At 43.0% G+C, this 68,179-nt stretch overlaps 2 protein-coding genes across 3 annotated transcripts; one reads left to right on the forward strand and one right to left on the reverse strand.

Moving 5' to 3' along the window:
* The first annotated feature begins 5,716 nt into the window (after nucleotides 1–5,716).
* SWT1 (SWT1 RNA endoribonuclease homolog) lies at nucleotides 5,717–27,055 on the forward strand. 2 transcript variants are annotated; one of them, XM_033151366.1, is made up of 14 exons: nucleotides 5,717–6,389; nucleotides 9,323–9,452; nucleotides 9,581–9,679; nucleotides 10,822–11,010; nucleotides 11,550–11,643; nucleotides 12,283–12,431; nucleotides 14,915–15,081; nucleotides 16,854–16,992; nucleotides 17,706–17,851; nucleotides 18,831–19,033; nucleotides 19,756–19,887; nucleotides 23,021–23,087; nucleotides 25,217–25,281; nucleotides 26,678–27,055. In XM_033151366.1, the coding sequence occupies exons 1-14, from the start codon at nucleotides 5,856–5,858 to the stop codon at nucleotides 26,781–26,783; spliced, it is 2,220 nt and encodes a 739-aa protein (XP_033007257.1). In that variant the 5' UTR covers nucleotides 5,717–5,855; the 3' UTR covers nucleotides 26,784–27,055. The 2 variants fall into 2 exon arrangements, 1 of the variants encoding a protein (XP_033007257.1); XR_004426791.1 differs by lacking the exons at nucleotides 25,217–25,281; nucleotides 26,678–27,055 and adding an exon at nucleotides 8,695–8,760 and having other exon boundaries at nucleotides 19,761–19,887.
* A 5,554-nt stretch (nucleotides 27,056–32,609) lies between these two features.
* Nucleotides 32,610–57,431, reverse strand: IVNS1ABP (influenza virus NS1A binding protein). Its single transcript, XM_033151378.1, is given in 20 exon segments — nucleotides 32,610–33,822; nucleotides 34,643–34,816; nucleotides 35,618–35,749; nucleotides 35,852–35,978; nucleotides 36,845–36,966; nucleotides 37,127–37,351; nucleotides 37,745–37,783; nucleotides 37,786–37,870; nucleotides 40,652–40,759; nucleotides 42,325–42,353; nucleotides 42,356–42,403; nucleotides 42,406–42,448; nucleotides 44,420–44,593; nucleotides 45,494–45,543; nucleotides 45,546–45,568; nucleotides 45,678–45,699; nucleotides 45,702–45,846; nucleotides 46,546–46,673; nucleotides 47,807–48,011; nucleotides 57,020–57,431. Coding segments are annotated over 18 exon segments (1,911 nt in total). The 5' UTR covers nucleotides 46,657–46,673; nucleotides 47,807–48,011; nucleotides 57,020–57,431; the 3' UTR covers nucleotides 32,610–33,568.
* Between the last annotated feature and the right edge of the window lie 10,748 nt (nucleotides 57,432–68,179).

Consider the following 68,179-nt stretch of genomic DNA (forward strand, 5'->3'; position numbering starts at 1 on the left):
TAATTAACGCTCTCCTAATGGTCTCTGTTCTAGCAAAAGAGAAATGAGCCGACTGCTGTCATTGCAGATGCGAGGGAGGAGGTTGGGGAGTTCGAGTCTTTACAGCCTTTCTCAAATTTAGGTCCCAGCCAGATGGGCGGGGTATAAACAATAAATCAGTATTAGTATTGAACTACAGCTCCCATCGTCCCTAACCACTGGTCTTGTAGCTAGGAATGATGGGAGTTGTAGTCCAACAACAATGAGGACGCAAGCTTAAGAGAGGCAGGACTACATCTCTATGGCGCAGGCGAAACGGGAAAACTACAGTACCCAACATGCTTCGCAGCAAATTACCCCCAGTTTTGTTTTGTTTTTTAAAGCAAAAGCAACAAAGCCGCGTTGTTCATTGCGACGAAAGGAAAAGGGGCCGAGTGTGAAGAGGGCAAACCTTTCTAAGCCTGGGATCTGAGGTCGTTTACTGGAAAAGAAACTCTTGGGGAGGAAAGAGGTCAGTGCTTGGGATTCAGAGGGAAGAATCGTTTTATTGTTTAACACTGGGGGAACTGCCTTTCCTCTTGAGGAAGTGCCGCTTGGAGTTCACAGTTGGGCATTAAGCCCATAAAGTATTGGCCAGGTGTGGATTTGGGTGTTTTCCTTACTTTTCTCGCATTCATAGACCTGTGGTGCGTGGGAAAGATTCAAGGACAATCAAATAAATATTTAAACATTTCAGTGATGTATAGTGTATGTAGTGCTTTTTTCTAAAAACAAAAACAAAACCCAATGTTTAGGGGTACTCTCATTTTGACTCAAAGTCACCATTTTATAGTTCAAATCTGGGAAAATAAATATAGTAAATGGACAAAAGTACAAAGATTCACAAAATGTTTAGGAAAAACACTGAGTGTGTGTGTGTACACACACACAATACATCACTGAAATGTATATATGTTATTTGCAGAACAGGGATAGATAGCTTTTCAAAATGTGTTGATGAGATGAGAGTTTGTTTGCTTCAAATTAGTCCCAATTTAAATGAGATTACACGGCAAAAAAGAAACTCACACCTGTCATTGAGTTTGTGTACATAAGGTACATACGGAAAAGGCTTGTTTATAATTAGGGAATAGAATAGAATAGAATAATAGAATAGAATAGAATAATAATTTATTGGCCAAGTACATTTTTCAATATACTCGGAATTTGCTTTGGCTACATTACAATGTAAAATACATTATACAAACAATAGTAATTTACAGAGCAAGAGCCGAGGCTGCCCTTCTCGGCGCCTCTTAAGCTGTCTTGGTGAGTGTAGGCCTGCCTCCTAGCCCCGATGGAGTTGGCCGGAGGAGGGAGCGGTCTTCCCAGACACTCACAGCAGCAGCAGCAGCAGCAGCAGTGTTCCGGAGGCTTCTCTGGAGCCTCTTAAGCTGTGGCGGTTGAGTGTTGACCCGCCTCCTAGGCCCGATGGAGTTGGCCGGAGGAGGGAGCGGTCTTCCCAGACACTCACAGCAGCAGCAGCAGCAGCAGTGTTCCGGAGGCTTCTCTGGAGCCTCTTAAGCTGTGTTGGTGGGTGTTGGCCCGCCTCCTAGGCCCGATGAAGTTGGCCGGAGGAGGGGGGCAGTCTTCCCAGACACTCACAGCAGCAGCAACAGCAGCAGTGTTCCGGAAGCTTCTCTGGAGCCTCTTAAGCTGTGGCGGTTGAGTGTTGACCCGCCTCCTAGGCCCGATGGAGTTGGCCGGAGGAGGGAGCGGTCTTCCCAGACACTCACAGCAGCAGCAGCAGCAGCAGCAGTGTTCCGGAGGCTTCTCTGGAGCCTCTTAAGCTGTGTTGGTGGGTGTTGGCCCGCCTCCTAGGCCCGATGAAGTTGGCCGGAGGAGGGGGGCAGTCTTCCCAGACACTGATTCATGTTCTTACGTGGCTGCATTGTTTTATACTTTCTGGATGCCGCATGATCATGCTATAAAGTAGTTGTGTTCTGTGTTATAAATCAAGCACTGCCAGGAATTGCTTCTTTTTGTTTTCCAATATATTTCTTATCAATAAAAAATCCAATGTGGCACAAGCAAATTATAATTTGAAAGTGTGGCCCCAGACTCCAGAAACAAGGGAAAATAAACCCTGGCCTCATCTACTCGCCAAAGCAACAAGAGGGGGAAATGTAAAATGCATTTGGAAATAAGATTATACTGCCTTTCTCTCTTTTTAGATTTTGAAACTTGAATATTTGAAACTTGAACATGTACAAAAAACGCAAGAAGAAATCTAGCAAAAAGGAGGAGATTTCAGATACCAAGGTAGGAAAGTCTGTGGAGCCGCAAATGTGGAGTGGAAATAAGTTTGTATTCACATAATGGCCTGATTTGCACAAAATGGTACGCTAGAATATTGGCTTTGCTCATCTCGGTGTTTTAGTTCAGTGCAGAAGAGCAGCTAAGCAAGGTATGACTTAGCATGTCGTTCAAACCTGGGATATGGTTAAGGTCTCTCCTGCTTAATCACAATCTGTTATTAGGGTTTGTATGGCTTTGTGTGAGACACAAGGAAGGAAAGGAAGCACTGTATGTCCTAGCGGAACTTAATTTTTTTGGCTCCAATTCTTGTCCACCCTACGTGTTTCCAGGAGTTGGGTGGTGGAAAAACAAGACCTGTAGGAGGATGTATGCCCTCTTGATGCGCATAATTAATTCAGTATGTGTGTTTATGGGGCGTCTAAAAGAAGTGTCCTTGCAAACATCATTAATTCAGTGTATATGTGTGTGATTGAGAAAGAGAGATCTTTAAAAATAAAAAAAACAAAAAGGAAAGGTTAAATCATAGTTACACAAAACTGCATCTTTCTGTTTGTTCGAGTAGACATGTTTATTTTTCTATTTCATTTTGTGTGTTAGCTTTCTTATTCCAAGACTTCCAGTGAAAAGCGATCGCACCACTCATCTAGCTCATCTTCACATAGAAGTGAAAAGGTGAGACATGTGTTCTGTTAGTAAAAACAAACAGCAAGTAAAATAGCATTTGGAGAAGAATGCATTACAGTCACATTTATTAGAGTGGTGTACTAGAAGTTTGTCTGCTGCTTTTGCTTAAATTATCATTGGCTTAAGTATTTCAATTGCTCTATGACTATAGACTGTTCATCTGTATTTATAATGTTAAATATAAGCTGGGTTGATGCATGCTTTAATTCAACCCTGATAGCTTAATGTAGTTCTTTAATCAGAAAATGCTCATGCACTGTAGCTGCTATGCTGCCTTGTGAAAGTCTGGAACACTGCTCTGTATTTAATTGGAGGCTAATTACCAACCTGAGCTTCTTTTGGAGGAGGGGCAGGATATCAATTTAATGTATAAATAATAATGTAATTTTTTAAACTCTTTCAGAGTAAAGAAAAGGCAGAAATTAGGAGTCATCATGCAAAAGAGCAGACAACAAGTAAAGGGTAAATTGTTACTTGGAATTAAAGGCACTCATTTAAAAATATTTATGCTTATTCTGACAAAATAATAGCCATTTCTTGTGTATTCATAGTGCAATCCTATACTTATTTACTCAGAAGAAAGCCCCATTAAGTTCAGTGGGACTTATTCCCAGATACGTTTTTATTGAACTGCAGCTTCAGAAAGTAAAATACCGGTAGTCTGTGTGGGTGGCAGGGAACAACACTGTGTGAAATCTGTTCATTCATTTGAGGTCTTGGTAAATTAAAAATGAAAGCATATTGTCTAGTTTTTCACCAATTAAATTTATGCCCTGTATTGCTAAAGGCAGCTTTAAAAAAAGATAAAACATATTAACATCAAATTTAAAGATTATTTTAAAAGCTGCCACTCAGTCTAGAGAATGGAAAACACTCTAATTGCATATTATGACAATATTTAGGTTTTAAGTTTTTATTATTGAAACTATTGTAAAATACAAAACTATAGTCCTTTCCACCAGCTGCTATTCTTTCTCCATGATTTAAATGCCCAAGTGGTTACTATTGGAAGAACTGAGATATAACTTCAGTACCTGGCTCACAATCCCAGCAGGACTTATTTCTGCATGGGCAGCTCATCCATGTTTCCTACACATAGACTATAATCTGCAATGACCTTGTCCTTTGCAGCTTGTTCAGTAATAATGCATTGGTGTTACTATGGTTGAAAGTGACACTTCCCATATGACCATGGGAATTACCAGGTACAGATAAAAACATATGACTCTTTGAGGTTCTGGTTTGTTTTTATAATATTGTATGTAATAGAGTAATTAAGTTAAGTATGTTGTAATTATTAAGCTATGTGTATTTCAAGTATTTAGGCAATGTTAGGTAGGGAGGGAGAGTGAATTTAGTGGGGGTGAGACAGTTGAGAGTCAGCAGAGTTTAGGATGGAAAATGCAGTATATGCGAGTTAGTGGATGTGAAGCAGGGTTTAATTAGTTTTGCTGCTATTTGATAACTACTAAATAGCTTCTGTAAGCCTGTTTGTCAGTCTTTCAGTTCAGCAGGAAACCTCTTTCTGTGCATCCTTTTCGTATTAATTGCATGGGGGGTATTTTAACCATGGAATGTTCATTTAAAGTTAGGCTATTAAGCTTCTAAGTGTGACGTTAATAGTTGCATTTTAATCCTGTTATCCTTATCTTTCTTTGTTCCTGTTAGAATAATGGCAACTCTGGTCCTCAGTCTGCCATAACAATTTCTACGTCTTGCTTGTATCCAGTGTGGCACTAAGTAATTATTCCATTGGTGCAATGATGTCTTCTTGCGCAAGGGATTTTTCTCACCTCACTTTGCCCCACACCCTTCCTCCGAACAGATTTGGAAGAGGGGGGGGAAGTCCCATCGCAGAAGCAGAAATCCTTTCACTGATGAGACAATTACTTATGGCTACAGTGGATGTAAACCCCTTTTAGCTGTTGCTTTTGTCAGCAATGAATCATGTTTTACTTTGATTTATGACTCGCGTGCCTCAAAACCTCAGTGAAGGTGTTAAATGGCTAAATTAGTCTGGGCTGATGGCAGCAGTGGAGCATATACCCGCACTGCCCGGGGCGGGCACACCCTAGTTCCCTCCACCTCACCGCGGCCAAGGAGGGCTGCTCTCTGCTGCTAGGCCAGAAGTGACCTGGCGGCAGAGCTACTGCTGCCGTCGGGCACAAGGTGTGCCGCAGCCAAGGAGGGTGGGCGGCAGTGCTGCCATCCACTCACCTGCTGTGACCCAGGGGTAGAGCTGTGCCAGGCACAAGCACTGCAGACAAGGCGCAGCTTCTTCTGGCGCAGAGCCAGGCTCCGATAAAGGAGCCTGCTTTGTGGGGGCAAAATTGTTTCCGGAACCACAGCACCCCCCACACTATGCCTTTGGCTGATGGAGGTAAACATCTGATTGCAGATCTTCATCTGCATTGCAATGATCTTCCTGATCACATTAAAAACTCTATATTTACTGCTTGAAATGGATGGGGATGTCCATAGTTATTCATGGCTGCTGTTTGTTTTGCTCTCAGAATTAAAGGTGGAGAAGTATCAGCTTCTCTACTTTAACCTGGTGTAAAAATAAGTTTAAACTTTTTATATTGTTTGCCACATTTTCCAGTACACAAGTAATAATCTAATTCTCTTTCAACATTTTTCCATTGAGCTTAACCCTGAGTTTGTTCTGTAAGAAACTGCACTGTTTCTGTACGAAACTTCCACTGTCATATTTCATTGTAATAGTTCTCTCTTGCTGATCCTTCCGTAGGTCAGATGATAGTGCTGGATACACGAAAAGAAAAAGGAGTCTGGATCTCAAAGATACTACTAAAGTTATCCCAAAAGAGGCTACCAAAGATATCCATCTTGTCTGTGGTACGATAAGGCCTATTGAAGAGCGTGAAAAGGTCACTATGCATTTTAAAAGTAAAGCTGAATGTGGAGGAAAGTCGAGCAGTCTGGATTCTGCAGCAGCCTTCCCTCGGAAGGACGGCTCCAACAAAGAGATGTGCAGTGATCCTGATGTGAAAAGAGGGAAAAGGGAATTGCAGGATTTGAGGATTCTTAATAGCCGAGAGAAGAAAAAAAAGAAGGTTGAGGCGGAATGTGCCAAATTAAAACAAACTGTAAAACGTCTGCTGGAAACTGCACAGAACACTTCAAAAAAGTCACATCCCATCGTTTCATCCTTTAGCTTATCAGGTACTAAACGACCGTCTTGGCAATCCTCTGTGCGCACTCCTGAAGGAGCCAAACATGCTTCCTTAGAACTACCTCGCAAAACCGACAAAGGGATGAAATGTGCACCCTTGCACCACTTGCGTGAACTATGTCACCAGAGAGAATATAAACAGAAAGAACAATTTCATCGTGAACCCCGCAAGAATATTGGTAATGCAAGGACCCAAGGGGATAGATTTGAGCCTGCAGCATTTCAGATGAGTCAGGTAAAGCTGTTAAAAGTTTGCTATGAGAATTGAGGTGGTAGTTTTGCTTTGTGCAGCAACAATAGTGGTGGCTTTTATAACTTCCCCATGCTTGTTATGCAGGAATGGTTGCAAATAGCTTATTTAGACACTGGAATGATTCTGAGACATCTCTTAAACCATATTTTAGCATTATAAGAGTGAGCCACTTGAATTTGCACCTACCTCCTTCGCCTATCTCCTTCAGAGCAGCCATAAACAAGGGTTCAGATGCTTTTGCTTAATCACAAATTGCTATGCCATCCAAACCTGCACATATGGCCAATCAATGCATAGCTTATGAAGTGGGTTTGTTTTCATGAACTACAATTAAGATTATGTGCAGTTTAGGGTTTGGACAGAACCCTAAACTCGGATTTAAATCAAAACTGAAGCAAAAGCTTTGATTGCATCTGAAAACAGTCATTGCCATCAATGTATGTGGTGTGTTGCTTCACTTCATAAACGAAAAAGGCAGCTCTTGATAGAAAGATCCTGAAGGATCTTAAATCTTAGTGTTAAAAACAATAGTATCAAATGATGATTGTGGAAATTGCATATACTCATGCATTGTTGTAGTCTGGGGATGAGAATTAAATCAGTTAACCCAAAGACCTTTCCGAAAAGGTGAACTTTGAGGATATAGACTGTGGGCTACTCCAGATACCAAGAAGTAATCAGTATGCAGAACATGAAATCAAAGTGATGCAGGAACCTTACGATGCTTGCAGCAAAAACAAAGGCAAACTGCAACCTCAATTTATTTTAAGCAATAAGAAGTTATATACAATGTACAAAAAATTGTACAAGTATTAGAAAATTTGCAAGCTCTTATTTTCCTGTGTTGTGATACATGCTATGCCTATTACATACAGGTGAAACTCAAAAAATTAGAATATCGTGGAAAAGTCCGTTTATGTAAGCAATTGTTTTCATTAGCTACTGTAGTTTAATATATGAGATAGACTCATGACATGCAAAGCGAGATATGTCAAGCCTTTGCTTGTTATAATTGTGATAATTATGGCGTGCAGCTGATGAAAAGTTGAAATTGTGAATTTGGGGTTCTCATCAGCTGTTACGCCATAATCATCACAATTGTAACAAATACAGGCTTGACATATCTCGCTTTGCATGTCATGAGTCTCTCGCATATATTAGTTTCACCTTTTAAGTTGAATTACTGAAAGAAATGAACCTTTCCACAATATTCAAATTTTTCGAGTTTCACCTGTAATACATTATACAGTTACATATACAAAAATTGGATTTATTGATTTTTTTTGGGTGACCTTTTTTCAAAAGATTTGGAAATGACAGTTCATTCCTTTGCTTTTAGGCAAAAGTTCGTCTAACTAAGCTTCAGGAACACGAGGCTGTAAAATAGATACAACCCTAGTGTTGATCCTTACTAGACCATTCCATGAAGATCACTTTGAATTCCAATTGCTGCCTCCTGGCATTTGCTTGCTGGATTTGCTCTCACCTTACAACCATGCCAACTCCAGCCTCCCTGGAGCCTCTCTACATTTGACTTACAATCTTCAATTGAGTTGTCAGGTGCTGTCAGCTCCTGTCCTCTGTGACAAGGTCATTGTATCTTCTCATGTGCCAGTGCAGTTTTATGCCGCCATCATAAATTTATAATCTTATGACTGTGGCATCTGCCACATAACCTTTTGGGGATATGTGCTCTCCCACCTCCTGGTTTGCTAGCTTGTTACTCTCCCGTGTGCGCGACTGTACCATGAAGAAGAGCCAATTGCTCACGTGCAGCCATAGTCCTTCAAGTGGGACATCTGTGCAGCCACAAAACTTGCCCTTCCTCACTGCAGCCTAGCTCATAGTTTGCACTTGCAGTGTCTCCAACTGAGGAGAGGGTCTTGGCCTTGACCCTGAGCAAGGGTTCGTTGCTTGGGGGCAGGGGCCACAGGTTCAGCTAAACCCAATAAGTTTCTGAAATAGTGTTGTGCATAGGCAAATTTTGTATATGTTACTGCTCAGATAAGCACTCAAAGAACTATGGTTACAAGGAAGTAACCTGTTCATGTCTAAGCCTCGTGAAATTTTCTTTAGCCTTTTCGTCTTCTCTAGAAAGTGTGCGCGTGTGCGCACATCCGTTGTGGTGTATGGCCATCTTGCACTCTCCCTCGCTTCTCCCCTCTTGAAATCGCTTCCATCTCCCAATAAACTTCCAACCCTGCAAATAATAGTTACTCAGGCTTTCTCTTTAGTGCAAAGCTTTTGATACAGTACAGATACTTGAAGTGATTAATTTTTGTTGCAGAGCTCTGAAGTCTTGTGCCACTCTTCTTCCTATGAAGCTATTGAAAGTACCGACACAGACCAAGAGGTTAGTGGTTATGTAACCTAGCAGGTGCACTTTAGCATTCCCTAACTGCAATTCTTGCACCACACACACTGTCTTTTGCTTTACTATTGGTCCATAACTTGTCAAGAAGCATAAGCAGGTCTGTGCTATATTCTAATCACAAAGCTCAGTCGGTGGAACATGAGACTCTTAATCTCAGGGCTGTGGGTTCATGCCCCATGTTGGGCAAAAAGATTCCTGCATTGCAGCGGGTTGGACTACATGACCCTCATGGTCCCTTCCAACTTTACAATTCTGTGATTTACTCTCTAAGCATGAATCCTCGTGCAGCCAAAATGGCCCCATCCAAAAATGCAGGATCATCAGACTTGGGGAAACCCCATGTTAAAAGAGAGTCCCAGGAACCACAATAACCAAGAGAAGGAACCCAAACATAGCCCTCAAGGACTGATCATGCTCAGTGGCCAAGGAATATGCAAGAGGGTATCATGCTGGGAGTGGGGTGTGAGCCTTAGTTGGTGCCCAGTGACATGAAGTCCCAGTGCCAACCTTGATTTCAAGTTCATATTGCTATTTTCCATAGATGCAGATTGTAGAAGAACTGCATGCTGCTCGCATTGACAAAACGATGGCTTTGCCTGTGGTTCAGACTTGTGGAGAGCTGACCAACATGGAGATAGATCTTCCAGATGATGAATCAAATATGTCTGCTAGTAAGTTTATATGTATCAAGTATTTTTGATTTCTCTTCCGTAACAAGGCAATATATTAACCAGGGAATAAATCAATACAGAATCCAAATAACAGAATTTCTCTCTGCGTGTTTCTTCTCTTGTAACAGGAACTCTTTCTGGCCTGAATAGTTTGATTGTGATTGATACTAATATAATGATCAGCCATCTAGAATTCATCAAGTCTTTGAAGAATACAGATATCCCAGGTGTGTGTGGATACATTAATTCCGTTTTCATTTCCATTTATAAACTACTTACCATCTGAAGATCTTGACGTGGTTTAGAATACATAAATGTATATAAACATAATAAGTACATGCCAAATGATTTTCACAAAAATGAAACAAATACACAAACAAAATCAATATATGAAGCACAATATCAACATAAAGGCAGAGTGCATTACAAGGCACTATAGTGCAAACTTTCAACCAAAGTAACACACGTTGTGCCATTCACCCAGACTCACTTGCCATTCTTTCTGTATGACCATGACAGTAATCAATTGCCTCAAACATCTCTGTCAACTAACCACTCGCATAAATCACATAAAATTATACACAACAATATTACAGCCCACATGAGGATGACAGCCAAACATACACATGTAAGATACTATCGCTATCTCTGAAGCACTAATAGTATCATGCCCCACACCCACTAGACTTATCAAATACTCATCTCTCTCACCTGAGAAGGATCTGCTTTTAAACCTGAATAGGCTCTCACCTTTGTGGAGTAGAAAATTACTTTCGCCCATTCACAACCACATAAATGTAGCATGCACAGTATTGCACAACCTCAACTCCTGATAAATGACCAGTCAGCATTGGTAGCAGATACAAACATCAACCTCACACTCAAGGTGTCTCTGAAGGTCTTCACAGACTCAGGTGGTTGTACCCAACCTGCAGCTATGCTCTCCTTTTCCACCAGAACATTGGCCCTCTCTGTCACACAACAAATTGACACAATATTGGCCAACATCATGTGCTCTGGCTGTTCACCTTTGACTGAGAGTTGCAGGATGAACCTTTTGGCTCATGCCTTTGCCAGGCACAAGATTCATGTGCAATACCAGGGGAGGTGGGAAAGAGAAAAGGCAATCTCATCAGGAGCCCCAGCTGTGGATAATGCAGATCAAATTTTACCTTGCCCAAAGGCTACACTTTCCCTATCAGATGCATACGTCCTGATTCTGCTAAATGTGGTCAGTGCTATGCAGATCCAGTGGCAGAATATCCCAACAGCGAGCTGAATTAGTTTTTTAATCACAGTTAAAATATGTACAGCATTTTGAAGAACTACCATAAATTCATAACACGTAAGCTATTTTTCTCCTGTTTAGGAGTTGGCAGATTTGTCCTTGTCATTCCCTGGGTCGTTTTGCAAGAACTGGATAACTTAAAAAGGGGGAAATTTTTGGCAAAGGTTGGGCAAAAAGCAATCCCTGCAGTTCACTTCATCTACACTTGCCTGAAGAACCAAGATCCAAGGTTGTGGGGTCAATCTATGCAACTTGCTTCTCAGCAAACACGTAAGTTGTGACAGAGCTGGTGGATTCTAGCAGAATTCGCCCTGTAGCCTGGTTAAGAAGACCGTTGACATCTTTTGTGGATGGAAGAATCTTTTTACAAAATTAAAAAAAAATATTCAGGCCTTTAAAAATACTGTGGTGATACTGTTTGGAACTATTGTTTATATGCTGTCTATTTTTTAATCACTTGGTTTTATTCTCTCCTTGGAATCTTTGGGCTGCAAGTTGCTTAATGTGATTGGATGACCTAACGGTTTGTGTCCAATGCTCCACGCGAGTAGTTTCACTGGTGCAATGGGACTGCTATTTCCTCCTCTCACAGACCCAAAAATCTTCTGTGCAGGGAATTGTGTAGCATTTGAACATAGCCTACATTTCCAGAGCAAGTTAAATATATTGCCTGTGCTTTGAAAGCGAGTAAGTGAGAGCTGCCAGGTGTCTCCTTTGCCTGCTTTAACAATCATGTGTAAATGCTATTCATTCAAGTTCAAGTTATTTTAAAGCATGATTTGCTAACTCACTTTTTGCCAAATTTACAGGTGGTTTCCGTGTTGAGAACAATGATGATCGTGTGTTGCAATGCTGCATGCAGTATCAGAACCTCTTTCCTCAAGCTGAAATTGTACTGATGACGTAAGTTCTGTCTAACTAGAGAGCTAAATTTGATAAGAATCCACAACCATTATGCTGTAGTTTTAAAAACAAAAAAGGCAGGAAAGATATTCCCAGCTACATACCATTGTTTTTTTTTTTAAAAAAAAGTGTTTGTGATTATGCAAATCAGAGTCCTTGAGGTTCTCCCTAAGGCCTCATTTCTTCCATCTGTCCTATGGAATTTTGCATTCCCTGTTAAACTGACGTTTATGCTTTTTATAACATGAACCCAAGAAGTTTGCATCCTGTTTTTAGAAAGGGTTGGTGAGAACATTTGTAATATCAAATGAGGGAAGAAGCAGTCAAATCATACAAATGAAAGGTATTCAGAACAGAGCCTGGCTATAGCTGAGAACTGCTCATGTACGAATTCTGTACAAAAATAGGTGCCCTCTCTCTGGAAAGCCAAGTCTCTCCACTAGAGTGTAAAAAAATGCCTATCTTTGAAATTTTTTGCTATGCTAGTTTTGTAGAAGTTATATTTTAAAATAGCTGTAAACAGACATAGATAAATGAATTGGACCAGATGTTGGCTCTTTTGCCATGGAAGAAGGCATAATAATCCTGTCCTACTTACCACTCAAGTAATGCAAAATGAAAACAATTTTATTTTCACAGGGATGATAAAAACCTGTGCAACAAGGCCCTTGTCAGTGAAGTTAAGGCACTTAGCAAAGCAGACTTTGTTACTGCACTCCAGAAGCTGACTAGAGACACCATAATGCTGACTCAAGATGCTTCTAGCGGCCAGTCCCAATCGGAAAAAGGTTTGTTTTCTTGACACATTAGGATTACCATAGTGGCCGCACATGTTAAATAATACTGCAATCCTATACACATCTGCTCAGAAGCAAGGCCCACTGAATTGAACTGAGCTTACTCTCAGAAAACTGGGGTGGTAGTCAACTACCGTATTTTTCGCACCATAAGATGCACTTTTTCCCTCCTAAAAAGCAAGGGGAAGGATGTCTGTGCGTCTTATGGAGCAAAGGCACTGGACGGCAGTGGGATCTCTCGGCTGGTGCTGCAGTTGCAAGCGGAGGGATGCCTCTGCTGCCGGAGCCATGGCTCCCATCAGCTTTTGGGCTGCTCGTTTCTCCTCCGCTGCCGCCGCCAGTTGCAGTCCCTGATGCCTAACTCATTACAACATTTGATTCAGAATATTTTTTTTCTTGTGTTCCTCCTCTAAAAACTACATGCGCCTTATTGTCAGGTTCGTTTTATGGTGCAAAAAATACGGGTTTTACTCACAGTAGACCTGTTGAAATGAATTTACCTAACTTGGTTGTGTTCATTTTTTTCACTGGGTCTATTCTGAGTAAAACTTAACTTGAATGCCACCCAGCCTAAAGCTGACAAATAGTAGTTTGCAAACATTTTTATTCTCTTCGAGAACCTGACTGACAATGACAAACATTTCCAGTAACTTTCAATATTTCACATAGTTTTAATAATCTTCTAACAGATAAAATAATGCTGAGTTGATGTATGAAGGACTGAAATACTGAACTTCATTAGCATAAGATCCTTCCCTGTGGTGGCTCCCACCCTGTGGAATGCCCTGTCATCAGATGTCAAGGAAATAAACATCTATCTGACTTTTGTAAGGCATCTGAAGGCAGCCTTGTACAGGGAGGTTTTTAATATTTTAGGGTTTTTTGTGTTTTAATATTTTGTTGGAAGCTGCCCAGAATGACTGGGGTGACCCAGACAGATGAGTGGCATATAAATAATAAAATAATAATAATAATAATAATAATTACTATTATTACTGCACCACATAGAAACTTTTATAAGATTAAAGGAGAGGATATGTTGGCCGTTCTCAACTATGGAACTACATAGAAAAGAGCCAACAGTTCTTTATCGGGCCAGTTAAAATGAGCAGGTAGATATTGGATGAAATAAGATTCTGATTAAACTCTTCAGGGAACTCAGGCGATCTCCTTTTGAGGTGACTGCCAATAGTTGATTGGGTGAGCATCAGAGATCGCTTAAATGTAGTGAATTCTCACACTTTTCCAACCTTGAAGCCCCAGGTGTTAGATTACAACTCCCATCATCCCTACCTAGCAGGACCAGTGGTCAGGGATGATGGGAGTTGTAGCCCAACAACACCTGGGGATCCAATGTTGAGGAAGGCTGCTATAGAGGCTGGACCATGTGGCCCTATAGGTGCTCTCCGCATTGTGACAGTGCTTCATTTGTAATGGTAGAAGCCATTTTAATTCCACTAGTGCACTAGTTGGCCAAACTGCGGAAGGCAGTGAAGGATAGGCGTGCCTGGCGTGCTCTGGTCCATGGGGTCACGAAGAGTCGGACACGACTGAACGACTGAATAACAACAACAGTGCACTTGAAATGCAGCCCCAAGAGAACTGAAAATGAGCCATTTCTCTCAGTGGCAGAGGTTGCCCTGAGATGGGTGGTTCCTCCTCCTCCTTGCCTCATGGTCAGGGCCATGATCATCAGTGCAGACTGTTTAGCTTTGGTTGGGGGAGATTCCACCCAGTTATGGCCCTGCCTTTCTCATAGTAGCAAGAGTTGCCAACACATTAGAAACTGTATGTACCTGCAACTCAAAATACCTGTGCTTAATATGCTATATAGGATGCGGGTGGCGCTGTGGTCTAATCCACAGAGCTGAGCCTAGGGCTTGCCGATCAGAAGGTCGGCAGTTCGAATCCCTGCGACGGGGTGAGCTCCCGTTGCTCGGACCCAGCTCCTGCCAACCTAGCAGTTCAAAAGTACGTCAGAGTGCAAGTAGATAAATAGGTACCTCTCCAGCGGGAAGGTAAACGGCATTTCCGTGTGCTGCTCTGGTTTCTCCAGAAGCGGCTTAGTCATGCTGGCCACATGACCCAGAAAAACTGTCTGCGGACAAACGTCAGCTCCCTCGGCCAGTAAAGCGAGATGAGCGCCGCAACCCCAGAGTCATTTGTGATTGGACTTAACTGTCAAGGGTCCTTTACCTTTAATATGCTATATGATAGTGTTTCTTGCATTTAATGAAGTGGACCATAGCCCATGGAAACACTTGCCATTTTTTTAAATAAAAAAGTTAGATTTTATGGTGCCACAAGACACTTCATTGTTTTATTGCTGCAAGAGACTGACATAGCTACCCCTCTGGAAATGGATTCAGTTTCTAAAATAGGAAAGGGAGGGCTTTTGAAGCAAGCAAATGGCAGTGAAATTTTAAGCAGACTATTAATGGGGCTTAATTGTTAATGTTTTGATCTTTTTATAGCCTCAAGTGAACAAGGAATTTGCTTAACAGATACGATAACCAAGAAGGCTGGGGATAACTTTGCTGATCCAAGGATTATTGTTGACATTAAAGAAAGCTTGCAAGAAGTTTTATCTTGTATACTGGAAACTGAAATGAAGATTGGTTTTGGAGACCTTTGGGAAGAGGTGATTACCTTCAAGTATTCTTACATGCTTTTAAAGCAGGGATGCGGAGCCTTTAGCCTATGGGCCAGATTAGGCCTGTCAAATATCTGCTTAAGAAGAAAATTTGAGCAAGTTTCGGAATACACGCTTCATAAATGTTTGTAGAATGTCTGAGCCCACTTTGAAGTCCGTTAGTTTGCACAGTCACCGTGAATGTGCTGTTGCTTAAACCTATCCACTTGTTTTATGCTGTAGTCTGATTGCTAACTACCATGCCAGTGGCTGCCTCACGCAATGAATTTCTTATATCGATTCCACAGTTGTGTCAGAAATTGTACATATTTTATTTATGTATTTTGACAATTTATTTGCTGTTCAATTACAATTGTGTCTAAGCGGTGCACAAGTAACTTGGTACAAGAAAGATAAAAATCAGTTAAAACTATAAAACTAGAATCCATTAAAAATGCCCGCAGTAATAAAATAGTATTCCGCCGGTGCTGGACCTCAACCGGAAGGGAGTTCTGTAAAACTGAGACCACAGTACGTACTGAACATTTGGCTCTTGGTAGATAAAGAGCCATGCAACTGAGCTCTGGGGGACCACTAACAGTGGCTTCCCAGAAGATCTGATTGATCAGGCAGGGATGCAATGAACCAGGAAGTTTCAAGGTTTGTCGGACCCAAGTTGTTAAAAGCCTTGTAAATTAATACAAGAACCTTGAACTTGGCTCAGTAGTGTATGGGCTGTCAGTGCTAGCTTTTGATCACTGAAGTTATGTGCTGGTCATAGTCTGTCCCTATCAGCAGTCTAGCCCTACTGTTTTTCACCAATCAGAGCCTCTGTGCCAGGCCCAAGGATAGTCCCACATAGAGTGCATTGCAGTGATTGAGTCTTGAGGTCACCAGTGCACTGTGGACAGACTATCTCTGTCCAAGAATGGCTGTAGTGGACATATTGGACGTAGCTGTAAAAGGCATTTCTAGCCACTGAGGCTACCTGAGCCTCCAGTGACAAAGGTGGACCCAGGAGCATCTCCAAACTCCGAACCTGTCATTTCAGAGGGAGAGCAACCCCATTCAGAACAGGCAACTGGCCAGTCTCCCATACACGGGAACCACGTACCCACAGCGCCTCTGTTTTCTAATGGTTTAAGCTCAGTTTATTACCCATCGGCCAACCTACCACTGCATCCAGACAGCATTCCAGACCATACTCTGCTTTCCCTGACTCGGACGTTATGGAAAAGTAGAGCTGCGTATCATCAGTGAACTGACAACACTTCACCCCAAAACTAATGAACACTCGCAGTGGTTTCGTATGGATGTTAAACAGCATTGGTGAGAGGATCGTGCCCTGCGACACACTCAACTACAAGGATCGTGGGGCTGAGACCTAATCACTCAGTCCTGTTTTCTGGACACAACCCTTTAGGTAGGAGTAGAATCACTGTAAAACAGTGCCCCTAGTACCCATCCCAGAGAGCCAGTCCAGCAAGACCAATGGTATCAAAAGCCACCAAGTGATTGAGAAGGAGAAAATACGTTAGTATACAGAAGACCACATTAATGGGTCATTGTCAGTGAAGCTGACCAGAAATCAAATATGTATCATCTTGATGCACCAGTTCTCCCATCCTTGCAGAAAATCTTGTGATCAGCAATAAGGTCTGACATAATTCGTACTTCAAGAAATGGAAACCTGACCACTATATTATCTCAAAGAGATTAATATTTAAACTCTCTCTCCCTCTCTCTCTCTCTCTCTCTCTCTCTCTCCCCCTCCCTTTTAGGTAGTGTATCATCACCCCCCCTGGACATTAGCAAAGGTGTTGGAGTGCTACAAAAAACACTGGGTGGCTGTTTTTGGAATGGTTATATCAAGAAACTTTCTTTCAACCATTGAATATCTACATGAACATCTCTGTAAAAGTAAGAAAATGTTAACCCTTGAAACTATTTGAAATCCCAAAACCTCAGTCAAAGGGCATATCAGTACTGAAAACCTCAAATGTGTTTATCACGACTTCCTCCAAGGAACCTTCAGAGCTATTATACAGGTTTCTAGCAATCCCCAGCACTCCCAAATTACCAAAATACAATATTTTTATTTTTATATTTGTATAAGCCATAGAACAGGGGTGCAATCTTAAACATGTTTACTCAAAACTAAGTCTCTTGAGTTCAGTGGTTCAGCAGGGGTGGCTAATCTGTGGGCTACACCCAAGAGTTTTTGTGCTGCTTTATGATGCCAAAAGTAGTTTTAGGCTCCCGAAAGCACCCTGTAGTTGGTCCATTAAAAATATGTACATATTGCCCACCAGCATATTCCCTTCTGTGGTTCTGTGATGCTAGAAGGTTTTTGTGACCTGCCAAGTCATGCAGAATGGTAGGGAGTCCCTGCTAGATCCAGGATTTTCAGGAGATGTGGGTCAGTGGTAGATGGTAGCAAGATGATAGCACCCTTTGAATGCACTGCTTATCACTTTTTGTTCTTGAATAGTCCAAATTGCAAATATACTGGGTTGTATTTGAGGATTAATTACGGTATGGTTGGATTTTGTTTCCTGTTCACTTCTCTTTCAACTTTTGCCTCCTTAACAACGCTCTCTCTCTCTCTCTCTCTCTCTTTCTCTTTCTCTCAGCTTCTGTGCTTAAACCCTCAGCAGTGAATGAGGTGCTCCAGGAATCTAAAATGCTGTTGGAGGAGTTCAGCTCAAGATCAGAATATGATGGTATCCTTCCCAAGGCTTTAGCTCAGGTGAATAAACTGCTCAAGACGCTTGAGAAGGTAAGAGCTGCTTAGTTTCGACAGTATCCGATTGCAATAGCAATGTTGCTGGTGCTTATTTATCATCATCCAGGGTTAAAAGCTACTTGCATTAGAAAACTTATTTTTAATGGCAGCTTGAAATACACTTTCAATGCCATCTGTGGAACAGATAGCCAAAATAAATCCCAGATGTAACTTTTGAACAAAATGTGTTTGCTTTTATCCTTTTCTTGTAGGGAAATGGATGAGGGTGGGCGGGTTTGCTAGACTCTTTGGTCAGACGCCGCCTGGGATGAGTTGAAAGCCAGGAGTGAGGATAGGAGAAAATGCTGCTTTTTAAAAATTGAGCTTATTATTAACTGCATTGTTATAAACCACTTGAGATTTTTACAGGGAAAAGCGAGTATAAAAAGTTTAGGTCCCGTATTTTTCCGTGTATAAGACTAGGTTTCCCCCCTAAAAGATAATGTCAAAAATTATACTTATACTCTGGGCCATCTCTCTCTCTCTCTCCCCCCCCCCATTTTCTTAAATCTGAGTCCCCCAAAATAGCGGGCGCCTTATACATGGTGGTGTCTTATAGGTGGAAAAATACAGTAAATAAAACAGCACCCTTGGGTCTTGGTTAGGATTAGGTCCTCCAACACTTTATCTAAAGGAATAAGGAAAGGGGAACTTTTAGCTATGGGTTCTTTCTGAGCTTCAGCTCCTATCTCCAAGGAACTCTGATCTGCTCTTCTTTGCATTAGCTAAAGGTGACATAGAGCCAAACAGCCCCCCCCCACTGATGTTCTTGTGAAATACTTTGGGTCAAAGTATGAAGGGTGGTGTATAAATGTCTTGTAAGTCAGTAAAATGATTTGAAGTAAATCTCAATTTTACTGTGGTTATATCAGTCTTAGTGTGTCATTCCTTTAAAAAACCAGGTAGCTTGCAGCTTTAGCACATCAGATCCAGTATATTTACTGCTTGCTTGCTATATTTTCATAATATTCAGCCAGATGCTGGACCAAATACTCCAGATACCCTCAAATCTACTTCAGGAGCTACTGCTTGTGAACAAATGGAAGATGTAGCTTTGACCCAGCACACTCAAGACGTAGATACATCTTTGTCACCTAAGCCTTTAGCCCAAGGAAACAGGCATGTGGAAATCTGGTCTGTCCTTGAAAGCGTCTGGAACACAATAAACCTATTCAGGTAATAAAAGCTGAAAGAGAGTGTTCTTCTTGAAATCAGTGTTGTCTTATTTTTAGGCAAAATGTAAAGCATCCTAGGGTTAGTGTAGATGTGCTTGCATGCTGCTTGATGACGCAGCCAAATTTGTGAATTTAATCCACTGTCAAGAACATTATGTTCAGAGAAGAGAAGAGATTATTTGGAAGTTTTGCCTGTACTGGTTCATCAGTGATGGCTCCTTCATATATGCATGTCCTCGTCTGAGGATACAGTCACTGCAAATACATGTGTGAACAAGCCCTTAATGAAAACTGAAAAAACGTAATTTGTGAAGTGGGCTTCAGTCTACCACAAGGTTTGATGGCAAAAAGTTTTTTAAAAAGTTAGTGCAAACTGGAAGATGGCAATGCATACATCTAAAGGAGCATTTTAAACAGCTCAGTAGTTTTTTAAAAACTTCTGCAATGGAAACCTAATGCAAAAGGTTGTGTGTCTTTAGTCCTGTTATCACTGCAGCTATACCCCTGTTCACTATGAATTTATGAATCGGATTAGACAGAATGCCTTTGCTTCAGTGAGCTCCTTTGAAAAAGAATCCATATACATGCAATAGGATTTCCTGCCTCTGATTCTGTCTGTTTTACCCGCCCCCCCTCTCCATCCTTGCCTCCCCACCCCATTCCTGTCTAGGAAAATAGGTAGTTCATTGCCTGTTTTAAAATTCATTCTTTTATTTTCCTTAGTCTAGAACTTTTCCAGAAGCTGGACCTCAATATGGCTACCACCACTCAGAATATGCACTCATTTAAAGACGCTTTCGTAGGTTTGCAGGAGTTAATGGCGGCAGTGAGTGAAATCCTAGCAGGAATTCGGCAGTAAGTTTACGTGAGCTGAATGGGGTACAGGTGACTCCCACTTACGTGGGGGTTACGTTCCTAGATAACCATGAAATTGTGTATAGTGGGGAACACCATCTAAAAACCTGTGAAAACCCTCTAAACCTCTGCAAACCCTTGAAAAACTTTTAAAAACCAGGAGCACTTACAAGCCACCACCCCCACTCTTTTCGTACCATTTTTGCAGTTTTTGTGCTCTTTTTCAGGTTGTTTTTGCCCTTTGCACATCTTTTCGCAGTTCAAATGGGAATATTTATTTATTTATTTCCGGGCACTGCAGGTATACACAGTTGCACACGAGTCAAAAGTGCATAAGTGGGAAATTGCCTGTATGTTACTCTGATGTGTAATCTCATGTCTTCACAGCTATTTGTTGGAGCCACTGTGTTGAAATAAGTTTCTTGGTACTTTTAGCCTGTGATTATGTATTGATCCCAGGCATCTGAAATAGTACCCATTGGCCTTCATAGTTGCCTGTTAGCAACTACCTGTTAGCTAGTTCCAAAAACTGAACCTCCACTTTCATATATTGGTACAAGTATTTCACAAGGCAAGGTGCCTGTATTTCAGTTGTTTTTATCACACTCATGGTTTTTATGATTTTAGTGATGTGAACTTTATTGTATTTGAAGTATTTTGTTATGTGTTGTGGCTTTTATGATTTTTAAAAGCCACATTGAGTTTGTTTTGTAAAGGAAAGCCAGGTGTAAATAAGTTATAAAGTTAGCTTTATTTTTTTATTCTAAATTAATCCACACACACACACAAGATCTTAGCAGGTGGGACCAACCAAGGATGGTACGGAGGCACTTCAATTTTTTTAAAAAAAACTTTAACTTTAATTTTTTTATTGCATACAAATAGATTTAGGATCTCAGTCCTTCCCATTAACTGCTTTGGAAGGTTGGCAGTCTAACTGCAATCTAATTTGGTATGTGATTTTTCCCCTCAACTTTTTATAAAAAATAAACACTAGAAAACTTGGGTCTGCTGGACATGTATATTTAGGTGCCTCGAAACATTCCTCCTCAAAAACGCTACTGTTAGTCAACTGGCAGTCACATATATGAAATTCAGTAAATAAGTAAAAACTTCGGTAGACAAATCACTATGCATAATATGTTGTTCTTGGGTCAGTACTTACCACTGTGGTCAGTCGTCTGCTGTGTGGGCCTACTTTTTGCTTCCACGGGGCTTGATGCCATGTTATTCCGGTCAGTACTAGGGCTGTGCATTGGTTCTGTGCACGGTTAGAATTACAAAGTGAATATGGGTAAACTGAATGAGGCTTTCACATTCTGGAGTCAGATTGCACCATTGACAAGGCATTTGTAATAGCTAAAGTCCTGAATCACACACACACATTTTGCAATATAGTGCAGGTGTTCTCAAACAACTCTGCTCTCAGAGCCCATTTGAGATGGCTGAAAATTACTGGTGCCAATCACCTACCACAAAAAGGTGATGTAGGGGCAGAATCACAAAATGTTGTCAAATACGGAATTGGGCATAAGGTAAGAATGGATGAAACCACAGGGCCAGCCTGAAAGTAGCCTGAGGGTCGAACTGAGAAACACTGCTCTAGATTAATGGTGTGCAAATATCTGCTGCCATCTAATGGCTGTTTAGGAGACGGCAGAAAATATATGAAGAGATTTGGCTGTAGATGAAAATAATTGTTATACTCTGGGTTAAGCAGAGAGAGCCTTGAGTAGTCTATACTGTAGAATGAAGTGTGCAGCAGGAACTGGATCTTTTGAGTTCCATTGCAGAGCACACAAAAAAGTATATGCTTCCTACAAAAGAGACCTAAAACTTTGATTCCTGAGTATGCTAAAGCTATCCAGTATTAGAAGCGCTGGGGAGGCAGGTTTTATGGTCATTTCCTTTATGCTGATGAACTATGACACCAAACCAACACACATTTCATCTTTGCCAAGCTAGCCTCCAAAAGATCTCCCCGCTTGTTTGCAAATGGATATAAATTGCTTTAAATTAAAATCTTACTGCAGTGTGAACCAGGGTCATTTGGAATATTTCTACAAGGTGCCAGGAAGAAAAATATAGGCAGGGTTGAAAGCCACAAGGAAAGGGCAAGGAGCCATCTGTGGCTTAGAAGTTCAGTGCTGAATGCTTAGAAGGAGAGGCATTCATACATGTCGGACGTCGCTTGGTTACATACTGTAACCCATGAATCATGCACTGGTTAGGCCTGCACATAGGAGTTATAATCTTTAAGCAAAGTTTTCTGTGGAGTGCAAAAAAGAAAAAGAAGGAAAGTAGGGATGAGGTAGAGAGTGAACTTGGGATTTCTGGCCCCTTCAGTATGACCAAGAATAATATTTTGGACAGGATAAGACATGTTGCAAAGTGTATACACACATATCCATAATGGTCAGGAGGCTGTGGCATTGGACCTGAAATACAACTGAGATTTCCTGTTAATCTTCATACCATATTTGTAATACATTGGGTTTGCTGCTGTGAGAACAAGATGCTAGGATAGATAAACCTTTGGCCTAACTGGCAGGAGTCTTCTTATGTCTTCAATAGTGTTTCTCCTGAGGGTTGACATGACTGGGCAGGAACGTGCAAAGTAAGGTAACCTGGTCCCAAGTTAGTCAGGGCTTTTCTATGCCAAAGGCAAGCCCTTAAACTTGACCCAGTAGCATGTGCAATGTGCTGTAAATAGGGCTCCCCCTTCAACAGCTTTGCAGTTGCAGTTTCTGGACAAATATTAAGGGAAGCCCCAAACAGCACATTTTAGTAATTGAATCCCCTATTGCCCGATTTTACAGGGTGGGTCTTTTAAAAGAGGTCCCGTGGAACATGTGGTACTCTTGTTTTAAGCTGATTTTATATAGCTTTAATTCTATCGGTGTTTAATTGTATTTTAATGATCAGTTTTCTATGTTTTTAGCAGTTCTTGTTTTTACCTGTAAGCTGTTGTCCTGAGCCCCGTCAGGGGAAAAAGGCAACAAATAAATAACTAAATAAGAACCTCATTCATGATAATCAGTATAAGCAGTGATGTGAACTTCTTGTGTCATTGCGTCATCCATGTTTAAAATCTTTTAACGAGTTTTCCACTGTTTGTTCTTATCTTTTTCAGGGTTTTAGTGCCAAACAGTAGCTTTCAAGATGTCTGGGCTCTCTATAGCTTTTTAACTAATAATAAGGTAGGTTTGATTTCCCCTTCTAAAGTATTTTGTAGGTGTTAGAGTACTTTATGTTGACCCAAAACCCTGAAATTTTGTGTGCAAAAAGTTCCATAGAAATTCACTCCTTCAATTGTTATGGTACATATTTTGTTCTTATTCTTATGAGATATGGTTTGTAATGGACGTGGTTTGTATTATATTTACAGGTGAAACTCAAAAAAATTGAATATCGTGGAAAAGTCCATTTATGTAAGCAATTGTTTTCATTAGCTACTGGAGTTTAATGTATGAGACAGACTCATGACATGCAAAGTGAGATATGTCAAGCCTTTGCTTGTTATAATTGTGATGATTATGGCGTGCAGCTGATGAAAACCCCAAAGTTGAAAATGTTAATTTGGGGTTCTCATCAGCTGTACACCATAATCACCACAATTATAACAAATAAAGACTTGACATATCTCGCTTTGCATGTTATGAGTCTATCGCATATATTAGTTTCACCTTTTAAGTTGAATTACTGAAAGAAATGAACCTTTCCACAATATTTTAATTTTTCGTGTTTCACCTGTATGTATATGCAGGTCATCGTTGTTGTTGTTATTCTTTTTGTAGTTGTGCTGAGGAAGATTATTTCGAAGATTATTTATCCAGATCACTATCCTGTCCTGCACACTACCACCTTGGCACCACTCCACGTGTATCTACGTGCATCTAAAGACTGATTTATTTATCGACAGACGAATATTGTCTTGCTGGCTACTTAAAGAATTATGTTATGTTTGTTGCGTTTAAAGAATTAGTGCCTTTACTATTTATTGGTCTACGTGTTGCCTTTCATTGTCTGCTGACAAAGGTATTGGCTGCTGCTGTTGTCCTGGGTGACCCTCCACTCAGCAGCTGGGCTTCTGCTTGGCACCCAATGCTATGCTTACTCCTGCTTTTATGGTAAGGAGAAATAAGAGTGGAAAGGTTCCTCCATGGCCACTCAGCAGACTCTCTCACTGGCATAAACAACCAACGCAACAGGGTGCATTTATGTTGCCCATAACATAGCTTTGTATTAGAAGTTGTTTCCTTTTAGAGGACTAGTGTAGTTCCATGATTTCAGTGATTCAGTTCACTAAGACAGAAGCACATTTTCATTTGAGTCAAGCAAGGGAGACTTCCATTTCCAAGGTGGTTGATATTTCACTACCTGATTAATCATTGCATGCTGTTCCCCAGAGATTGAACCAGAACTGTAACCATAGAAAAGTGACTTAGAGCCTCTTAGGAATATGTGAGAACACCACTTCTTTCCTCTTGGCTGGGTTTTCTCTAAACTTCTTTATAGCTCCATTCTAGAGTGAATCGGACATCACCACATTACAGAATACGCAGCTCCATTTGCTGCCTGAGTCCACAGTTATTAAGCCACAGGAAAACACCATATATTTTCTTTCTTGTTTCATATTGATTGATTGGTTAGAGCTAGCATAAAGAGATATAATTCAAGGCAGCTTCTTATGAGTAAGGTGACCAAAATATTTGCAAGAGAAAAAAAATGCAGACTGCCAAGTTATGAGTCGGCTATCCAAATGTATTGGATGCATACCGGTATAATGCAATTGGGCAAAGAACCTCACCAACAGACTTTGCTAGCCTTTAAATTATGGGAATATAGACTCTACTAAGACCACTAGAAGTTTGCTTTGGAAGGAGATGCCTTGTGTGTATTGAACTAATGGCTGGTCTGCATCAATAAGTATATCTTTCAGCTGCCATTTCTTTCACCCATGAGCTTGTTACCCTTTCTCTAGTCAATCATAAATGGCATTGATTGGTACCATACTGCTCAGTAAGTGCTCTGGAGTGATGGGTCAGCATTTCATACCCTCTAAAGTAGACTGCCAGCAAATTATTCTGCTAGAGATGCCACTTTTTTCACTTGTTTTGCATACCAGGCTGGCAAAGTGCAGAGACTTTGGTTTGACTTGGCAAAGGGGCTAGGTGACAACTCTTGTTTTAAGAACTTCAATAAAAAGATAATCTGAAGCAGTCTAGTTCTTTTACAGCGATGAATAATTTCCAACAGGTAATATCCACATTTCACGGTTGGCGAGTCTTCCTAGACATTTCAGTGTGTTTTCCCCCCTCCTTCATAGATGCACAATAATACGAAATTTACTGCTGAGGAACTTTATGACTGCATTTCCCAAGAGGTGTACAGGTAAGCTACTTTTTATACATCTGCTATTACTGGCCACAATCCTTTTTCACTTGTTTTTTCATTATGTTGAAAACATATTCTATGTGGCAGCGTCTCCTCTTCCTTTCAGAACAGGGTAATTTTAGTTTGCAAAATAGTGATATTTGGATCTCTTGACAGCAGTAGTCTGAATCCTATCTTCAGTATTCCAAACTTAGTTGGTCTCTAAGGTGCTGCTGGGAGGAATTTTTTAATTTTTAATTTTTGTTTTGGCTATGGCAGACGAACATGGCTACCTACCTGTAACTGTTCAGTATTCCTGTGTACTTGATAGAGTAAATGTACAAAATATCGTCTGAAACAGATGTATTATTTTAAGATCTTTCAGTGAAACATACCTTGTGTTGAACCTTGCTTTTTATCCTGTAATCAAGCAGTGTTACGATATTTGAAAGAGGGCATAATTAAGGCATTAACGTTAATGCCCTTATATGCTGCCTTTATGTTCCCTGAGGTTTTTCAAAAGAGACAGTCTTGTTAAGTTGTGTTATCAAACAGTCTTGATTGCTTTCCAAGACCATAATTTACATTAGAATCAAACAAAAAACAGTTTTTCTTTTTCAGCACAGCTGCTGCGGAGCAGAATGTTTGGATGCTAATAAATGCAAAACTGGAGAAAACAATACAGTTGTAACCTGAAGAAAACATAGACATTAGGGAGAACGCTTACGTCAACCAAAACCTTTATGCTTCTGTGTCTCTTCAACTGTGCTATGCAATTAAATTATTGTTTAGAAATTAAATCATGCAGCTTATTAACATGGCCTTGATTGGCGGAACTGTCCTGTTTCATCTAATTCAGGACAATAAAATTTCATCCTTGTGGGGGTGGGCATGTGTTATTAGTTGCCAGTACTTTATACATTACAATTAAAAGAAAAGAAAACCCAAGGGATAAAAAGTAGGAACTGAAGTGTAATAAACTGAGCAGCACATTGAAAAGAGAGCACCAAGGCTTGATTAAAATAAAGTCAGTAAGTAAAAGTATCTCCCTTAGTAAGGAGTTCCAGAACCTGGGTGCAGCCACCAAAAAGACACTGTCCTTCCTCTTCACCAGTTGTACTGCGGAAATTGAGAATGCAGAGGAGAGACTGTCCTGATTCCAATATATGGGGCAGATTTGGGTAGGAGAAGACAGTCTTTCAAGTAGTCTGGTCGTCAGCACTTTTGGGTTTTCAAAGCCATAACCAGCACTCTTATGAATTGGACCCAGAAATGAGCTGGGAGCCAATACTGCCATTGTAACAAAGCAGTTGAAAAGTTGTTAAAAGGTAGTAAGTGATAGCATTGGGACAGGTTTTAGCAATTAAATTTACGCATTTTCTTCTCTCATCCCCCCTTCCCCTCCCTTCTCCAGGGACCGTTTATCGGTTGGATGCTGCCAACTAGCTCAACTGGACAACAATATTAAACAGTGCTATGAATCTGTCTGCCTGGAGATAAAGAACAGGGGTTGGCTCTAATTGTGCAATCAGCTGCAGCTTTTGAATTGTAGAGTTGGAAGGGACCCTGTGGGTCATCTAGCCCAACTCCCTGCAGTGAAGGAACACGTCAGTTTGATGGCCCAGCCAAAGATGGACCATAGAGCAGTGTTACTAAATGGCATTATTTGCACTCTCGGCAGCTATGCTTAAGGTCCCAAACTATACATTACATTAATTGTGTAGTTTGGTGCTGTTCTTCCCCACCCACCCCTTATCTATATAGCAGCTGCTGAGGGGAGGGGGGGTTAGGATTGGGACCCACAGCGGGGTGTGTGTGTGTTTAAAATCTCCCCAAAGCTCATATTTGTATTAGGCATGTGTTGCCATTGGTGCCAGCAGAGTGAGGGAGGCAGTTTTAGTCAGGATAACTCAGCACAAGACCTTTAAACTAATGACTGTAGTGTGAGGGTAAAGAGCAAACCCCCTTTTCCCCCAATCCTGATTTTTCAGTACATTAAAAAAAAAAAACAACTTGCAAGGCCCAAACAATTGTTAAGGTAAAACGCAATTTATCTAAAGAAATGGTAGTAGAAAAAAAGAGTCCACATTGCAGCGATGATAGCTTACCTCAGCAGAGACCCTGCCAACACAGTGGTCTCCCATCAGTCACAACCTCTCTTACAACGAGGCCCCCACATTACTTAGGTATGTAAGACACCAATCAGCAACTGCGGAAATAACTTAAAACCCCACTGAGCTCCCCCTCAAACACAAAGCATAGCCCCACCCCATGAGCCACTTTTGACAGATGAGTGGGATCACTCACCTGTGAATCAACTGATTGGTGCTCGCAGCAAGCTCCGCTTTGGGCATGGATCGACTGCGCCAGCGAGGCTCATTTGTAAGCACCGATCAGCTGCCGTGCACCAACAACAAGCCTTGCTTGCCAAGGAGCAATCAGGAGCGCACACTAAGGCTCCCAGTTGTTCCTTTGCAACCATGTCATCCCCCCCCCACTAATGCAGCATCTGACATCAGGTGAAGGGTAGGGGTGTGTGGTTTGGGGAAAGCAGACTGGTTGGTCAGAAGTCCTAACCACAAATCCTCCGGCATCCTGAGCAAGGGCAATAGCACTGCAGCATTTTTGCTAGTGCAAAAGCAAAGGTAACTCATCGGTGGAGTGGCAGAGGCAGGATCAGGCCCTGGTCACAGACTCCTAGAAGGCTTGGAAGAAACCCACCAAAGACCTCCAGGAAGCACCCATTCTCAGTCCAATGGGAGGGATACAACCAGAGAGGATTTGTCTCCAGCTACTCTAGAACAAGGACATGTACCAACTTTGGAAAATTTGGCTAGGCTGGGGCTGATTGGCACTGTAGTCCAAAACATCTAGTGGGCACCTGGTTGGTGAAGAAGGCTCTAGATCTTCATCCCATTATTGAATTTCTGGCATTTTATCCTTTCTAGCCTCTCTTAATTAAAACAGTATTTTTTCCACTTTATTGTTTTCTTCCCTAGTGTTGACTTCTTGTCCTCTTCTCCCTCCCCACTTTCCTGCTCGGCCATGGGTCCTGGCAGGAGAAGCCATTACGTGGGAGACAAAAGTAGAAGCAAGGCTAAAATCTCACTTGTGTGAGGTGTGCATCAATGCCTTGAGCACAGCTGCTGTCCTTTGATGACTACAGTGGGTCCGAAAGGAAGCTTGCCCCATAAGCACTATGCAATGGAATTTGGAATCATGTCAACCGTCCCTGCCCCCACCCCTTGGAGTCGATGCTCCTAGAGGCAATTGAGAAATGTAGCTTAGGATTTGCTCAAGTAGTATGACTGGCAAAAATATTGCCAATGTGGAAGGGGCTCATCAGGACTTTTTGCCGCCTAAGGCAGGGACCACTTTGAACTGGTTTGATGATTTGCTGACCACTTGCCACCGGACGGTGCTCCACACATCTGCATTGCGCTTTTGAAGCAAAATTGAGCATCATTATTTATTTATTTAATTTGTATTCCCCCCCCCCCCAATACTTTATGCCATAGCTGACTCCTGCCCCCTCCAGCCCTTAGCAGATTCTGCCTGTGGAAGCATTCGCCCCACTGTTAAGCCAAAAGTAGCCAGAAACAAGGGCAAAAAAGGCTAGTCATTCTAAAACCATTGAGCGAGCTTGTGAAAGCAATGTGGACCTCCCACCCCTCTCCTAAAACAGGCACCTTTGACACACGGCATGCTTCTAATTCTTCCGAGGAATATGATGGGGACTCCCCATCTCCCAGGAATTTGCTACAGACCTAAGTTCCAGATAGGATGTTTTTCCTTCTCTCAAAGATGAGAAATGGAGAGAGACCATTTGCGGTAAGTAATGAATTCCCATTTTTCTGCTTTACGATGGCTTAGTCATTGCAACACAGGACTTGTGAACTGTTAAAAGTGTATTGTGAGTTCCCTATGCTGGCACAATATGGAACTGCCTTGGCAAACTTGACTTTCACCCAGTCAATATAACTCAAGGCTACAATCGCATTCCTATGCTTATTTGGGAATAACTCCAAGTAAATGGATGATTTACTCTTGAGTGAAGGAACCTAGGATTGCAGTGCACAGCTTCATTTGTTTAGAAGGATACCACACAAGCATTTTTGCGTCGCTGCCTGTTTTGGAAGGAATTTGCTCAAATAATTTCTGCAAGCGGCTGTTTTGATAAACAAAAGGCACAAGGTATGTTCAGTCTTTCTCCATACTGGTACATGGAGGAGGGAGCAGGACCACAAGCCCCAACATGCTTGTGCAAATGTAACTTCAGACCAGAGACTTGGAGAAGACTCACTAAACTGAAAGGGACATCACTAATTGTATAAAGATACTGACTGTGGCTATGCAGATTTTGGGGTTCAGAAGAATATAGTGTTATATTGAATGACACATGGAACCACTGCTTTTGCTTTGCTTCCAATTGATTATGGATAAGCAATGTCTCGGGTGCAGTAAATGTGTGCAACCTACTGCAGAGGACGTTTTTTTTAATTTATTGTCAATAAATACTGTGTTTTATCTTATCTACCTGTGCTGGTCACACGGTTAGTTTCTGCTGAATGTTGGCAAATGAAAGAGGGACTTTGGGGGGGGGGAATTAAGTGAGAGCCAAAATTAGTTGTTTTATATTATGTCCAAAGCTCATATAAATTGGCAATATTCTCACATACATAAAGCTTAAATTTTCATTGTATTTACATGTATTGAAATAAATTGTGATATTATTTTTATTCTGATATACTTTTAAAAAATTGTTAAGATCTTCATAATTTGAGCTATTATTAAATAGCAGTTCTCTGAATTGTTTTCTCTTTGTTACGTGTACATTTGTCAGTCAAGTAAACTGGGGTTTGCAAAGCTTTTTGGACAGTTTGAATTTTGAGAGAGTACTGGGGACGTGGGTGCGCTGTGGGTTAAACCACAGAGTCTAGGGCTTGCTGATCAGAAGGTTGGCAGTTCGAATGAGCTCCCGTTGCTCGGTCCCAGCTCCTGCCCACCTAGCAGTTTGAAAGCACGTCAAAGTGCAAGTAGACAAATAGGTACCGCTCCAGTGGGAAGGTAAACAGCGTTTCCGTGCGCTGCTCTGGTTCACCAGAAGCGGCTTAGTCATGCTGGCCACATGACCCAGAAGCTGCACACCGGCTCCCTCGACCAGTAATGCGAGGTGAGCGCCGCAACCCAAGAGTCGGACATGACTGGACCTAATGGTCAGGGGTCCCTTTACCTTTACCTTTTACTGGGGACACCAGTCACTAAATAGCTGCCATAGGACATGGCATAATTCAGAATAGAGAAAGTACAGTTATGGTGAAATTTCCCCCATAATTGGTATTTCCAAGCTAGGAAAGGCTTCAACCTGAATTTTTGCCTGCCATAGAGCTGTTAAGAGCACATGAACCCTGCTCTCAAGCAAAGTTTGCCATCCTGCACCCTTTTACTTAGGAGTAAGCCCTATTAAGACACGGGGTGGCGCTGTGGTCTAATTCACTGAGCCTAAGGCTTGCCACTCAGGTCGTCGGCAGTTCGAATCCCTGCAATGGGGTGAGCCCTAGCTCCTGCTAACCTAGCAGTTTGAAAGCACATCAAAGTGCAAGTAGATAAATAGGTACTGCTCTGGCGGGAAGGTAAACAGCGTTTCTGTGTGCTGCCAGAAGCGGCTTAAGTCATGCTGGCCACATGACCCAGACAAACGTTGGCTCCCTCGGCCAGTAAAGCGAGATGAGTGCTGCAACCCCCGTCGTTCGCGACTGGACTTAACTGTCAGGGGTCCTTTACCTTTACGCCCTATTTAACATAATGAGACTTAACTTACATGCTACATGTCTATTCAGATGAGACTATGCAGTGAATTCTTAAAGAGTTTCTGGTCTTTAGCTCTGGCATAGTAGGAAACATGGCTAAAGCCTCTTTTAAAAGTTTTCAGGTTTGCATTTTTGGGGGAAGAGGGGATTCTTTAACATAACTTACTAGGAACTACCGGGTCTCAGACACGTATATCAGAAGATTCATCCTGGTTGCAAGGGGGAAAAGGAAGGGCAAGCTGGAGCTTCCGTGGATTAGGAAATAAGGACAGGAGCAATAGTACACTATAATGGAATTAGGGAAAAGACAGCTCTTTAAAACCCCATGGCCTTCTGATTGCCTGGTACTCGACCAACCACCCCTTTTTCACTCACAGGTCTGACTTCACTCATTGGCTAAAAACACTGCAATAAAACATACTTGACACTATGGGTAGCAATTTTATTTCATAATTTTTTTCGCAAAATGTAAATGCCCCTGCCTCAAACCATAATTGCGATAGAAATAAGGAAATGGCTTTGTCACTTAATGTAAAGTGATCTGTTCTACTTAGTGTGTAGGAAACACGTTAAGTTTAGGAAGTGAGACTCCGTTTACAACTTGCGTTTCAATCTTTGGTTGACTATAAAGTTAGTTGCTCAAATTCCTTTTGATATGCGTATAAACGAAATTCTTTTTTTAAAGGAAAACCCAACCCATGTATAGGTTTTGGTTTCTACAACCTGAAAGTGTTCTGATTCCTTCATAAAGTCCAGGGAAAGCCCACCCTGCTCTTTAGTGTACTTTCCTAGTTGTGTTTATTTTATGGATTTATACTCCCATCTTTTAGAAAATTATTGGAGTCTCTTATGTATTCTTAGATGTTGATTTTTTTACAGTGGCACCTCGCGTTATGGAGTCCCGTCCATAACGTGAAAAGCCTGCAACTTGAAGTGCTGCGTCTGTGCACACACATGGTGATATTTGGTGCTTCTGCACAGGTGGCGAAACCCAGAAATAACTCATTCCGGTAATTCCTGGTTGCCGCAGGAGATAAGACAAAAACATGCAACCTGAAGCGGGTGTAACATGAGATATGACTGTATATTTAACCAGTGGGAGCTGAAATTTTGGCACTGGAGAAGTGTAATAATCTGGGAACAACATAAATCCAAAACCCTGCAAGTTTAAATGTGTACAGGTACTGAACAGCAAGAATCTCATTTTTCTTTTCCTGGTGAAGCTGACAACCAGTTTCCTCCTGCAAAATGAACTAAGGTTAGATACGTCCTGGTTTGATTTTTGTCCCAACTAGGGAGGAGCTACATGCATATTTGTTAAGTTGAAAAATGATGATAGGGAAACATGGGACAACCACTTTATGGAGTCAGAGCACTGGCCATTCTAGACTTAACTGTCCAGGGATCCTTTACCTTACCACTGAGCTACACAGTCCTTCCCAAGTAAGACCAATGTTTGTGGTTGACACAAAAAGAATTAGCCAAAAAACTACTAGCCAACCATTAGGAGAAAACACAATGCAAGGATACTAAACAGCCTTTGTTAAACAAATGAAGCACAGTTTTTAATTATAGCATGTTTTTTAGGTTGCAGTAGAAAGATACAAACAATAATTTTCAGATAGGTAACTTTGCTAACACACCACACAATTTTAGCATTTTGCAGCTTTGCATGTTTATCACAACTGCTTAACCTAACAACCATACAGAAAAGCACCCTCTCTAAATCAGTTGAATTTCAGAGCCAGATTCCCCACCCCCCTCCTTACACTGTGGCCACGTTCAGAAACTCCACTCGAAGGCAATGAAAATCAATATTGCATACTCGGATTTCATACAATGTAGCAGGAAAACAAAAATGAAAGGCTCTCACACATAAAGAAACAGCATGTTTCACTTCAGTTTATGATCTTCTGAGATTTTACTCTTTTTGTTTCAACACATCTCATGTCACTTCAGAATATAACAACTGGCTATGACTATATATATAAAAAGTTATAAAAGGCAGTCAAATTGGCAGGTGTGTCAGCTTTTTTATATAAAGCCAAAATCTATTTAAATAAGGCTTATTAGATTTTTCCAGTTAAGATTAAAAAAAAACAAAAAACGAACAAGGCCTAAAAAGCATTGCTCACATTGAAGACTCACTATATTTCCTGCCTGTACCAGAAACAAATTCTAAGGTTAAAGTATTTGTGTGTGCAAATTGGCAAAACAAACATTGGGGGAAGCTCTTGAAATGATATGCCATCAGCTTTCATTCTAATTCTCTCAGAATTATCAACTTCCAGCCTAAAGTAACAAATCCTAAAACACAGAACACCCTGCATGTTTTCTAAAATAAAAATATGTACAGCATATTAATAGTATGCAATATGCAAAAAGCTTTTGTGTTGCTGATGGCAACTTAACACCCCCCCGCCCCCTATTCACATGTGTACCTCTACTGACAATTACATCACTAAGCCTGTTAGTTTTAAAGACACCCCTGTCCGTCAGAATTTGTAGATCTTCGTGTATGGGCTCCACTCATTTGACTCTGGGTTGTAGACTTCGACTGTGTTCAGAAATTCATTGCCATCAAAGCCGCCCACTGCATAGATGGTGTTGGCCACGGTTGCAAAACCGGCATTGCTTCTTGGAACGGTCATGCTTCCCATCATCTTCCACTCGTTCTTAGCAGGGTCATACATCTCCACGCAGCTGACGGCACGCGAACCATCGAAGCCGCCGCCAACAAAGAGTTTTCCTGTGGAGTGAATAGCAGCCAATCTTCAGTAATGTGTCCTAATACTGTAGAGGGGAAAAAACCCACTTTCCGGGCACAAAAGCTATACCGCAACTCAAAGGTTAACTGGGTACTGAGCAAGGTTAAATATACTGCTTGAGCTTTCTTTCAAAAAATTAACGAACTGAGACGGCAATAAAATTCTACTTCAACACTTTCCAGCTCTTCTGAATACAGTGGTATCTCCAGTTACAAAAACTTCGAGATGTGTAAGCGGCAAACCCAGAAGTATTTTTCCAGGTTTTTGCCGTGTGCGCATGCTCAGAAGCGGTCTCTCCAGTTGCAAAAACCTCGGGATCTGGCCAGACCTCCGGAACGGATCCCATCCGCAACCGGAGGTACCACTGTACCTCCATTCTAGAACTCTCAGCCCGGTTTTTTGTACATACTGGAGTTGGTGGTCAACTGAAAAGTTGCATTTTTGTGTCCTGATGTTGATTTTGACATTATGAGAAGTGGTATCTAATTTTTGAGAAGTAGTTCTAGTAAATAACTTTGCAATTGTTAATATACAGCCTATTAGGTTTACGTGTGTTTTGAATTGGATTTGCGTAATAAAGGCATTCTGGTGGTTTATGGTTCACAATCTGTCGCTGGACAACTTTATCTTCAGCCAGTGTGAACTGGGTTTGCAAACATCGAGAGAGCAGTTTCCCCAATTGCTCTGTCATGTATTCTGATTTGCTGTGCCCCATTTCTAGGCCACAAGGTCTATATCCTCCCCCCACTCCCCCAAAAAGGGAACACTCTGAATTGCAGAGCTCCACTCACACAAACTTACCATCAAGTACAGCAACACCTGCACCACGCCTAGCCACATTCATAGGTGCAATCAAGGTCCACGTATTGTTTTCTGGATTGTAACGCTCCACGCTGTTAAGGCAGTTCCAAGATTCAGCTCCTCCGATGATGTACAAATGTCCACCAAGCTCACATACAGCAGACTGGTGTCTTCCTATAAACGAAAAGCCAACAGAAGCTTGCAAATCAGGGGGAGGGTGTTTTAAGCTGCTCTCTAACAGCAGCAGCAGCATCACAAAAACTGTAGGGGACATTTTTCATGCCAGCCAGGAGTCAACTGCCAATAAGTCAAGTCTAAAAGGTCTCAGAAAACTTTTCCACTTGTTGCCACTCTCACTAATGCAGTCTACAAAAAAAAAAAAAAACAAAAAAAAACCCACCAATACTAAATACTGCTGCAGCAAAGGATGCAGCTTCTCTCTCAAAATCAAAGAATTATAGAGCTTGAAGGGACAACAAGGGTCATCTAGTCCAACCCCTTGCAATGCAGGAATCTTTTGCCCAACGTGGGGCTCAAACCCATGACCCTGATATTAAGGAGTCTCATGCTCCAACTGTTGGGAGTTAATTCTCACTAAATTCCATTTAAAAACTAGCAGTAAAGCTAAAGGGACCCCTGACCATCAGGTCCAGTCATGGACGACTCTGGGGTTGCGGCGCTCATTGCTTTACTGGCCAAGGGAGCCGGCAGACAGCTTCCGGGTCATGTGGCCAGCATGACTAAGCCGCTTCTGGCGAACCAGAGCAGCGCACGGAAATGCCGTTTACCTTCCCGCCGGAGTGGTACCTATTTATCTACTTGCACTGGTATACTTTCAAACTGCTGGGTTGGCAGGATCTGGGACAGAGCAATGGGAGCTCACCCTGCCTTGCAGATCTGAACTGCTGACCTGTGGTTTAGACCGCAGCGCCACCCGCATTCCTTCCAACTTGAAAAATGAAAGCACTGACTTACGGATGATAAGTGAAGCGCAGCTAGTCCAGGATTTTGCCATGGGATCGAAGACATCACAGTTTTTCAATCCTTTCTGACCGTAAGGATCCGAGCCGCCAACAATATACAGCTTTCCATTCAGGGCACAAACACCTGTTAATCCATGGCAGGTGGGGAGAGAAGGGAACAAAACAATTTATTGCCTGAATGCTTAGAAAGAAATAATAACCTTCGTAGGGCATTGTGGACTCTTACCTGCATTGCAACGGTTGGTTCTCAGCTCCGGAACGGGAGTCCAATCATCAATCTCCGGGTCATACATTTCTCCGCAGCTCAAGTCATCTGAATGGCCGTTGGACCCACCAACAACATACAGCTGCCCCTAAGTTGAAGAAGAAGCAAGAAGTATTACAACAAAGATCCATTACATTATTTTGGTTAAACACGCACGCCTGGACCTGGTGTGTTAGTAGCGAACAGTTTCTAAATCAGACGAGGAAAGCCTCCAAGAAAAGGAATTGTCCCGTCATTACAGGCAACTATGAACCAAGGTGTGTCCTTTCAGAAAATGCAGAGGAACACGTGACCATCACCTTTGTGCTGAACTGCTACAAATTTTAAGTCGGGGAATCGGGTTCTTGGGTTGCTCTGTACGATGAGCTCTTCTGGCAGGGACAGGAAGTGTGTGGCCCTGTTGATTCTCCTTGATCTCTCGGCAGCTTTCGATACCCTCAACCATCGTATCCCACACAGCAGCTGGTCCAATCAGGGATTGGGTGTCTCTGCTTTGCAATGGTTCTGACCCTACTTGGGAGGACTGTCGCCAAGAGAGTGGCACTTTGGGGGTGCTGTTTGGCCTTGTGGAACCTTCAAGGTGGAATTCCACGGGGGTCAATTTTTTCTCGTGTGTGCCTCACCTGTGCTCTGCAGGGAAACTCACTGGAACTATCACTGTCCATGTTTTCAAGTGCCAGAAATACATTTTTATTTATCCTTGCTTTGGGCATTTAAATTGTTGAGATCATACTTCAGCGTTACAGTGGAGGCTAGCATCAGACTAATCTATTAGTGTTTGTGTGTGTGTGATTTGTTCTTTTTATTTTATTGTTGGATGGGCACTTCAACAAATGTTTAACTTTGTGCACACTTTTTTTTAAAAAATGTGGTTTTTAACTGAATTTACTTGGATCTGGCATGTAATCAAGAGCTTCTGGTGCCGGAGGGCACGGCGATTCACTCCACACATACCATTAACACTGCCATCTGGAACCGAGCTCTTGGTGTCCTCATCGGCGCAACGAAAGTCCAGCAATCCTTTCGGGGGTCGTAACATTCTACGGTGCGCAAACATTCTTCTCTGTTATAGCCACCTACCAGGAATGCAAAGTGTGCAAGAGGTATTTAAGATAACAGACGCGAAACCAATTTTAGCAAGCAATTACTCTGCAAAATACTTCACACGGCAGTTTGCCCAAGTATGAAAAAATGCAGAGGCCCGGGTTGCTTGAAGCGCTAGTAGGTTTTCCTTACCTGCGGCTATGAGCTTGCTGCCGAGCTCTGCTGTTCCCAATCCAGATCGAGCATACTGCATCGGAGACATGGGCTTTTCAATAAGGTCACCTGGCTGGATCTCAAAACTCAAGCTTTTCATCAACCGTGGAGTGCTAGTCGGAGAACTCTGGGGACTGTTACGACCGTGAAGGAAAATCACACAAAACACGCCATCCAGAACAGCGAGACACAGGTAGGTATTATCTGGGGGGAGGAAGAGAGTACATTTAATTCCAAAATATGAACATGCTTTCTTCCACTAAAGCAGGCTTCTTCAACCTCGGCCCTCCGTGTTTTGAGACTACAATTCCCATCATCCCTGACCACTGGTCCTGTTAGCTAGGGATCATGGGAGTTGTAGGCCAAAAGCATCTGGAGGGCCGAGGGTGAGGAAGCCTGCACTAAAGCTATATACCATTACCCTCTAGGTAGGCTGGAATTTCAGCTTTCCCCCAATATTTGAAGGAGAGGAAAAAGAACACTGCATTATTAACGTAATTACAAAAAAAAGGCACTGCCTCACGCAACTTCCATATTTTAAAGCAGGGGTCACCAGTGGCTTAAAAGAATTATCCCCAGAAACAAAGTTCTGCTTACTTGAGGTCTTCTCTGAAGCAACAATTTTCCACTCGTGTTAGGACTCTGCACTGCTGCGTTTGGAGAAAGACTTCCAGAGGAACTGCTACTTATCTGCTTGAGATCATTCTCACGGGGTGTCTTTTTCTGCAAAATCAAAAGGCAGCTACAGAAACCCGGCCACAGAGCGTACTGTGATCTGCCTTTGTTTCAGAACTATTTTTTTCTTCTATTTTTATCTCTGTGCAGCCTCGTTTATAAGAACATCTGCACAGGAAACTTGACGAATCAAAAATCTCAGCAACGTGATGGAGCACGTAATGCACCCCTTACTTGCAAAGAACCATTTCATCCCAATACTCATAGTCCTTAGCTTCTGAATCAAATGAATGACTTAGCTTCTGAATCAAATGAATGACTTAGCTTCACGTAAGGTGTGCTTTCTAATGGGACGATCTTCACTTTGTTTGAAAGTACCTGCGACAACTATCATTGCTACACAAGTTTCAAGGGTGCATAGCCTACACAGCAAAACTCTGGACTTATTGTATAAATCCAAGATATTACAAAAGGTTTTCTACCAAATCGCATATATATTGTCTACTTCTTTCAGCACCTTTCTTCCTATCTGTACCACACCATCATCTTTAATTAGTAAGTGCCTTATAGTCTTAAGGAGTGGGTGGATGCAGTTCAAGCTTGCTGGAGCTATTTGTTTTTACTAGAACCCCAAAATCTACCGACCAGAGCTAGATGTGCAGGACATATGGCTAGTTGCTTTTTAAAAAAGAAATGGTGCCTAGTCTGAGGACATTCGGAGCCTAGAAATTAGTTAAATAAAGCCGTATCCTTTCATGCAAAATCCACTTCCACTTAAGCTTTCTTCATTTGAACTTCCTATTCAAGGGAAATGAATGGTTTTGTTGATGCTACTGTTAAAACAATTTGGAGACAGAAAGCTTTGCCAATCCCTGCAGATCACCCAGATCTACGAGAAGATCCCAAACTACTTTCTGCCACCTCGGGTCCATGAAACCCATCTCAGTTCTTTCAGAATAATTACACCGGGTTCCTCTATTGGAGCCATTTCCCCTTTTGTCTAACGTACTTCATTTCCACTCTCCCTCCCTTCCAAATGGGCTTTAGACACCTCACTTGGTGCCCCTGCTCCTCTGAATGTTTAATTCATTTGTTTTCAACCTTCGGGAGATACAGACTCCACCATCTTTTCTTCTTCCCAGAATGTCTCTGGATCCCACATGGTCCCAGAGGCAATCTTGGAGAAGTGTGAATACTTTGCAGCTGGGGTTTGCTTTCCAGTGAACCCAGTGAAACTGCCTGCTTTTTTAAACAAACATGGGGAGAGAAAAGAAGACTGATTACAGCCTGATAAGCTTGTGGGGTTTTGGGGGGAAAGCAGTGAGTAACATCTGAGGAAGGATCTCCATTTCCCCCCCCAGGATGTGATTTGTCATTTTTTAGTGGGGTGCGAGCTCTGTCTGCAACACAGGCTTTTGGGGGGTGTTTCCTTCTGGGAAATGGTATTTGCAGTTATTTAGGAATCAAGTATGTGGTTTGGCATTTGGGTTTAGGCTCAGCCTCTGCCTTGCACTCAAGCAACCAACTTGTCTATTGCAACTAGCCAGACCCCACCATGGCTGCCATTTGAACACTTTGGTTTTAAAGGGACAAATCATTTAATTGAAGTCTGAGAAAGGCTGATTTGCGCCTAGGTTCTACCGCACACCTGTGCAGACTTTTTTTTTTTAAACAGCTCCCAAATATTAGGAGATTTAAACGTCTTCAAATCTCAACTCCTGCTAACAAACCTATTCAATTAGCAGCTGACAGAAGACTTAATATGATCACCTCCCTGGTTCATGTAACTCCAGATACCACCACCTAATTACATTCAAGTTGCAAAATGAACTGAACTCTGCTTCATCACAGATTCGTTTCTAGTTCAAATCTCTTGACTCATTTAGGCTGCTGAAACTCAAAGCTCCCATTTGAAAATGTACTTTGAATTGAGTTATGGCAACAGCGGCAATTATTACATCCATTTTCAAGAAGTTAACAATGCGCAGTGCACTATAGTACTCAAAACGTTCTCGCTGCTTGCATGAATGGCAGGCTACCTGAAGCAGCCATTATTCTTGCAATGACAAATTGGTTCTACTCAGTTCAACCTGTGCCCTGTATGGCAGGTTTCCCAAAGGAAATCTCCAGAGGCTACTTCATGACGTGCTACTCCTAGTCACGTGGCCGATAAACTGCTGCAACTGCAAAGTCTGCACTTCTATGTTACAAAGCTCTGCTTCCAGAAACTTATTCAGCGCTCCTTGTTTGCCTCGGATGGCTTAAGCTCTATCTGCAAGCTCCCTCCATCTTTAGCACTGCACTCCCTTCTCAACAGTCCAGAAGCCTAAGATGAAACTCCATCAACTGCTCTTGTTCATTATGCCGTGCTTTCGGTGCTAAGGCATATTTACAGTCGTACCTTTGAGGTCGAACGGAATCTGTTCGACTTCCAAAACATTCAGAAACCAAAGCGTGGCTTCCAGTTGGCTGCAGGAGCGTTCGGCTTCCGAAAACCGGAACACCCGCTTCCAGGTTTTGATCGTTCGGGAGCCGGTTTGTTGAGGAGCCAAGGTACGACTGTATTACGTTACAGCTTGAAGGAACTAAATCGGGGGTGGCTGCCTGTGACCCTACAGATGTTGCTGCGCTATAACTCCCACCATCCCTGCCCACTGCCCATGCTAGCATGGGCTGAGGTCAGCTGCGTCTGGAAGACGACATTTGCCACCCCTGAACTAGACCATACGAGCCGTCTAAGGCAGCTACTGTTTCGAGACTGTCGATTCTTGCTTTTACTACTCTAACCAGTTTTACCTGAGGTTACCTCAGACCATGTGCAATTTGTACCTGCACAAACTGAATGTGGTCATCATCACTGCCATACACCTCAGCCTGTCCTTCTAGCAGGTTTCCATCAAGCAGCTTGTGATCGGCTGAGTAGTACAACGTTTGAACCTGAAAAACAACAGAACAGCCATGTGGCTACAGTCTCCATTGCCTATTTTAACTATTGGTACACAGAACACAAGACTCCACAAGGGCTCCAGTGTCGTTCAGGTTCTCTTCTTTCCATCTAGCAGAATGGCAAAAAAATAAAAAATTAAGTTGCTCTCATGGTGACAGATCTTCCAGTTATGGCATGACGGATCCTCGCTTTCACAGCTCAAAAGAAATCTTCAGTTGGCTTGACTTCCCTGTGCCGTAACATTTAAGATGTGTGACAGTGTACATTATCTTGCAGAATAAACTGTACAGGTTGACAATCTCAAACACACACACACACAAATAAACTGTTGCTGCAACCCACAATTTTCTTATTTGCAAAATACAACATTTTTCTCCTTTTCCAGTATGTGAATAAAGCATGTAAACCAAGCACAATTGGATTATAAAAGGGGTCGTGCTAAAGATGAGTTGTATCCGGCTAAGTCGTACTTTTAGTAGCCCTGCTAACATTGTCACTTGGCTGGGTACAACCCAGTGGGGATGATTTTCCATTTAGGAAGTCTACTGCCCATTACTAGTTACAGGTAGGTAGCAGTGTTGGTCTGCCATAGTCAAAACAAAATAAATAAAAAAATTCCTTCCAGTAGCACCTTAGAGACCAACTAAGTTTGTTCTTGGTATGAGCTTTCGTGTGCATGCTATATGAAGAAGTGTGCATGCACACAAAAAGCTCATACCAAGAACAAACTTAGTTGGTCTCTAAGGTACTACTGGAAGGAATTTATTTTTATTTTTTTGCCCATTACTAGATACGATATGAAACTGCAAGGGGAATCTAACTGTTTGACTGGGCTTCTAAGAAAGGGCAGAATATAGCAAACATAACCATTCTCAAAGGATGCTAGTCTAGGTTACGTTTCTGCAAACAATTCAAAATTTGTATTATCTCCACTGCGATTCTCAAGACGCTGGCATTTCTGATTGAGACTACACTGACTGTTGGGCATGTGAGAGAGGCCATTTAATTACACAAGTTTTGTCAAAAGTTAAGATATCCTGTAAAGAAGTAAACACCATTAATCATCATCATCGTTTTTTGCCCACAGCGGATTTTCTTAGGAGAACTGGGGCAGGACTGCTGCTTCTTTACACTTGAAGTTTCTTCTATGGTTCTTCAGCGCTGAGTATCCTAGTTTTGTTAATAAACCTATGGGGAGATAATCAATGGGGAGGAACAAACCATTAGAACCTTTTACCTACTGTCTCTCTTTAAGCAAAAACCCTGCAAAAAGGAACACATTAAGGACATACAGTGAGCCTTAAAAACCACCTCCCCGTTTTCAACAGAGTGAAGTCGTTAAAAGAGTAAAAACAGAAACAGAAAAACCAGACTGAACAGTTTATGCAGCTCACCTGGGAAACCCCCCTAAGTTTCTCAGCTTAGGGATACCTACAGTAAGATTTAAATTTTTCATATAGTTTTTTTTAAGAAAAAAAAGGAAAAAGGATCATCCTTAATTTCAGAAAAGCTTGATTGTTAAAGGCTGATGAAACTCGTTTAAAAAAAAACTAACCTCTTCCATCAGATCTCCTAGACTGTCTCATTCTCCCAGATACTGCGCTGCACCCAGTCGATTACCTTTGTGTATAATTGCCATTGCTGGGCAAGCTAACGTTGTCTTCAAGCATGACCTCCAGCTGGAATTAAAAAAAAACAAAAAAACGGGTTTAGTGGCTAAGAGAGATAAAACACCTAAAAGGCTTGCCTACACAAGGTTAAATAAAATCTCAAACATCATTATACCAACATAGAACTTTCTAGAGGTCTAATTAATGCAAAGAGTTTGTTTTGCTTCATGAATGACATTATTTAAAATAAAATCACCATCATCATCCAGAACAGAGAATGTAAAATATCAAGGTTGTTAGAGAGTTCAGAGTTGCCTACGTGCAGAAATTCATCTCTCTATCTTCAAGCAATTAGTAGTTGGCAGAAAGCCCAGATCTGCTCTCTCTCAGACCCTTAGCAACGATCTGTGATTGGTCAATGAGTTCCTAAAGACTGAGCTCTGTGTGAGAGCTTTGTGGTTAGTGGTTAGTGTGTGGTGCAGGTATTGGTGTGGAGAAAGTGGTCAGTATAGAGAGAGAGACAGAGAGGAAAAGATTTTATGTTTTGTTTCTTTTATTTTGTAAAGTCTGTAAATAGTAACTTATGGATACTAGTTGATTCAATAAATACTGTATATAGTTATCCAGTGAGTTGCTGAGTTCCTGCGTTGTGCTGTCCAGTCAATTACACAACAGCCAGAAGCTTCCAGAAAAGTCTGCGTCTAGCTCTGCGGTGTCCAGGAATACGTTATACTCCTGACACTAAATCTTAAGAAAGGTTTGCTCGCATTCTGGAGTAACAAACAGAATCTCCTGCTTGGGGCTATGCAGATAGGAAGCAGCAGGCTTGATCGCCAGTGGTTCCCATTAAGTTCTATGGCAGTATTTCTGTCAATGCCACAACCTGCCCAGTACCTCCTCCTCCTCACCTGCCTGCCTCAACCCTCTAGCTCAGGCATAGGCAAACTCCGGCCCTCCAGGTGTTTGGGACTACAATTCCCATCATCCCTAGCTAACAGGACCAGTGGTCAGGGATGATGGGAATTGTAGTCCCAAACATCTGGAGGGCCAGAGTTTGCCTATACCTGCTCTAGCTGCCCTTGGAATTCTGGATGGGCCCATGCCAGCACCAGCAACTCCATTCGTGTTAAGTGAAAGCGGCCAGGAGACAGAGGTCTTGGGAGGGGGGGCGAACGCAGGCTAGGTCAAAGGGCCAGAGGTGGTATTGAAGGAAACTAGAAAGCGAGATAAAAGGTTCGTGGTAATTCATTGGGAATAGAAAGGAAGAGAGAGGGGGGAAAGAGGGTAAAACTAAGGTGGAGGGTTTGGGAAAAAAGTGGAGTGTAAGTTTAGGGGTAGGGAATATCTTCTCCTTCTTTGATGATCACTCGTAGCAGAGTAAGATTTGTCTTCCGTGAACACGGTTTTAACCATGAGTCCATAAGTGACTGTGGAGGCCAATTCTGGATCCACGTCCTTCCACAGTGGGGACATAGGTTTCCTGGCAGGAGTTTATCGCGGTGAGGGTTTTCCAAACTTGCCTTCCTCTTAGCTAGTTTCTCCTTTTTGCCCTGAGTTTGTGCTTCTTCAAAGTCCACGACATCTTTGGCAAAGGCTGTCTCTAATTGGAGCACTCACAGGCCAGTGTTTCCCTGTTATCAGTGCTTCCACTACATTTTTAAAGATTTGCCTTGAGAGCATCTTTAAACTTCTCACTGCCATTTTTTTGACTGGTGGGCCTTGATCATTTTCAGCCATCTCAAGTGGGTGCTGCAAGTAGAAAACTTGAGAACCCCTCTTCTATGGAACGAAGTAAAAGGGCTACAATTCTGGACACAACTGAGAGGGGGCTTGGAATGGGGGGGGGTTTAAATGCTGCACTTTTGAGATAGCTACATGTGCATGTACAATCATGAGCAACTCAAAATCTGCAAGACTGTTTGCCCTAATGTTTTAAGAAACGCAGTTTCCTTTTAATTATTTCCTGGCAGCATTAAAACGTGGAACAGGACTGACTTCCATTTTCTACTCTGAAACAGAAAGGAGCATGAGATTGCTCACCTTTAAACGTGGCAGTTTGAGAAATTCCTCCTGGTCAGAGATCTGTAACAAGTGCTCCTGAAGGTAACTATCAATCTTGCCCAGTAAACGCGAATCGCCCATGGTGCTTGCAAAGTTCCGATAGGAGATGCAGCTTTCAATGCTCATTCTGGAGAGCAAATAATCTCCACAAACCTTTTAGAAAGGCATACAATTATGTTATTAATTTTTTTAAGAGGTTCAGTACACTTTCTATTTCTCACTTCTTATAGCCCACCAACCTGCCATGGCACCCATTTCACAAGTAAACGCAAAAAAAGATACCCCTGTGTTGCAACTGCAAGCAGAATATGAAAATACAAAACACGTGGACCAAATAATGTAGGGCAAGATGTTTCTATAGATTGTCAAATAATATTCAGCGAAATTGTTTCATGTAATATCAACTAATAAGCAGCGAAGACAGCATTCCGGATAAGTAAGTACACTGTAACCACTACATACGGCCATGACCACTACTCCATGCAAGGAGCATGTATATTAAGTTTTGAACTGAAGAAGATATACTGAAACAGTGTACTTATCCGGAATGCTGTCTTCGCTGCATATTAGTTGATATTATATAAAACAATTTTGCTGAATATTATTTGACAATATTTAGAAACATTTTGCCCTACATTATTTGGTCCACGTGTTGCCTTTTTTCATATTCTGATGGCACCCATTTCAGCAAATCAATTTTACATCTTCTCTTGCCTATAACATATTGCTGGTCTTAATTTAAAACCAACGGCATTACACTTAATCAAACTTTTCTGAGACATCACTCTCAAATGCCTTTACTGGTACTATTGAGCAGTGATAATTCTCACATTAAGCTGCCGAAATGGGAGTGGCACTGCCTGTTTGGGATATATTTCATAATCATCATTGATCCTAATCTATAAATGAAATGCTCTAAGATGAACATGGCTTTTTGTGGTAAAAATGCAGGCATATATGCCTATTCAAATGCTTGGGTTGCTCATTAAGATTAAAGATTCCTCCAACTAGGGTCACAGAAACTTTGGTTTCTTAAGTGTCCAAAATTTATACCTGCTTGACTCTCTCCATCTTCAGTTTCTTTGCTGCAGAGTACACATCTTGACCAGTTCTTTATCAGCTTTCAATCTATTAAGTTATATGGTTATTTTAGAATTTGTTCTTAATAGAGAGCATAAGATTAAGTGCCTATCATATGTAAAACAAAAAACAAAACAAAAAAAACCAAGTCACTTACTGAGCAGTGTAGGCGTAGTTAACAGGACTTCAACGGCTTCTGGATGAAGATCCTCAAACTTTACATGGGAAACACCGTGAGAGTCGCTGTCATTATTGAAGATTTCAAACAGATAAGGACTGCAGCAAGCTAGAACTGCTCTGTGTGCCAACATCTCATGTCCACAGACCTGTATTAAAATAAGAGAAAGACTTGTGTTAAACCTAAATAGCTCAGCCTAACAGATGATATGCAATGTTATGTCTATAGAATAGAAAACCACTGAAAATCAATGGATTTAATGCAGTGGTTCCCAATTAGCTAAGTACTTCAGACCCCGTTTTTCCACGGACCCTCTGGGGGGTCAATCAATTGGGAACCAATGATTGAATGGATTTCAGGCCTCTAAGATTAACTACAGATGGTCTCTTTTTACCAATCGCTTTCGTTCATAATCCAGTTTCTGGCCTCGTGGATTTAAATAAGGTAAGCACATTTCTACCACTGATTTCAGTTAGAATACAGTGGACGTTCGGGTTGCGAACGCGATCCGTGTGGGAGGTGCGTTTGCAACCCATGCCACTGCACACACGCGGGTTGCGATTTGGCGCTTCTGCGCATGCACGAGCGCCGAAACCTGGAGGTAACCCATTCCAGTAATTCCGAGTTCGGGACATCCGTATCCCGAAAGCGCACAACCTGCAGTATGACTGTACTTAGTTTTGGCTGGATCAGGCTCATAATTTTAAAAGGAGACTTCAAGAGAATTCCATCTAATGGTGTATTGAGTTTTCAGAACACGCGGGGGCGAAGAAATTGAGACATTAATTAACACCATAAATCCCGCCCCCCAAATTCCAAACACCCGGTTGTCACACTGTTAAGTTACCTGGAGTCTAACATCACAGAATTGGCCACTTTTCCGCAAAGCATTTAGCTTGGCAACAGATGACTCAATGAAGTTTTCATCTTCGAACATCAAATAGCCATTAGGAATCATTTTTGCTGTTTCTGTGGCTGAAGAGGAGAATTTGCAATTGTAAATAGAACCAAGTGTAATGTACTTGATGCAAAGCCTTTCTGAGTTTGTAATCCTATACAAACTACACTCCCATGCTCCTACCCTATGCGTACTACCTGCGAGTAAGCATCCTGTGAAAGCAGACAAAAATGCCCAAGACTGCAAATAAACTGGAGGAATTCAATGCGCTATTATGATCATCCCATCAGTTCAGTAATTCTGCCTTCCAGACGGTACCATCTCCCCTCTCCTCCCCACTTGCAGCAATGGGGGGCGGAGAGACACACACACAGAGCCAATCTGCAGGGGAAGTGGGGTTTAAGAGATAACAATTACAGTGGACCCTCCAGATACAAATTAAATTTGTTCCGGGGGTCCACATTTAATCTGAAATGTCCGTAACTGGAGGCGCCGCTTCTGTGCATACGAGATAGAGGGCTCCTGCAGATGCGGCGAAACCCGGAAGTATACACTTCCAGGTTTGCCGCGTTTGCAACCTGAAAGTTACGTATCCAGAGCGGTATGTAACTCGAGGGTCCACTGTACTAATTTCACTTGCTACTGAAATGGAAAAGTTTAGTGAGAGCACCCCAGGCATGGTGCCCTCTCAACCATGAGCATTGCTGGCAGAAAGACTGCCAGATTATCAGCCACTGTCACACTGCAGGTCTGTAAATAATAATAATAAACAATAATAATAAATCATTATTAATACCCCGCCCTTCCCGAATTAAAAACCGGGCTCAGGGCGGCTAACAGCAAATATAAAACACTGATTAAAATGCGACTTAAAAACAGCATAAAACACAACATAAAATGCAGCATCAATATCAATAAAATTAAAAAATTCAGGGGTTATTTTTGGGGGGGAGGGGAAAAAGGAAAGAGGGGATTCAACAGTTTGTTTGAAGGCAAATTTTAATCAGTTTTCCAATTAAGTAGCTTATATCAAAAAGTGATTATGTAATTGCTATCGGGTGCCTGCCAGTTTGCAGTATCAGAATCAGGTCGAAGTCTTATTGTACTGTACAACTGATTAATCAATACACTCCACGTCCCAAGAAATGACATTATATATGTCGACCTGAGTAAAAACGTATCAAATAAATTTATGTTGTAACTAGGAGACCTTGAATAATCCGAAGTCTTCTTTTGTGTTAATATGAGAGCACGTCAATTTATATTCCTCCTAAGATAAACAGCAGCGTGGAAAAATGCAGGCAGTTGCGTCTTCTAAACGGATGACTCCAAAACTACCAGGCTTTAAAACGATGTAATCAAGTCCTTAAAAGCTATAGATACGAATTTCTTCTGTGGTAGTCGTGCATCATACTCTGCAATAGAAAACAAAAAGTTGAATGGGTTAATTTGGGATTTCTGCATGTTTACAATCCATTTAGGACTTCTTTCTATGCCAACTCTGAACTGCCTGAAAGGCTATAAAAACAAAGACAAACATTTTCTAAAATTAAAAGGTGTTAATGGTTAAACCACAGAGACTAGGGCTTGCTGATCAGAAGGTTGGTGGTTCAAATCCCTGCTCCTGCCCACCTAGCAGTTTGAAAGCATGTCAAAGTGCAAGTATATAAATAGGTACCACTCTGGCGAGAAGGTAAACGACGTTTCCATGTGCTGCTCTGGTTCGCCAGAAGTGGCCTAGTCATGCTGGCCACATGACCCGGAAGCTGTACGCCGGCTCCCTTGGCCAGTAAAATGAGATGAGCGTTGCAACCCCAGAGTCGGACACGACTGGACCTGATGGTCAGGGGTCCCTTTACCTTTACCTAATGAAGTCTGTCACTATTTAGTTTTTAACTTGAGGAAATCTGGACAATTTTGCATGAAATATTATTTACCCCAAAATCACTCAGCAACATCCTACAGTAATTCAGTTACAGCGCATTTGTATTACTGTAGTTGACCCAGCAAACAGAGATTAGTCTGGGCAAAGTCTACATATGGCAGCTCTTATTGGATAGACCTACATCTAAAAGCAACTCTTCTTTAAAAAGTCTCAGAGCCCTTAAGTAACCTCTAACACCCACACTGTAATATAACAACGGAGGGGGGGGGAGCGAGAACATTTCTTATAAAATGTTTACTCCACTATGATTCAAGATCTATTCTATTCTCAGAACCTTATCTCTTACAACTGTTTGCAAATATTCCTCAATGATGGTGTTGAAGTTTTTAAAATATTTTGGACTTACTGTCTATAAGACGCCCCCTATTTTGGGGGACTCAGATTTAAGAAAATGGGGGGGGGGGAAGAGATGGCCCCATGTATAAGACACCGCCTAATTTTTGACATTATTTTTTAGGGGGGGGGAAACCTAGTCTTATACATGGAAAAAATATGGTAATTAGTTGTTTTAATCCTTGGGTGGTACCACATTTTTAAAACAATCTGGGAAACTACTTATTTTCTACTCACTCTAAAACAGCAGTATTTCCCCCAACCGGTATTCCTAATATACGTGAGCACGGTCACAAAAGAAAGTTTCGAATGAATTTGTCTCATGCTATAACTACACACCTAGCAAGCCAAACAGAGGAAATAGATACAAGATGGGAAATGACGGAATCTTTTGACTATAAAATTGAATGTAAGCAAATGCTAGGGAATACGTATCTGTACTTGTGTAATATGGCTAAAGGGTTAGGATTAACGAAAATGGAGACGTGAATGGGGCTGGCAGCTGGAGAGGTGAGACATAGAAGGCATGGAAGCAGGAAGAAGTATCTGCTAGATAGATCAACCTAAATCCTTCCAGAAATGTTTCCAAACTGGTTTTGGAACTAAATCTGTCTTAGTTTTACGATCCTACTCAGTAGCCAAACTGAAAACTACACTAATTTGCACCAGTATTATTTAATAGGAGAAGTTTAGATTTCAACTTTACTGCTAATTGCTTTGATTTTTTTGGGGGGGGGGATATAATTTATTTAGGAGGCCAAACAGATGAAAACATTAGCAGGATTTTAAGAAAACTTGTAATGCAGCAAATAATATCGATAATATGGAGATTCTTAAAAATGGATTATGAAATAATACGCAGTTGAAAAGGTTGACAAGAGGGGATGGTGGGAAGTCTCGAGATTCAGAGAAATCTAAACATGGGGATCTACCGTATATACCCGAGTATAAGCCGACCCGAATATAAACCGAGGCACCTAATTTTCCTACAAAAACCTGGGAAAGCTTATTGACTCGAGTATAAGCCGGTTCACCTTTGCCGCTGTGGAGGAGGAGGAGGAACGAGCAGCCCGAAAGCAACCCTTTGGGCTGCTCCTTCCTCTTCTTCCTTTGCCAAGTTTGCATTTATGCGAGCAGTTCAGGAATGGAACAAGCTGCCTAGGGAGAGTAAAGAACCGCCGTTCTTGTAAACTTAAGGAATGGTTGACTGGGGAGAGCGGGTGGCGGCACGAGCGGAGAGAAAGGGCTTATTTCTCGCCACCCCCACCACCCGCCTCACTCGAGTATAAGCCGAGGGCAGCTTTTTCAGCACAAAAAATGTGCTGAAAAACTAGGCTTATACTCAAGTATATATGGTATTTTGTATTGTTATAATGCTACACTTGTAAAATCAAATAAAATTATTTCCAAATAATAATAATAGTTTTGATTTTTCTTTGTGGAACAGCTTAATTTGCATCAATATTTAAGTGGTCTCTCCCTGCCCCCCATACCATTTACACAAGTCATGCCTCCATAGGAGGTTTCAATATACTTTAAGGCAGGAGTCAGCAAACTTTTTAAGCAGGGGGCTGCTACACTGTCCCTCAGACCTTGTGGGGGGCAGGACTATATTTTTTTTGGCGGGTGAACAAATTCCTATGCCCCACAAATAACCCAGAGATACATTTTAAATAAAAGCACACAATCTACTCATGTAAAAACACCAGGCAGGCCCCACAAATAACCCAGAGATGCACTTTAAATAAAAGGACACATTCTACTCATTTAAAAACACGCTAATTCCCGGACCGTCCGTGGGCCGGATTTAGAAGGCAATTGGGCCGGATCTGGCCCATGGGCCTTAAGTTTGCCTACCCATGCTTTAAGGTGTCCTGCTGTCCATAAAGTACACTGCTTGTTTTAACTCCAGCTTTTCAAGGGTTACTACACAAAAAGTAAAAGTCACATCTGGTTGCTCCAGAAAAGTCAGGGAGGCTGAGAGAGGTTATCTTGTGTCTGGGCAGCCCAGATCCGCCACGCATTGCCCTGGCTTGCTCCCCTGGGAGGTCACTTCAGTGCTGCTAATTCAAGCGGCTTGACTTCAACCCCAGAGGCGCGTACTCCATTGTATCTCAAGACAGATGGATGGCAACAGGAAAGACGTGGCCCCAGAAAGTTGCTCCCAAGGCAAGGCAGGCTTTAGGCAGAAAAGATTCTATGCAACTTTATCTAAATTCTGTTCATTCTGTTGCCTGAGGACCGTCCACCTCCATCAATTGTGGCTAGATTTCGCATTTCGGATAGATTTGTTTTCTTCCCCACCTTTCTAAAGCAGCTCAGCAGAAACTACACAAAAAATGGATCTGTTTTTCAAAACCACCCCCAACAGGATTCAATACAGTAGTACCATACCTTGGTTTAAGAACAGCTTAGTTTATGAACAACTTGGATTAAGAACGCTGCAAACCCGGAAGCAGGTGTTTTGGTTTGTGAACTTTGCCTTGGAAGCAGAACATGTTTCGCTTCCTGTTGAGTGTGTTCCATTTGTAAATTGAGTCCCCCACTGCTATGGGAAAGCACGCCTTGGTTCAAGAACGCTTTGGTTTAAGAAGGGACTTCCGGAACGGATTAAGTTCGTAAACCAAGGTACCACTGTACTGTGAAATTACCAGTAAGCAGATTTCTCTCCACAGAAATTCTCGGTAAAACTTCTGAAAGTTGGGCCACATGAGACTGAAATTAAAAGTTCCATACTGTAATACATGCATAACTTCCTTTTAAAATTATTTTTTTATTGGTTTCTTATGAACACACTTACTAGCACTACAATACGAACACTGTTTCCAGAGACAACTGGGCACATCGTTAATTAAATATTCTGCCCATCATCAGTTCATTTGGATTTCTTCCTAAATCTATTTCCACTATTTCTGACTCGGCTGAATGCTCTGCTCCTACTTCCAACAGGTTCTGAAGATTAGCTTTGTCATTGTAGGGAGTTTTGTCACTGTTCCTCTTGTTAACAAACATGATAAAAATCAAACTACAGTTAAGTACTCTGAACAAATCCGTCCTTTATAATTCCCCTATCCCTCCTTTGTTTGTATGTTTCTCCACTACCGCAATACTCCAATTTTGGGAGTTTTAGTGAGTAGTGCCATCTATATGTCACCTTTTTCATATAGGTGATGCTCGACTTCTGTGGCTTTTGTAAAGCCAAATTCATATATGGCCAAAACATTTTGGGTTCAATGACTGGTGGGGTAGCCAAAGTCTTTTCACCCCAAACACCTGCCCCTGCCTTTCCAATTCAAAAGAAAGAAAGAAAAGCCAAGTTCATAAAGCTTGAATAAGTGTGAAATAAACCAATTAAGGCCTTATGTATATAATAACTGTTCATCAATGTACAAGGCAGACACATACACAAGTATATGGGCCACAATTGTGAAGCAGCACAGGGAAACAGCCCTGAAACCATTTTTCACTCCCAAACTGACAAAATGTTTCTCTGCAAGGAAGGAGGGGGTGAGGGAACATTCCCATTGTCTCAGGAATTACAGTGATTACCATCTCAAAGGAATGGCCAGGCACCGGAGAAAAGGCAATCAGATAAGGCATTATCACATAAACTGGCAGACAGAAGGTAAACAAGGGCACTCAGATTTCTGTTGGAGACCTCCATAAGTATGATGTATCTGGGAGGTAGTCCTGGGATACACCCTTTTTGTGATGTATGTATGAGGTTTCTGGGGATGGTCTTGGACTCCAGGGTGGGAAACTTAAATGTCTATACAAGGGCAGGCGCTCCTTTGTTCTCTGTCCTTCCCTGCTCTCCTGTGTGTGGGGAAAGCACCCTGTTGCAACAGCTTTCATAAATACCCCTCCCCACTCCCTCACTATATTTAAGGATCTGGTGACATCTGTTTCAGTGTATCTGAAGAAGTGTGCATGCACACGAAAGCTCATACCAAGAACAAACTCAGTTGGTCTCTAAGGTGCTACTGGAAAGAATTTTCTATTTTGTTTCGAGCTTTAATAAAGATCAAGCTTACTAGCTGCTTTGCTTCTGAATTTTCTCTGGTTGGCCTCTGTTATTTACTCCTACCGATGGAGAACCTGCAAAGGACTCTACAAGGGCTCTTGTGTACCCCCATAAGGGAATAAGAGCAGATTTTGTTTATTACAAGTGCAAGTTAAATGCGCAATAAGTTGCTAGTTACCTATGGTTTCTTTAACTGTGTGGAAACTGATTTAAGTCAAGCCATTCCCACCTTGAGTTGCAGACGGCCTCTTCCAATATCTCTGCCTCAATCCATTTCCCATTATTTCCTGGGACTCTCTTGTTGTACCCCTATCTAGATCTAACAACACACCATCCGTGAGACCAACCTCCTTTCACTAAATTCAAAGTTGTGTAACGAACAGCCAAGAAGCAGTTAAGGGACATAGGGATTGCTCTTTCATCTTTTGTCTGAAAAGACTGAATATGGAGTTTTTTGCATCCAGGACGGGTTAGTTCCCCACATTCCTTTTCCATTAAGGAGCAATGCACTGTTGCAAAAGGCATTTAAAGCTTATTCCTTTCTCCATAATGCCCCCAAACTGCAATGCCTGGCGTCTCACCCACGATTCCACTGGCCTCCCGCCCTGAGTTCAAGTTTTCTTTCCTGCTTTTCAAAATTTTCAGCACAGACATAAACTAACAGATCTACGTTAGTTGATTTGTTTTATATATGGCACTCCCATGCCCAAGACCTGCTTTATTTGAGTAAGGTTCCAGAGTGACTCATTGTTTCTTCAGCATAAGTACAAGTTGCTTGGCCTCCTATAACTTTTTTTTTTAATGCTTATGATGCATACCTTTCAAAGAGTGTTGGCTACACGCAGATTTAAAAAGCTGGAAAACCAGAAAGCTGTTGCCGCAAACCATACTGATGTTCAAAGTGCTTGTTCTACAGCTTAAACACAAAGTCATTCTTGGCGAGAGGCACATAAAGGTAAAGGGACCCCTGACCGTTAGGTCCAGTCGCAGACGACTCTGGGGTTGCGGCACTCATCTCGCTTTACTGGCCAAGGGAGCTGGCGTACAGCTTCCGGGCCATGTGGCCAGCATGACTAAGCCGCTTCTGGCGAACCAGAGCAGCGCACAGAAACGCCATTTACCTTCCTACCTTTTTATCTACTTGCACTTTGACGTGCTTTTGAACTGCTAGGTGGGCAGGATCAGGGACCGAGCAACGGGAGCTCACCCCGTCGCGGGGATTCGAACCGCAGACCTTCTGATCGGCAAGCCCTAGGCTCTGTGGTTTAGACACCATCCATCAAGAAGAGGCGCCAAAAAAAAACCCCCAACCGTGCGAAGTCCACAGCATGAACAAAACTCAATTAAATCTAGGCACTGGTTAACTACAGCAATTCTCTTGCACCCTTCCTGGAACACAGCTCAATCTACCTTGCCCCATACATGAATGAAAGTTTAGCCACCATGAGCTCAAGGTGAATCAGACCCAAAACAATACATGACGCAGGAGAGAGATTGCTCTACAATCTTTGAAGTCGATTTTGGTCAAAAGCTGCTTACCCTCCTTTCCAACCTTGCACAGTGTTTTCCAGATCTAAATACAGGTAACCTCCCTGAAGCTGTTCTTAAATTGGAAATGGGGGAGGGAAGAATGCAGGTACTGTACCTTTTTTTTTAACCATACAGGTACTGTACCTGCATTTCCCCCCCTTCCAAGGTGAACAGTAGAGTTGTCCACAGACGCACATGAGATTTAAGATGGGAAACATTGTGGGTGAGGCTTATCTCCAAATCAAGAGTCCCTTACAGCTGCTAGCTGCTTTAAAATAAGAATAAAAAAATGTATATGGACCTCAGACCTCCCATGTTACATCTAGTTTGAGTCTCAGGAAAATGTTCTGCATGTTTGTACTACTAATTAAACATGATACTGCTAAGCGTATCATTTTTTGGGGGAGGGGGGGACTACACAGTGCATGCTAATCGGTGCTACAAACTTCCGCGAGAGACTGCAATTTTAAGTAAAACCGGCCCGGTCTTTTGTCTTTCCCCACCGACTGCTTTCTCACTTAAGATTTCCACAAACACGTTTCCAAATATGTAATTTACTTTTACAGACAATGCATCAGAAATCTCAAATGGTGGGGGAAAGCAGCTGGCAGCAGCCGGGAGGATTTTGAGCACAAAAAAGTCTGATGGATTATAAATTAAGATTGTTTCTCTCAACCCTACCGCTCCTCAACATATACATGTAATGTGTAACTTGCCCCCTAGTGTGTTTACATGTGATTCTGCTGTTTTAACTTGAGCAGGTCAATTTGGAGTAGATCTTATAGAGGCTAGCTGCCCCCTTCACCACCACCCAGCAGCCAAACACTTTATTGTACAACAGTAGAACTCCACATCCCGAAATCACAGCACAAACAATTAAATATGGTTTTATATATGATCGTCTAAATGAAGGTCTGGACTACGATAAACGCACAGTTGTCTAGAAGCCATTATCCTTGACATATGGCTGACTGCCTTTGTAGGCAGGCAAAGAGCAAAATCCCAGACATTTATTTAATATGTGATGCAAAATACGGGTTTCTTCCACTGAAGCAAATGGAAAAAACAGAAACATAATCTAGAGAACTGCTCAGGCCTTGCCTAATTATAACACAGAGAAACCATATCTGCCTCTGGATTGGCCAGCGTGGCTTTCCCTTCCCACCCAATCAACTGCAGCAAGCATTTTGGAGCAGATGCTTTTCAGTTCCATGTGCTTGGCAACAGGATAGGGCAACTTGGAGAAAGAACAAAGGCAAAGAAGGGGAAAGGAAAACCTCTCCTCAAATAAAGGAAAACCATTCAAAACTTGTGATAATCTCCTAGCTGCTTCTTAGAGATTGTAGCAAGAACAAAAAGGAACATGCACTGGCTTCCTGTCCCTCCGTCCTTTTCAGAAACAGTCGTCAAAATGGGGGTGGGAGGAAATGTACTCTGGGGCAAATGTGCTGTAAACCTTTGAAGCTGCTGGGATTAGTTAGAACTCTCCAACCTCTCTTTCAACGCTGCCCAGCCCGGCGGGCCATCCAGAATCATTTAACACGGAGAATCTAGCTTATTTTCTTTTACACAGGTTCTCACCTTTTAAATCACTGGTGGACTTTCCTTCCTTGTAAGGTTTTTAAAGCAGAGGCTGGGTGGGCCACCTGTCAGGGATTCTTTAGTCGAGATTCCTGCATTGCAGGGGGTTAGACTACTAGACGAGCCTCAAACACCATTCCTAACTCTTATTTGCTGGCACAGCGGAGCTACCTCACCAATACACCGCACCAAAATGAAGGGGGGGGGGAGCACCCCATAACCAACATGGAAGCATACATCTACTTCCCGGTGTCGTTTATCCATGACGCCATGAAATCGTCACCCCACTACTGCGAATAGGGTCACGCCCACCACTGCAATAACCCACCTAAAAAAATCGCGGGCAGCATGGCACAGCCACAGTTCCCTTTCTCTCTGGGGGGAAAAAAGTACGCAAGCCTGCGCACACCTCAAAATAAAACGAGGTATAACCTCAATTCGAACGCACTTGGAGGGTGGGGGAGCAACAGCAGTCTGCGGAGAAGGCAGCAGAAATTAACAACGATAATCAGGGCGCGCAAACCCTCCTTCCCCAGACATCCTTATTCTCCCTTCCGCCATTTGCGGGGTAAAACGGGTTGCTTCTAAAGGCATTTGCACACACTACAATGGATGTATAGACCGCTCCTCCCACCCCAAAGTATTTCTCCATTAAGTGACACCACCCAACATTTCAAGTCTGGACCCCACGCGATCCGAGCTACCCGAAAGAAGCCCTTGAAAGGAAAAGAGGTCTCGCCCCTCTTTTGGCTTCCACCAGCCGTAAATTGCCTCGCCGCGCGGCAGGATCCTCCCGCCACCGCCACCGTTTACTCGAAGGGAAACCCCATCGCGATCAAGTAATGGGACGGGCGGTTTCGGAAGGTAGACGGGATGGGGGGGAGGCAAAAAAAAAATCCCGCGCGCGCCGTGCGCCTTTACGCACAAGGAAGACCGATTCGGGTTCGACTGCGCCACGCGGTCCCCCGCTTGAAAGAGATGCTCCGGTGGGCCTCGCAGCCCCTGCCTACCTGGTGTCTCTCGACGCAGGCGATGCCACTCATATTGAGAACGTCCAGGCCGCTGAGGGGGAGAAGAAGGTTTGCTGTGCGCGCAGCGCGTCCAAGGCGGGGACGGTTGGGGAAGCGGCGGCCACCAAGGGCGCGACGACGCCAGCCGCCGCGAAGGGAAGGGCGCTTTTTTGGGGGAAGCTCGGCTGGCTCCGGGCCTGGGCGGAGAGATGGAGAAAAAGGACAAAAAAAAAAGGAACCGCTTGGCGCGCAGGCAACAATAGCCGAGAAGGGCGCCGAGTGGCACGGGCAAGACAGACACAGAGACCTCCACACCCTCCTCCAGCGACGACTACCCGCCTTCTGCGGCTACCGCAGCTCGGGCTGGAAGGAGGCGGGTGGGGAAGGACGTTGCTGCCGCCGCCACGCCTCCTCCCTCTCCCTCGAGGGGACTCTTCGCGAACCAGTAGCCTTCCGCGTCTCCAAAAGTAAGCGCGTTTGGAGAGACGGGGAGCTGCGCGAGGAGAATGCGGATTGCTCCGCTGGCCGCGGGGGAGGGAGGAGGGCGGAAAAGCAGTCCCGCCGCGCGACAGGCCGCATGCGAAGCTGCAGAAGCGCCTCCCCCTCTTTTTTTTCCCTTCCTTGCATCTCCTCCCGCTTGCTGCAAAGTGGGTCAGGAGAAGAAAAAGGTGATTAAGGGGGGAGAAGGGAGTTGCTGTTCCTTGCTGCTAACTAAGGATTGTTGTTATATTTCTTTGCGTCCTTTCTTTCAGGGGGGTGGGGAAGAGAGGGCGTCGCTAGCAACCTGTTGTGCGTTTTCTTGCGCAGCAACCGGAGGAATTCATTGCACTGTCGAGTATTTTTTTTCCCTTCGGTAACGGGAAAGAGGAAAAGAAACCGATATAACCATTTATTATTATTATTGATCTTACTTGATTTTTCTGCAATTGCTAAACCTGCCCTGCTGCGTGCTTGTTCGGTTGCAGAGTGTGGGCTGTTTACATTACTGTATGTCCAAGTTGAGTGGCGTGTCTGTACGCAGCTTACTCGGGAGTAACAAGCCCAGGTGCAGGCGACGCAAAAACACCTGTGCATTGGGGCAGTGCGCAAAAGCGCACTTCATTTTGCAGGGACGCAAGGTGTTTTTGCAGCGCTTATAAGCACGCTTCACCTTCAAAACAACCTTGTCAGGCTGGCGTGGCAGGCGTCCTTTGTGACTTTAGCAGTACAGTAGTTACTCGGCGATTTTTTTTTTTTTAACTACAACTCCAGCTCCAAAGTAAATAAACCTCCGTCCTTTTCTAGACTCAAGGCACTCCATGGCCGCCCTACGCATATTTGGGAGCGCCAGGCCAATTGGACTTGCTTGGGAATAAACAAAAATGAACATCTAAAGAGTAGCCTTTATTATGGCATGCGCTTTCTGTCTTCTCTCTGTTATTGACCATACCTGGTAGCCATCGTTGAACAAAGGAGCTTAAAAGGAAGACTGGAAGGTGAAACTGCTGAAGAAATCCAGTATTGATTGGTTTACCAATGCTGGGATGTCTCTGTTTATCAGCTCAACTAGTTCTTATTTCTTGTGAATGGCCACTGCAAAATACATAATTATCAGCCTTGGTACTTTTCTGTATTTTCTTTCCTCCTTTGCAGTTTCTACACCTGCCCATACCCCAACTATGTGCTGTATATGCAACTCTGGTTGTATCTGATGAAGCAGATTGTAATCCTTGAAAGCTTGTGCCATAATAAATTGGTTAGTCTTTAGGATGCCACAAGACGCTTTGTTGTTTTTGCTACAAGAGACTAACAGAGTTACGGCTCTGAAGGAGATTAGCAGTGTATACAAATTACAATCCTGTGACTTTCTGTCTTTTCTTCCCTCCCTCCTTCCTTCCCTCCCTCCCTCCAGGCAGTAGGTACCTAGTAAGTCGATGGTCAGATAGGAGCCACCAAATTGCCAGACCTCATGATACCAGTTTTTTTTATTCCAGTGAAATCTGGGCTGTTTTATCTACTGGATCAGGAACAATTCCCTGTGACAGAATTTGTTTTAGACTTCTTTGCACTCTTATCTTTACAACAGCTTCTTGCTGATAGACATGGAAATATGCCCATAACATTTTTCCTTTCTTTGGAAATGTCAGCCTTTAATGATTAGATACCAAAGCTATACATATTGCTCAGCATAACAAGCACTATAATCCAGCTGACCAGCCAGTGTCCTTTGTCCTCAGAGCAAAAAGGTAATGATAGATGCAAGAAAACTCAATATGTAACCAAACAATCTATTTATTTCTGTTTGGCCATTAGCAGAAATGGCTGACAAAGAATCTCTGAACATTTTATAACCTGCCAAAAATTAGGAAGTTGCTTAAACTATGTGATAGTTTTCGCTTTAGAGATAAAAAATATTTGCTTTGCTACTAACTCTGGGGGCTTTGCACACCAACCCATGCACGGTCATAATTAGTGATAAGAAGAGAAGAATTCACAAAACAAAGTTGGGACTCCAGCTTTTGTCACAGGTTAGAGCACAGATCAGAGTAGGCGAACTGCAGGATTTTCACAGAAGTTGCTTTTAAAATAACCACATGAATATGCCCACAACAAAGCTATCTCCCCCTCCTGGCGCTCTCATATACCTTCCACCCTCCTTCCCAATGTTTAGATGATGCCGCCACGCCTTAGCTTCTGCAATTTTTCTCCCGCTCTGATGTTCTTTTGAAGTTTCAAATAGGTGCATCAGGCACCTTGAAATCAAATAAGAACAGACTGGGAATATCAAGATAGCGGGGTGGGGGGTGGGATGCTGAGTGCTAGACGTTGGTTAGCAATTTCAGGGTGGTGCTTGCATGAAGAAGAAGAAGAAGAAGAGTTTGGATTTGATATCCCGCTTTTCACTACCCGAAGGAGTCTCAAAGCGGCTAACATTCTCCTTTCCCTTCCTCCACCACAACAAACACTCTGTGAGGTGAGTGGGGCTGAGAGACTTCAGAGAAGTGTGACTAGCCCAAGGTCGCCCAGCAGCTGCATGTGGAGGAGTGGAGACGCGAACCCGGTTCACCAGATAACGAGTCTACCACTCTTAACCAGTACACCACACTGGCTTTCCCAGTGCCAGATTTATGTATAGGCTACACCACACTGGCTTTCCCAGTGCCAGATTTATGTATAGGCTAAACAAGCTATAGCTAAGGGGCCCACTTGTCTTGGGGGCCCAAAAAAAAAAAATTTAAAAGAAAAAAAAATGATGTACTTTTCTAAAATATAAGATAGAAGACAAATAAAACCTACATACAGCAACAGCGTTTTGTGTTGTGTAGGATCCTATGGTGTAAGTGAGGGGCCCCGCCTGTTACCTGCTCCCTAAAATATCACTGGTTTGCTCATTTCTATATACAGGGCGCCTACATTCTGCATGGACTGGTTGCATGGCAACATGTGCAAATGGCTATAGATACCTGGTACGTATCAGGTCCATAAATTACTATATAGCAGGCATGTCCAACCGGTAGATCGTGATCTACTGGTAGATCACTGGACGTCTACAGTAGATCACTGGCAGATCTACAGTTGTTCCCCTAACTTTGACCTGAACCCCCAAAAGGGGGTAGATCACTGGCAGTTTTTAACTCTGAGTAGATCACAGTCTCTTGGGAGTTGGCCACCCCTGCTATATAATTTGTTGTTGACAAAGGACAGCCGGACATATAAAGGGCCCCATTACCTTCAGTAGTTCAGGGCCTCATCAAACCTAAATCCGGCCCTGCACTTTCTTCTGTTTTACCATAGTACCTTATAAGGTATTATGTTAGTTCTTGGTTGTCAGGCCAGATTCATACTTCATGATAATCCAATCGGAGGTGCAGATGTGGGGGCCTGGCGCACATTTTTCCTCTTCAAGGGGGCATCCAGTAAAACCAGTTCCCGAAGTCTTTTTTTTAAAAATAGTTTTTATTTGTTTTGCAAGTACAGTGGTACCTTGGTTTACAGCCATAATCCATTCCGCAGGTCGGGTTGTAAACCAAAACAGGTTGTAACACAAGGCACGCTTTTGCCAATGGGGCCTCAAAAAAAATATAAAAAAATGGGTTGCAATCCAAAAAAAGGGACATGCACTTCTGGGTTTGATGTGGTTTTGTAATCCAAAATGGTTGTAATCCAAAACAGTTGCAAACCAAGGTGCCACTTTATCAATACAGTGGTACCTCTGGTTACATACTTAATTCGTTCCGGAGGTCTGTTCTTAACCTGAAACCGTTCTTAAACCTGAGGTACCACTTTAGCTAATGGGGCCTCCCGCTGCCGCCGCACGATTTCTGTTCTCATCCTGAGGTAAAGTTCTTAACCCGAGGTGCTACTTCTGGGTTAGCAGAGTCTGTAACCTGAAGTGCAGGGGTCGGCAAACTACGGCCCACGGGCCGGATCCAGCCCAGTTGCCTTCAGGATCTGGCCCACGAACGGTCCATGGATCGGCGTGGGGTGTGTTTTTTTTCCTGGCCGCCATTTTTTTTCTGCACCGCCATTTCCCACTACCGCCACCACGCCAGTGCCTCCTCCCTCCTGCAAGCAAAGGCGGGTGCCAGTCGCGGCCAATCGCCTGCAAAGCTGTTTGAGGCGCTGGCCAATGGGCAGGCGGCGGCTGCCCAGTGATCTGTCCTCCGCTGCCGGCGGGAAGGCTCCGGACTGAGGGAAGGCCTCTGGGGCCTTCCCTCAGTCTGGAGCTCACTCCGCTGCTGGCACAGCGGCAATTGGGCCTCTGCTGCCGGTGGGAGGGGAGGGACCCCACCCCACCCGCTGGTCCCTAGGGTTACCCAAGAGGCGAAGTCCTAGTCCGGTCCGTGGTTCATAGGTTCAGGATAGAGACAGTCCAAAGTAGCCGAAGCTGGGAGCAGGGCAGGGCGTCAGGTGAGGTCAGGAGCAGGTATGTAGGTCAGGAACTGAGGCAGGTCAGGAGCGCAGGCATGTAATGGAACTCTGGTTTTGAGTGACGTATCACAATGCTATTTTCAATTTTTTTCATCCTATACTTAATTTGGATAAGACAGTGTATTTGTGAACTTTTTTCCATTTAAAAGCATAGGGAACTCACAGTACCTTCCAACGTTTGGCACGGCAACAAATCATGTGATATTATCTCGCAATATTGAGTTGATACATAAAAACTCATTTGTTAACATTAATTACTATGATTAATGTTTGTGTCCTATAATCCCGCCCCGCCCCCGCCCCCCCATAACCACATTATCTGTTTTCTTTTGAGTCCGGTCTGATGATACAACAAGGAAATACATCTTTCTTACCATATATTGTTCAATTCTAATAATGGGACTGTTAGGTATAGATGGAGATACACTACCAGGAATTAGATTAGGGGTCAGCAAGGTTTACCTCGCCTGGGCCGGTTCACTCCAGCGGATATCCCTCCATGGGCTGGATTGCGGGTGAGCGTGCGCAGCCACGATTTCCGGCGTCTGCGCATGCTCAGACGCCCAAAATTGCATCTGCGCAGACGCCGGCGCAGGGACTCACCAAGCGGGTGGCTCGGTTTGGGGGCAGCTCGTGGGCTGCTTGTGGCCCATGGGCCTTAGGTTGCCTACCCCTGAATTAGATACAGACTTACTACCTCACACCTTTCTCCTCTTCAGTTGAAAGGCAAAGATGTTTCAGAAGTATAGAGAAAGGGTGTTGAACAAGCTGCTTTTTATTGTTTTGACCACTTGCACAAACGATTCCTCTCTGAAATTATGTAAGAATTTATTGGATTTTCAAAATTAAAATACACACATTACACAGACTACACAAAAACACACAAACAAAACAAAACAATTAATTAATAATCCTTCTCTTCTATTAAAATCCTAGGTTTGGGACTTCCTCACGTTCTCTCTTATGCGTTCATTTCTGATCTTCTTTAGTAACTTTGTAACATTATAAAATTTAGTTTCTTCTAATCTTAATTATACAATTATAATCATTTCTTAAATCATACAACTTATACTTAACAATAAAACATCTAGTTCCAAATCTTAACTTCTTATATCCTATTTTCCATTAACTAAGTAATACTGTTGCCAATATTCCTGCTGATTCTAACTTCAAAAATATAAAAACCAACTCATTTAAACAGATACCTAAATATTTCTTCCATTCTCATAGCCCATATTCCCCTCTGATGTCGGAGTGCCGTGGTCAGCCTTTGTAATATTCCTCTTAATTCTCCTGTTACCCCACCCCCCTCCTTACCATCCTCCCCCTTCCCCTTCCCATCTTCCACCACCTTCCCCCCCCCAGCATTCTTCCAGTCCAGGTTCTTCTTCTTCCAAAATGTTGCAATTTCTTTCTTCTTCCAGAATGTTACATTTTCCTTGGTACATCATTACAGTAACATTGTCACAAAGTGTCATTTCTCCACTCTCCACTTCATGTTGCATTTTCCAGATTTGTTGTTCTGTAGCTTCTGGGCTGCCACCCCAGAGGCTCCCTATACTGTCCCATTTGCCGGCTCCCGACCTCTCACGTCTTGAAAGCCACTCTTGTTTTCGTACTTGTGCATCTTCTTCTTCAGATGGTATCTCTGGATTAGCATTCTCTCCAACTTTACCTTTGAGTGGGTAAATAACACTGTTCTTCCAAATATCTCGAATCTGAGTAAACTTGTCAATACCATTCTGTTGCAAAAGTTGTAAATTGTTGTTTATTGAGAGTAATTCCTGCAGAATTCTTTCCTGGCTTGGAGTCATTGTTGAGTCTAACCAGGGAGACCGTGGGAACTGAGAAGGCAGGAGTAGGCAGGAAGTGATAAAGTTTCAGTATTTTTCCATCTTCACAGACCGTACACTGGCCGCCATTTCCTCCTTAATCAGAGGGTTAACTATCCGTCTCACAATTTTACCCCCAAACAGGGTTTTCTAAGGCACACCAAATCAGCAGTCAACTTTCAAGCAAATTTTAAATGGCTGCAGCTGCATTGACGTTACTTTGATCTTGCCGCTGTCAGAGAGAGACGGACTTCCTCATTTTAAATCTCTCTCCGTAAGCCTAATTGCAATACTTTAGATCCAAATTAAGCTCCGTACTTACAGAGTCCTTCTTTTAAATCCAGATTGAGAAAAAGCGGAGCGCTCAAAATCCAGCAGTTGCTGCCACTTCGTTTCCTCGGTTGGAGACGGCTTCTTCAGCCCCGTACCGGAGCCCGCTCACTCAAGCCTCCCTTTTACATGGGAAGCCTGAGAACAGGTCGGCACCTTGGAGCCCGCTAGAAACCCTGGACCACGGGACGCTCTTCCCGTGGTTTACCGGAGCCCGCAGCGCGGTTGCGGTCTCTCCTACCCCCGAGGAAACCGGAGCTGTCTCGGAGCCGAGACAGTTCCCAACTGCTCGGAATGGCGCTCACACCGGAAGTCCTGATTCCTCTCTGAAATTAAATGCAAAATGCTGTACACAAGAATAGCATGAAGAAATGCACCCTGCCATGGTCACGGGCTTAAAAAGCAACAACAACCGTGTAGCAATGCAGCAATCAGCAACAACAGGAGGCATATTTTGGTCATAGCTTATTACCTGCTTCCCCACCTGTCTATGGTAATATTGTAAAAATTTCTCAACATGCTTCAGTAGGAATCACTCAAGTTTTAATATTAATGACTGCAAACCTAAGCATATACTTGGAGTCAGGCCATGTTGAACTTATTGACACTGACTTCCAAGTAAAAACACGAGGAGGATTAGCCTCTAAGGTATACTTTCATTTTTTTAATTTTTTTAAGGTCACATGAGATTACTTAACAGCCGGTTCCCAGAATTAGCAGGTCACAGCCTACAGATAACAGAGGCCTTGTTAACCTTAGATACTGGCAAGTATTCCAGTGGTAAGGAGTAGAGGTGGCCAACCGCCAAATGAAACACGAAAAACACAGTGCTAGAGAAATTGCAATGTTTACAATGTTCTGTTATTTGGGGCTGTTCATCTGTGTAACTTAAAGCAGCCTCTTGGTCCGTCTAACATCTTTGCAATCCAACACACAGTTCAGAGAGTTGTGGGAGCAGGCAAAATCGCGGTGCAAATAGTTTGGCCATTTTGCAAATAGGCTGCAACGCTCAGGGGGCAGACTTGACACAGCTTGTGGTTCTGCCTGTAGGGCTGACTCAGTTCCATGATGTGTTCCGATTACCACTCCACACAATGCACCGAAATAATGGTGTTTTTTTTTAGGGGTGTGTGTCCCAGGATTGCACAGGGCTAGCCCTGTTCAAGAACACTTGCAATGGCCACGTACCCCACCATCCATGTGTTGGGCTGGTATGTGAAAGAGATCTACATTGGTACCTTCGTTCTCAAACTTAATCCGTTCCTGATGTCTGTTCCAAAACCAAAGCATTCCAAAACCAAGGCAGGCTTTCCCATAGAAAATAATGCAAAATGGATTAATCCATTCCAGACTTTTAAAAACAACCCCTAAAACACCAATTTAACATGAATTTTATCATCTAATGCAGGCATGGCCATACTTGGCCCTCCAGATGTTTTGGAACTACAATTCCCATCATCCTTGACCACTGGTCCTGTTAGGGATGATGGGAGTTGTAGTCCCAAAACATCTGGAGGGCCAAGTTTGACCATGTCTGATCTAACGAGACCATTGTTCCATAAAATGAAAGCAATAAACAATGTACTGCAGTCACAAAATCAATCAGTAGGTGAGCTGGGTTCCACACAGTCACAAAAACAAAGAAAAGCCGCAAAAGAAATAGCAAAAACAGACAGACCTCAGCGTAACACTGAAAACAGAAGTGTGGCAGTCAAAACTCAGCATGTTCGGCTTCCGAAAAATATTCGCAAAGCGGAACACTTCTGGGTTTGCAATGTTTGGGTTCCAAGCAGGGCCGTCTCGTCCATTGGGGCTGGTGTCGCGGCGCGCCAAGGCACCGGGCCCCCAGGGGCGCCCCCGCGAGCCCACCGCCATACCAGGCGCCCCCTCCCCAACCTGACCCCATGGGCAGGTGGGCGCTCGCACGCTCGTGCACTGGCGGCACAGCCGCTGCCGCTCATGCTGCTCCCTGGCGGGCTGCGAGCCGGCCGCCCAGCCCCGTCTTCGAGCGCAGCGAGCGGGGGGGAGCTGCGCGGCCCCGCCGGCGGCCTCCCCCCACCCCCTTTACCCTGGCAAGGTGAACGCAGCCAGGCAAGGAGGAGCTCTCCTCTCCCCTATGGCCCGTCTGCCCAGGAGATGCAGAGCGGCGCAGGAGGCGCCCGGCAGGTCCGCTTCAGCAACGAATGGCTGGGTCACCGTCGGCATCCCTCCGCTTGGAGCTGCTCATCGCCGCAGTCTCGGCATAGCTCGGTTGCAGCAGGTGCGGTGGCTGGGGCGCTGCTGCTGCTCCCTCCTTTCCCAACGGGTGAAGCCATAAACCCTCAGGCTGCGGCGCTGGGTGGGAGAGGCTCAGGATCCCATCTCTCCCACCCACCTTTTCTCTCACTGCGTGTGCGCAGAGAAGAAAGCCACCCTCCCACCCTCTGTTCTTTCCTCTATCTAAATGCAGGCAGCAGGGAAGGGGGCAGGCCTTTTGTATTGCGAGGTAAAAAGTGGGAGGCGGAGGGGAGAAAGAAAGCCGCCGCCTCTTGTGACCCTCCAGCACCATGCCCCTCATCCCTCGCTCGCCCACCCCCCCTCCCGAGGGGTGACAAGCGCGAGAGGGAGGTGGCGGAGAGGGCGGTACGCTGGGGGCACTGGAGGGATCATTGCGCCATGGCGGCCGATCTCCTTAAGACGGCCCTGGTTCCAAGTTGTTTGAGTACCAAGCGTTTGAGAACCAAGGCACCACTGTACACACAAACCAGTGAACCAGCATGGAACTTCTCAGCATGAGGACCACATTTTGTACACAGAACGCATTTACATGCATTCATACCCTTCCTTGCATTATTCAGCAGAACTGCATGCTTAGCTACAGCTTGAGTTTCCTTGAGCTAGGAAATGCCACTGCAGGTGTTCGTGGGTAACATCACAAAACAAATACCTTTACCCCACCGTTTTCCTGAGGCAACGCAATCTACAAAGCTTACAGCGATGTAGACTTGTAGACAGATGGTCTGGATAATGTGCATTAAAAGTTTGGTTAGGAAACCCGTCTTGAGATCCTGTCCCCACAAACCGGACTTCGCCTCGCAGAAACAAAACAGGTGCTTTCAACTTTGCAGTCTTTTAAAAAACCATTTCCTGCCCTCACGGAATATTTATCCTGCGACATTTGTTTCTCCGAAAATCAGAAAATAGACTGCGCTTTCCAAATGTGAAGTCAGAGATTTTTTTTTTTTTTTGGCAGCTGTTTTCTGTTCCGCTGAATATTTTTAGCTGTCTTGTTTACGGTATCTTGAAGGTCTGAAAACAACTCGCCACCCTCTTCGTCAAAGATAACGTGCATTTTGTTTACTGTAGTGCTACACTGTTCTTCCTTACGAGCTCAGCGCAGCACATAAAAAAAAAGAGAGTTAATAGCAAAAAAAGAGAGTTAATAGCAAACTATAAAACCAAGCTGGAACAGGGAGAACTGATAGTTGAAAGTGCTTCGTGCAGATTCTCATTAGCACGTAGCACAAGACTGATAGGTTGGTGCTTTTTATTGCCATTTTGCAGACATGCCAGGCCAAACCTGCACTATGCTCTCCCTGTTTCAAGGCCACCGAGCTCTCTTATGGCGGACACGATATTTGAAGCAGAGCTTTCCTGGGCCTCTCATACACTACACTTAACATTGCTGTTTGCGCCGCATCTCCCCTTGCTTGTACGTTTTATGTTTATTTCAGTGTGGGTTTATATTTGCTCTCCGTCCTTTCTTGGGCTCTGTAACAGACTGGCATTCTGTCTGCAGCACGTTAGAAATATCTGGGCATAATCTGAATCAGAAACATAGGAGCTAACTCCTAGGGGCACCCAAAATTGATGGGCATTGCCATTCAAATGCTGTCCATGCACTGTGTCATGTGATTGATCATGCAGTGTTGGACTTACCTGCCCCCCCCCCCCATAGTGGCACCCCTGGTTAGAAATTAGAAATATCTGGGCATGATTTGAATGTTGTCATCCTCCCAGGTCCTTTCCTTCTTTTTGTTCCTATTTCTCATGAGTAGAGCAACGTGGTTTGCACGTGTAAGGTCCCAGGTTCAGTCTTCACCATTTA

Source organism: Lacerta agilis, chromosome 6, assembly GCF_009819535.1.
Source record: "Lacerta agilis isolate rLacAgi1 chromosome 6, rLacAgi1.pri, whole genome shotgun sequence".
Taxonomy (NCBI): domain Eukaryota; kingdom Metazoa; phylum Chordata; class Lepidosauria; order Squamata; family Lacertidae; genus Lacerta; species Lacerta agilis.

Bases quoted from the DNA above. Each gene is read 5' to 3' on its own strand.
- SWT1 (XM_033151366.1), top strand. From the start codon at position 5,856: ATGCATTTTAAAAGTAAAGCTGAATGTGGAGGAAAGTCGAGCAGTCTG. The intron at 12,432-14,914 runs GTTTGTTTTCTT...ATCTTTTTATAG, and splicing joins CCAGTCCCAATCGGAAAAAG to CCTCAAGTGAACAAGGAATT. The intron at 19,888-23,020 runs GTAAGTTTACGT...TATCTTTTTCAG, and splicing joins ATCCTAGCAGGAATTCGGCA to GGTTTTAGTGCCAAACAGTA.